The following is a 72,089-nucleotide window of genomic DNA, read 5'->3' as shown; positions in this document are numbered from 1 at the left end:
AGTTGGAGTGTGTATATCTAAAAAAATGTTAACATATTCTGATTTTTTTTTTCAGCCTTCACATTTTAAAGAACTTTGTAGAAGTTTATAAACACAGTATTAAGGATGATTAACTCTGTCCAGAAATATTTAAGGAAACATATGTTAGTTGAGAGCTTTTCCTTGGTCTCAGGTATCCTTCGTAAAGAGACAACTTTAATGCTGAGCAACTGCTGGATATGTTAATTAAGAAAAACTTGTGGAGTAAAAATAAAACTACACTCTAATATTGGGTTAAAACTGCTTAAGTGAGTACTTCACATTCATCAAAAGGACATTTTGCCTCCTCCAGATAAGGTCTGTTCTTAGATTTAGAAGTTAAATGAAATAAATAAAAATCAAAAATAAAAATCAAAAATAAAAATCATACTAGCAGTACATGTAGTGAGCTAAATTAACTCTAGAGCTATTAACTCTATGGATAACTCTCCACAGATTTATTTGCATGGAAGAAAAATAAAATAGATTTTCAAAAGCAAAAAGTCATCAACATCAAGTCATTTAACAAATGAGTTACAATTTTAATAGAGAAAAAAACAAACAAACAAAAAAAAAAAAAAAACACCCTAATCGTGAGAATGTCTAGTCTAGTGGTGCTCTCTTCAGACCTTTTAAAGCTGTAGTGTGTTAAGAGATGGTTACTGATCTAAGTAATAGGCTGAGGTGTTTACAAACATTTCAACATTTCTTCCCACTGAGTTTCCTCAGTCATATATCAGGCTGGATAAAGCTGAACAGCTCAATAGCCTCTAGGACTTACTTGGCACAGTAACAAGGACTGTAGTCATTCATATGTGCATTAACTCAAGAAGATGTATATCATGAGAATGATTAATACATCATTTATGGTACCAATGAAAGGTCAGTCATAGATCACAGAAAATCCCTGTGCTAGCAGTAAAATGAATAACATTTACATTTTGAAAATATTTAATAAACACGTAGAATTTACTGGTAGCAGTACCCTGCTGTATAGTTATTTTAATTGGGCATAAATGCCAGTATAGGTTATTGGAGGTACTACTACAACAACAACAACAAAAAAGGCATTTACAAGATTTCTTTTCAGCCATCTCTCCTTACAACTAAAGTACCTTTATAAGAGCTAAAGTGCATTAGCAAGAAATGTAAAAATGCTGTAGTCCAGCATCCAGTTTTATACTCTTTTTATTTTTTTATTTATTTTTAATTTAACTAAATTTTGGTAATCCTTTAGCTATTCCAGAAATATCAGAATCTGATCTCCCTTGTGAGGAATCTGCTCCTTCAAAATGACATACATGAAGTAAACATTCTATCTTTATGAACTTATGTCTATAGGGTAATTGTAAAATCTTTGCTATCTTGTAAAATTGTAAAATCGTTGCTATCTTTTTTCTTAATGAACAAAAAAAGAAAAAAGAAAAAAAAAAGAAAAAAAGAAAAAAAAAATAAGCTGTGTTAAAAAAAACAGAAAGGAATAAATGTTTTTGTTTTTTTTTCCTTGGGTGTTATACAATGATGTTTACTCAAGATAGATTTTCAATGTTCCTTGCAAAAAATAGAGCAAGGTAATATCCATATTTCTCTTCCTTCATCTTCTACTGTAGACCTGTGGAACCTCTTAAATTTTATCAGCTTAGTAATTTTCCCATGTCTTAGTGTTTATATCACTTGTTGTGCACTAAGATTCTGAGTGTCGCTGAGACAGTACCACAATAAAAAATCAGTATGATGAATAGTCTGAAGTCTGGCCCCTTATTATCTTGCCTCAAGTGCATTCAATATCTTGAAACCATCACATTTAGAAAGTTTTAGATCAAAAAAATCAATAAAGCACAACAATGTGTTTTATTGCACAACAAAGTCTGAATGCAACCTTGTCTTCCCCAATACCTCTTTTTTTTTCCCCCATGATTATTTTATCTCCTCTGACCCTAAATCTTGGAAATTCTGGACATATTAATAATTCAGCTTCCTAACCTTTTTTAATCATCCAATTTTCTCTGTGTTGGCCCTTCACACTGCTTGCTCCCATTGATACAGACCATCAAGCTGCTGTACATGGAGCAGGTTTAGTTTTGGATACATAAGTCTAAATCTGAAAAATACATGAGCTTTTAACCACATATATGTGTTTGTTAAATATAATTAAATACAGTAAATATAAAACTTTTTGTTCTAATTTAACAACTTGATATTTGTGTTCTCTGTTTAATATGCCAGTTTAAAAAACAAAACAAAACAAACAAAAAAACTATACTCCTGCTGATAAATTTATATGTAGCATAAAAAAAAAAAAAAAAAAGTTGCTAAAATGGCTTGATGAGCTACAAGAACATGAACTATATACTTACCAAAACTTTTTTATACATATTGATTATTATTATAAATTTGCCCATAAAAAAAAAAAAAAAAAAAAAAAAAAAAAAAGCCAGACAAAGCTTTTTTTTATTTTTTTTTTCCCTTTTGGTATTTTTTCTCACTGTAGCTATTATTTCATGTACTGTTGGGGAAGAGAAAAAAAAAAAAAGACAAGAAATAGAAAATTATTTTCAATCAATATATTGGATTTTATCTTCCTAGACATCCCACACATGACTGTGAGAAATACCAAACCCTATTTCCTCTGTTGGTCAAAACCTCATATTTACAGGCATTGCCCATGGGTCACACATCAACAGATTTTTTTAGGGACTCATACAAAGCTACAGTTGCAGAGTCTCTTTAACACCAGCCCACTGTCAAAATAACAGGATTTATCAGAGTTCTTTGTGGCTCTTAACCGTTCCCTTACACTGAAAGAAGACTGTATGCATAAAGAGGGAGAGGGGAAAATTTAGTCTCCTCCTCTATGTGTCTTGGATTTGTCCAAGCCTACAGTTAGATGGTAGCAGGAGGTTTTCCAATCCTCATACACAGCCAAAGAGGAAAAAAAAGTAAACTTTCAAAAGGAACTATGCAAAGGGAAGGAGGTCTGAAAACAGTAAATAGTACCTGTTTTCTTTTATTACGTGAAAGATTTTGTTGAAGACAGTGAATGCAAATGTGTGGACACTATAGTGCGCTGCTCTGTGATAAACATGCATTTTTCCTATTATCAAGTCAGTAAAATCCCATATCATTATATTCTCCTCCATTCAAGCTCTGATTTAGAAATCAGAGAACTATCAGAGAACTATCAGAGCAAGTCTACAAACAAAAATTGCTCTGAGAGTCACATGCTATTATTGTGAAAGTTTGCTTAGGAACATGTTCTTCACTTTAAAGATGCCTTAAATTCTGTAAAATTTTGCTGAGGATCTTGGGGTAGCCACACATTCAGAAGACTGTATCACACATACTTGATTTGCTAATGCATGATTCCTCAAACATAGTAAAAGCTTTATCCTCTTTCTTCAGTTTATCCATTTTCTCCAGTTGTCAAAAAAAGTCTCTTTTTATATCTTATATTCTTCAATTAAAAATCAATCTTTAATTCATTGCATATTTGAAGAAAGATATGCAAAATTAAAGAGTAAGATGAAAACAAATATATCTATTTTTCACGTAAATTATAACCTTCTATCAAAGTACTATTTAGTAATTCCATTGAATGTAGTATTGAAACAAAATCAGTCTTTTCTTGTCCTTGACTTCCACTGTACTTGTAGTATTTCGAAGGTGTAGCTAGTAAAAGAGTGAAAGAATTACAACCTGAGAACATGAAAAGGAGAAAAGAAAATCCTTAGAGACGCTGACAGAATTTCAGCTCTATATTCTGCTCAGTTAAGAACTAAGAACATCAACGTTTTGGCAGAACACTTTCACAGCTGCCAGGATATTCTTGCTGACTGAACACTTTAAGGCCAAATTCTGATTTGACTTGCATCCATGAACCTTTGGTTCTATATTTCCAATGAATACATTTAGGTTAAGGCATCTTCCAGGGAAGACATATTAGAAAGGAGTGTGGAACCACAATATTCTCTACACAGAAAACTCACAGAAAGACCAGTTTTGCCCATAGGCCCTAGACTAAGGTCTAATTTACATCAAACTTTATTTCTCCCTACATCCAATTCCTTTTCAGTACAGATTTAGTGTCCTACATACATTAATAAGTATCATATTACTGTACACAGAGAACAAGATATAATATTATACAATGAAAAAAAAAGCAAGTATTAAACATGCCTTTCATCATATAACAGGATCTTCAATTGACTAACAGGAGAATTGACCTTTTATTGTTAGAGATACAAGACTTGACTGGCATGAAATCATCAGTATACCCTTAATTATTCCACGTGTAAGTATGGTTATCTGATATTTAAATGAGAATTTCCTTAAAAATATACTCCACAACAAACAGAATTTCAGTGGTGAAAGTAATAGCAATGCTAGGACTAAAGTTGTGAAAAATATAGAGTAAATTATACTTTCTGAAATAATAATCACAGAATCACAGAATCACAGAATTTCTAGGTTGGAAGAGACCTCAAGATCATCGAGTCCAACCTCTGACCTAACACTAACAGTCCCCACTAAACCATATCCCTAAGCTCTACATCTAAACGTCTTTTGAAGACTTCCAGGGATGGTGACTCCACCACCTCCCTGGGCAGCCCGTTCCAGTGCCTAACAACCCTTTCAGTAAAGAAATTCTTCCTAACATCTAACCTAAAACTCCCCTGGCGTAACTTTAGCCCATTCCCCCTCGTCCTGTCACCAGGCACATGGGAGAACAGGCCAACCCCCACCTCGCTACAGCCTCCTTTAAGGTACTTATACAGAGCAATAAGGTCACCCCTGAGCCTCCTCTTCTCTAGGCTGAACAAGCCCAGCTCCTTCAGCCGCTCCTCATAGGACTTGCTCTCCAGGCCCCTCACCAGCTTCGTCGCCCTTCTTTGGACCCGCTCAAGCACCTCGATGTCCTTCTTGTAGCGAGGGGCCCAAAACTGAACACAGTACTCGAGGTGCGGCCTCACCAGAGCCGAGTACAGGGGGACAATCACCTCCCTAGCCCTGCTGGTCACAGTGTTTCTGATACAAGCCAGGATGCCGTTGGCCTTCTTGGCCACCTGAGCACACTGCTGGCTCATATTCAGCCGACTGTCCACCATCACTCCCAGGTCCTTCTCTGCCTGGCAGCTCTCCAACCATTCCTCTCCCAGCCTGTAGTTCTGCTTGGGGTTATTGCGTCCCAGGTGCAGGACCCGGCACTTGGCCTTGTTGAACTTCATACAGTTGACCTCAGCCCATCGGTGCAGCCTATCCAGATCCTCCTGCAGAGCCTTCCTACCCTCGAGCAGATCGACACACGCACCTAGCTTGGTGTCATCTGCAAACTTACTGAGGGTGCACTCAATGCCGTCATCCAGATCATTGATGAATATGTTAAAGAGGACCGGCCCCAGCACCGAGCCCTGGGGGACGCCACTAGTGACTGGAATAATCTCAATTCTAACAGCATCAGCACATGCTCAGATACACATACACACTCCTTGTCAGCAGTACAATACCACTTCTTGCTATCATTTTTTTATCACAAGCAGAAAAATGCAAAACCAGTCTCTGACTAATGTCCCCCATCACTCCTTCCCCTAGCTCAGCTTTTATTATTGAACATATATATATTCCATATATATACATATTCTATACTATATATATAGTATATACATATATATATAGTATAGAATATCTAGAATATAAAATATATATTCTATATAGTATAGAATATACTCTCTCTCTCTATATATATAGTATATACGTGTATATATATATATAGTATAGAATATCCTTTTGGCCAGTTCAGGCCAGCTGCCTTAAGTGTGTCCCCTCCCAAATTCTTGCCCACTACCAGCCTACTTACCGAAGAGAGGGGCAGAGTGGAAAAGATAGAAAACACCAATGCTGTGCAGGTGCTGTTCAGCAATAGTCAAAACTGTAGTGTGCTATCAACATTATTTAAGTCACAAATCCAAAACACAGAACTACACAATGTGCTGTGAAATTAATTCTATGCCGGTCATGACTCAGTACACAAAGATTGGCAAAAAAAGGCTTTGGGAAAGGAGAAAGAAACTCTTGTAACGTGATTGGCAAATCACTCAAGGCTCTAGGCACCTTTATGGGATGAAAAACTTACAGGAAAATTTATGAATCTCTGCTTCTGAGTACTTTCACTCTTGTTTTACAGTTTTAGATTTTCTTTAACTTTCGTGAGGGCAGGTAATGACTTACAATAACATGAAAAGAGATTTTTGTTTTAAAGCCTAATTTGTTTTCTGTATCTTTGCATTTTTTTATTTATTTATTTTTAACTCTGAATTTCTTGTGTTTAAAATTTTCTTCACTTTTTAGATTTTGAAATTATTCTAGGTGTTTTTGTGTTTTCTTTTGCTGGTCTTTTTGCTAGTTTGTTTTATTACAATTTTTGTTTTGTTTGTTTGTTTGCTTTTGTTTCCACACATTTTGAACTGTCAGGTCTCTGTATCTTCTCAGCTATTTAAGGCTATTTGAAAGCAATATGATTTTTGCAGATGTTTTATGCTATTTGTCAGTTCCTCTGCTACCTTCCCTTCCTTTTACTATTTCCTCCTGGTTTTGCTGGATTTTTAAAATATTATTTTTATGATCCCTCCTCTGCTTTTTTAGATAGACAAAGCAGTCTGATAAACATGAAGAATTTTTATTTTCAGACAAATGAATAATTAGAGAATACTTTCAAATCCAAATCTTCTTTAATAAGTAATTTTACAGTTTGAAATAAAACTATCACCATTGTATAAATATGCCATTTGGTCATAATTTAGTGTGTGAAGGGCTTTTCTTAAATTCTATCTAATTTTCCACATTATTTCCAAATTATTCTTGCATCAATATTTTCTCATGACACCTATCAGCTATCTTTACAGAGAGAACAAATAAAAAAAAATGTTAAAAAACAAACTGTTATAGTTTTGTTTGAGAAATTCTTCCTTCAGCTTTGTAAATGATGTGGCCAACAGGCCAACAATCTCTCCAGAACTTACCCATCTTTATTTCAGTGCTTTTCTTCTGCCATAAAGGCATTGAGCTCTGTATACTTACCCTTCTTGTCAATTTGCATACTTCATACACTATTTCTCCCACAATGAAAGTTTAGACAAGACATTAAAGTTAATCTGGCCTCAAGAACATACATTGATATCTGTGTGGCATATACATGCTTTCTGAATAAGAACACACCGCAGAAAGGAGTTGTTTCTGTATCTTCTGCCTTTCTTTCAAGCTCTGTTCTGTGCTATGTTTATCTCTGTGTGTCTTCAGAACTTCTGATTTAAATTATCAAGCACTCTGTATGTCAGATTCAAAAGCTCAGGTTTCACTGTAAATCAGTCTTTTTTTTTTACAAGTCATAGAAAAAAAAACACAACACAAACAAACAAAAAATAAAAACAAAAATACATAAGGACTTATATACATTTAGGCTTGGTATTGTGTTAGGCCATGTCCTTCGGTGATGGTCTGAACAACATTCCCAGAAAAAAAATAGATACTTTTTTTTTCCTAGTAGAAAATCTTTTACATTGAGGCAAATATTTTTTCTTGTAAACAATTGGATAGTTCATGTGAGTGGAAAGTAGGAAGTATTTGCCGTCACTTTTACACTTAACCATCACTCACAGATGAATAATTGCAATTTACTAGAATAAAATTACTCTTTTTGAAAAATATTTCTCTTTACAATCTCATTAGTTTATTTAGAGATATCTCAAGAGTCTGGGGCATGTGAGATCAGTAGATGACTCAAAGTCATACCAACAAAATATCTATAAGAAGGGCCGGAGTGTAGACCCGGAGAAATATAGGCCTGTCAGTTTGACCTCAGTGCCAGGGAAACTCATGGAGCAGATTATCTTGAGTGTCATCACGCGACACTTACAGGGCAACCAGGTGATCAGGCCCAGTCAGCATGGGTTTCTGAAAGGCAGGTCCTGCTTGATTTATCTGATCTCCTTCTATAACAAAGTGATGCGCTTGGTGGATGAGGAAAAGGCTGTGGATGTGGTCTACCTTGACTTCAGCAAGGCTTTTGACACTGTTTTCCACAGCATTCTCCTCAAGAAACTGGCTGCTTGTGGCCTGGACTGGCGTACGCTTCATAGGGTTAAAATCTGGCTGGATAGCCGGGCCCAAAGAGTTGTGGTGAATGGAGTCAAATCCAGTTGAAGGCCACTCACTAGTGGCATTCCCCAGGGCTCTGTACTGGGGCCAGTCCTCTTTAATATATTTATCGATGATCTGGATGAGGGCATTGAGTGCACCCTCAGTAAGTTTGCAGATGACACCAAGTTAGGTGTGTGTGTCCATCTGCTTGAGGGTAGGAAGGCTCTGCAGGAGGATCTGGATAGGCTGAGGTCAACTGTATGAAGTTCAACAGGACCAAGTGCCGGATCCTGCACCTGGGGCACAATAACCCCAAGCAGAACTACAGGCTGGGAGATGAGTGGTTGGAGAGCTGCTAGGCAGAGAGGGACCTGGGAGTATTGGTGGATAGTTGGCTGAATATGAGCCAGCAGTGTGCTCAGGTGGCCAAGAAGGCCAATAGTATCCTGGCTTGTATAGGAAGCAGTGTGGCCAGCAGGTCTAGGGAAGTGGTTGTCCCCCTGTACTCGGCTCTGGTGAGGCCGCACCTCGAGTACTGTGTTCAGTTTTGGACCCCTCACTACAAGAAGGACATGGAGTTGCTCGAGCGACTCTGGAGAAGGGCGACGAAGCTGGTGAGGGGTCTGGAGAACAAGTCTTACGAGGAGCAGATGAGGGAGCTGGGTTTGTTCAGCCTGGAGAAGAGGAGGCTCAGGGGCGACCTTATTGCTCTTTATAAGTACCTTAAAGAAGGCTGTATTGAGGTGGGTGTTGGTCTATTCTCCCACATGCCTGGTGACAAGATGACAGGGAATGGGCTAGAGTTGCACCAGGAGTGTTGGTGTTTTAGGTTGGATATTAGGAAGAACTTCTTTACTGAGAGGGTTGTGAGGCATTGGAATGGGCTGCCCAGGGAAGTGGTGGAGTCACCATCCCTGGAGGTCTTTAAAAGACATTTAGATGTTGAACGTAGTGACATGGTTTAGTGGAGGACTTGTTGGTGTTAGGTCAGAGGTTGGACTCAATGATCTTGAGGTCTCTTCCAACCTAGACAATTCTGTGATTCTGTGAATACTAAGAGGAATCTATGCGCTTTGCTAATGAATATAAACCACCAGTTATTACAGAGAAGCTAGAGATTACAAGATTATGATGCATAATAGAAATAAAGATATGAGCTACAGAACTTTGGTGAGAAATGATTTTGAGGACAGAATGAAAAAAAATAAAAATAAAAATCAGTAAGCTTTCTTCAAACCAGAGCAAATTGCACCTGAGAATTTCCCAATGCAGCAGATGAAGCATGATTGAACACCTCATCAAAATCATGACTCAGATGGTTTTTGGTTGCATTCTTCTTATCCTTCATGGAAGAGAATAAAGGGAACGAGATAATGAAATCAACAGTTGTATCAAGAACAGGTGTTATTCAAATTACATGTACAGCTATTGAGAAACAAAACTAATGGATGTACTCTCCAGGAGCAGTTGTCATTGTACCTCTTTGGGGTTATAGATGGTGCAGGTGAGAAGAGGAATTGTAATGCAGAAAAATGAAGAAGACTGGGAAAGAGAATGAAATTATTTCAATATATTTTTAATACACCGAGGGAGGTAAACAAAAATATAGCAACAGCTATTCAAGTACCAATAGATAAGAAGGAAGGATACTAAGAATAGAAGTACTAGGATTCATCAGTACAGTAGTCAGGAAGATGTTTCTGACTATGCTTAATGCACAGAAGCCAGTCCAATCTGTAAGAAGCATCATAAATATCTGTATAATAAAATGTCAAAAACTTGACCAATTAAATGAGAAATTTGAATTTTCAGTGTAGGATGTGAAACTGAATATTGCAAAATAGAAACATGGAAATAAGAGAGATTGGCAGCTGTAAATGGTTTACACTGTTAAAAGAGACATGATGCTGAAAAAATTAAAGAAAGAGAGAAAGAAAAAAAAAAAAAAAGAAAAAAAAAAGAGAGAAAGGGCATACCCCCTCTGATAACTGAGAATGGAGAACTGGCAACAACAGACTTGGAGAAGTCTGTAGTAAAAGTTATTTGCCTCAGTCTTCAATTGCATTCAGGCTTCCCATCTCTCTCAAGTCCCTGAACCTCTAGGCAAGGTTTCCCATTAAGTAAAGAGCAAATTTGAGAACACCTGATGAAACTTGAACAAGTACAATTTTATGGGGCTTGGTGACATGCATTCCAGGGTCCTGAGGGAACTGGCTGGTGGAGTTGCCAAGACATTCTCCATCAAATTTGAAAAGTCACGTTAGTCAGGCCATGTTTCCAGTGACTGGAAAAAGAGAAACATCACTCTCATTTTTAAAAAGAGTAGGAATGAAGACCTGGAGAACTACAGACCAGTGTGCCTCACCTCTGTGCCTGAGAAGATCATGGCACAGATCCTCCTGGAAGCAATATCAAGACACGTGCAAGACAAAGATGTGATCCAAGACTGCCAGCACAGCTTCATCAAGGGCAAATCATACCTGGCAAACCTGGTGACCATTATGATACATTAACCACCTCAGTCAACATGGTAAGACTGACAAATCTAAACTGGATTTGCCCAAAAATACATTTCAGAAGGTGACCACATGATTCCAAGACAACTGAAAAACAGCATTGTTTTTGACCTAACACTACAGATCACAAATAAAACAGTGGCATGGTATAAGCTAGCAATCTAAAATAGTAGCAAAGAAGGTTGGATCAGATCATCCCATGGCAATAAATATTTTTTTTGTATTGCTTAACAATTAAAAGGGAGCATCATATAAAAGGAGGTGAAAAAAAAAAAAAAAAGTAAAAATGGCAGCTGAATGTCCTCAGAGACCGTTACTTACACAGGAATCCAGAATGTATAAGCACTGAGGATGGAATACTGCATGTACTTAGGCAACAAGTCAAAGATGATGATAATTGAGGACTAGCAGTTCAGTAGATTGCTCCTGACCATTCTATGCCCATAAATACAGCCAAGGTACTGATTAGGCTTCATGAAAGACTGTCACCCTTCTTGAATCATTTTAACATAATTATGCTCCTTCAGCTAGCATTTCCACTGTATTCGACCTGGACAAAGACAATTTAAATGCATTTCCTATAAATGGGCAATTTTCATAGGTATTGGATGTGCTCTTGGACGTTTAAAGTTCAACATCTTTGTGATCAGATAGTTTTTGCATGGATTTACAATTTTGTGCTTGTTGGGGAGCTTTGGTGAATATTTTAAAATTCAGGCTCTTATTCACTGTAACTGTTCATTAGTATAGAGCTGAAGAGAGAAAGAAAGTGAATGCATGAGTCAGGTGTATTTCTTAACATTACTGTTATTTTTAATGTTCTTTTCCCAAAATCTTTCTTTTCACTTTTTATAGGTTCTTCATTTTTATGTTCAGTAGAGGAAGAAATGTGTCCTTTTGTTTGTGTATGCATATAATAATGCATCTTCAAAAATTTCAGGGTAAGATTAAAATGGAGCAATTCAAAGCATCTTGAATTACAGAGGCACTGACCAATTCTAAATAACTTAAACGGATTCTAAACTTCCAAAAGCAACAGTATACCTAGCAAAAGTTTGAGAAATAAATAGTATCTATCAATTTATTTGACTTTACAAACTACCCACAGATAACCCTCTCCTAGGACAAGAATATGAAACAGAACATATCAGGGCTTCCATTGAAGTTCACTCTTTCTATTTTTCTGATCTAGTATGTGCTTTTCTTATGACTGATGCAATATCTGATCAGGCACAGAATCAATTTTGTCTGTCTTCAGCAAAGTAAACACACAAAGCTTTGTGGAATGAATGATCAAATGAAAGACCTGTATGTCAAAATTCTTAGGCTATTTGCATGAATAAGAGAAGAGAGATTAATAAGGAATAGCAGTATCAGCCCCAAACTGAACAGCTATGTGTAGAAAGTTAACTGATATTTAGATTGTTTTGTTTTCTGTTGTTGTTTTGTTGTTTTTTAGTATTAATTTATTCATTTTTAGTGTCTTTTCACCAAAGGTCTATAGTTTATGCACGTCTGTGTTAACATGAACATCACAGTTAGGATCTATAATCACTGGAATGAAGCCAGACTTTAAGATCACAGAAGTGAGATCCTTTCCTACATGATTACTTGGAAGTGAGACCCCTTCCCACATGATTATTTGGCTTTGAACCAGATTTACATTCATGTATTTGCTATGTTGCTACAAAGTAAATCTCTTACTGTTACATTAGTTTAGCATATCTTTACCATACCTCCTCAGATCCATATATACTATATAATAATTTGTTCTATGAGCATTAGCAATCATCAAGATGAGTAGACACATTTGTTCACTCTGAAATGGTTATTTTCATGATTTTATACTTTTTTGAAGGGAAAAAAGAGATCTTTAGTAATGACCAGTCATTAGTCCCAAAGAGTGTGCTTTAGTTTTCACTGTACCAAATAGATAAATAAAAAAAAAAAAAAAAAAACTTATATTAATACCAATTAAGAGACAGATTTCCCATTTGAGTGTTTATGTGTCATTGCCTTGTTGAGCAACATACTATACTGGTTAAACTTCAGCTTTGGACATGTTTATTCTTTTAGTTTCAGGTAGAATAAGCAACACAAAAGTGGCCTAGATTTGTTTTTTCATCTCTATGATCCAGTTTTAGTTTTAATCTCTAGACATAATATCTAAATTTTTGTTTCTATATTCTCTCTCTTTCCTATTCTTCATATAATCTACTAATTAATCTTCTGAACCAAACAGAACTCTGTTAGGCAGTACTTTTCTGCTTTGATTGTATTTTGTCTCTATTCTTTTTAAACACTGAGCCTGTAGAATGTAATGCTATCCTTACTGAATTGCAGTGTTTTATAATCCAAACTTAATAGGAAGCTATTCTTCTTCATTCATTTTTTTTTCCTTTAAAAAACAGTCACAGAGACATTACCACATCAGATATGTGGGATATTCAGCTTAAGGTCACAACTCCAAACAGTGACAAATTGCTCATGCAAAAGGTGGAGAAAAGCATACGGAAGAGAGAACTTATACTTGCTGGAAGACTTTTATATAGCTTTTCTTTTTCTTTCTTTTTTTTTTTTTTTTTAATGGAGTCATAAACATTTAACCATGAAATATTTACTAAATCTATCTATCTATGTATCAATCAATCAATCTCTCTATCCATATAAAACAGGATATTATGTCTGCTGTGTTAAATATAGAAAGGAGTCACCTAAGACCACCAGTTCCACTAATGGGTCAATAAGATGGAAAACTAAATACTTGGGCACTTCTGAAAATACCCACCCACTTCATATGCTAGGAGGTGGACAGAATAATAAAGAGTAATTAAAATTATAATTAATTGAATTCCCAACTTAGCAAAAGCATGGTTATGATAAAAGTTTTAATTTAGATATGATGTTAAGAATCTGTACTGTTTCATTAAGTCTATACATTTAAAAAAAAAAAAAAGTTATTTTTGCAGAGGAAGAACATAGGAATTTCTGTGCTTTTGAATTAATAATCAGTATGTAATACACAAAGTATGGGGACCTTTTCAAAAACACACATTATTCTGACTTTTCTTCCTCTGTGAAAAATTATAGGCAATGCTAATCTCCACACAGAAATTTTTAGTTATGTAACATCAAAAGTATTAAGTTGGAAAAACAACATAGTGTCTGCATAAACCTAAACTGGGCACCCATTTTAGGAAAAAGACAATTATAGAAATCACAGGGTACAAAAATATTTTAATATGGCTACATTTTCCAAACTGAGAATTACGATCTTTTTTCATCTGTTTATATGAACTGAAGTCCAGCCATATTCTGCAAATATTTTGCAAAAATATCAAGGTGGCTGATGGGCTGATGTCAGCACTTTTTTTTTTCCCAATTGATATTTTGATTTGCAGACTCTAAGCTTTATTTTACTTCTACAAATTGTATTTACATTCTCATAGCATTCAGCTGCTCCGTAGTCTTGATTTACATTTACTCCATATAATTAAGTTTTTATTGTGGGTTTATAAAATATTCAGTAGTCTATATTTCCATACTGTGTCTCCTGCAAACCCATTTTGTTAATCAAAAAATAAATAAAATCTAAAAATTATATATTTAAAAATGCAGAAAGAAATATCTTTAAAGCAGATTAATATATAGATAGAACAATGCTCTCATCTGATTTTAATTTCCTCTAATTCTATGACACCAATTTACAATTTAAAATAATGGCTTTTCTATGCAGGAATCAAACTACAGTAAGCAATCTTCAACAGTGGCAGTGACTTAATTCATGCCACCAGAAGAGGCAAACTTAAGCTCTGTTCTCAACATTCTTCTTTCTTTTTACACTATATTTCAGCTCTAATAAACACCGTAATTTCATATGATAGTGTCATACAGAACTCATGTTTGAATTTGAATGTATTAAATTACTTATTTACTTCTAGCTTTTTGTTTTGTTTTGTTGTTGTTTCTAGAACTATGTTCTATAATATCTCATGTCATTCATTAGTTTTATTACTTTTTATTTTGCTTTTTTTGTTTGTTTTTGTTTTTAATTTAAATTTAAGTAATTACAAAAAAAAAAAAAGTATGAATCTGGTTTTAGTATTAGTATGCTTAACACTCAGGCTGCCTCAAAGTCATTCTCAAGGTCAAATTCCCTTATGTTCTCATCTGGCTTGGGGTCTTAGAATGTAATTTGACATCATGGGAGTCAATGTCTACCGCTGTAGTTCACGCAGTCTCAACCCATATGTACGTTAACACACCTCCCAGAGAACATCCACCATTATACCCTGAAGGTGAGCTGCAGTCAGTGCACTTGTGCATCTCACTGCATCTTTAAACATGGCTGCAGCTTCCATTTTGTCTCACTGCTACAATGGCAAAGTGCAGAACTGTTCACAAGGACCAAAAGAGCTAGTTTGCATGTGCTTTTGCTCTTGGAGTTCCTTCTCTAATATTGCTGGCCAAGAGACAAGAAGATGGCTGTGACTCAGGTCTCTATTTCAAGCTTTAGGTGAACCTATTCTCTATTTCAGGCTTTAGGGGAACTTGTAAATCAGGACATGCCTGCATATAAAATCTTGCAGAAATACACCCCTTGATGGCTGCAGAGCCACAACTTCTTGTTTTGTTCTTTTCCTCCTAGTCTTCATTCTTACTGTTTATTTTGCAACAAGTAACATTGCTGCTCATAGCCAATATGAAGGACAGCACTGTCACACAAATAAAGGCAATCAAAAAGGGGATTATCCCTTTAGCTTTTTTTTTTTTTTTTTTTTTTTTTTTTTTGCATACAAAATATACCCCTTTATGCATGCATCTTACAATTCTGCATTAGTCCCAGTCTGCCTAGAACTTTTTTATTTCTTTCAGCTCAGCTGCCAAAATAACTGCGAAGAATAAAGCTGGAACACTCTCACATAACTCATACATAGATACTTCACTCCTAGACCACATTCTGAGTTTGGTCCATGATGGCATGTCAGAAGCACAATTCAGAGCAGGGTCATTTGTAAACAATGTGACTTTCCAAATGTGCCTCAATCTTCATGTAAAATCCAATTTCCAATAAAGACCCCCCTTAAAATAGGGGACTGGAAGTATTGTTAATATTGATGCTTACTGTACAAAGCCCCAGGGCAATCTTAAGGAACAGTCTGTCTGGCCAATGAAGGAATTCCCTGATATTACTTCAAAGAATCAGCAGTTATGGGAAGTCAGTGAAGACCTGGAAAAATATGGAATAAAACCAAAATAATTATGCTGAGAACACACAGGCATCAGCAAATGTGTTTCTTTATTACCATTAGGCTAAGAAAGTAATCCATTACATCTTAATACAGGGAAAATAAAAAATATAATAAAATAGGGCATCATTGAAATGAGAGTCATCCTTAACACACATAGCTATTCTGTATAAGAAGAGAAGTGAATAGTACTAAGAATCATTTCAGTTACTGTGAAGTGACACTGTGCCCTTTCACTGTCATGAAAATATTTTTGAGGGAGTGTTTTAAAGGCTGGAGAAGACAATGGTGGTATCCAGTCAGAAATTTGAGAGCATAGCTAATTTTACGTGTCCTTTTTAAAGCATGTTTGGTGTGGACATGATCTTATCATGATCCACAAGTTGTAGAAATTCCACAGCCAGAATTACAAGGCTGATAGCTAGTCCTTTTGATCACAGCTTTATAGATTTGGAGAAGAATTAGGGCAACATCAGTAGCAGAGTCTACTAAATTCATGGACAAAAAAAACAAACAAACAAACAAACAAACAAACATCTATTTTGCAAATCATTAGTATTTGATGCAGTACATATTAGTCACTTATATAGAGGCTTAGCATGTCAAAGTGGGCATCTACTTTTGCTATTATTTGTTATCATTAACATTTTTCATCATTATTTCCTTTGCATTAATGATTGCTTCTCAGTAGCAAAGCTAAGCAAATTCAAAACCAAATATTTCCATTCTTTGCACACTCCAAAACAGCTAAAACCCCTAATGCAACTTTTATGTGAAAAGTAAAATGTAGCTTTATTTACAACATGATTAAACAACAATAAAATCAAAGTCTTATAGTAAATTATTCTTAATTGATTTTTTCTACTGAACAATGTTAAAAACAGAAGAACATATTAAATGATATTCAGATCTCCCTCTTACATTTTATCTGCCAACTTTTCTAGTTGTTTGCTAGATCACTAATCATTCTGAGCCACAGGTATGGCAGTATTCAGAGCTCATTTCCTACATGATTTTCTCTACCTTATTTCCATTTCCTTTGTATGAACACCAGCTCAGAATCACAGAATCACAGAATTTTCTAGGTTGGAAGAGACCTCAAGATCATCAAGTCCAACCTCTGACCTAAAGTCCAACCTCTGACCTAACCAAGCTCATTGCTTGGTTATTGATTTGGAAAACAAAAAGGGCAGAGGAATAGTTATTTGTTATGATCTTTGTACCAAACCTCTCCTTTTATACAAGTAGCTGCCTTTGTACTTTTACTCATGGAGAGTAACACTGTGAGAAGATTAATCTAAAACATAGATGGATTTGTAGTTGAAAAATGGAAATAAAGAACAAGGCATATGTTTTCAGGAGGTTAGTCTATAGTGATCTGAGTTGTTAGAAAAGCCCACAGAACTCTGATCACTTACAGAAAGGCTCTAGAGAAGAATTTTAGAACACAGATGAGCTACCCACTTAGTAGAGAAAGGAAGGGCTGCTTACCATTGCATTCGTTGCTAGCAAAGTAGAATCTGGTCTAGCATCCAGGACATTTTTAGTTACCACCTCAGTAAAAACAAATTCTGTATTTTACCTACAGTTATGAAGAAACCTTCTTAATTCATTAAATGCATTATAGTGTCCATCAGCCCTAAAACAGACCATATGACTGAAAAAGTTTTTAATATTGATCAGAAGATGTAAACAGACTAATTCATAGACCATGCTCCCTGACTTGCTCTAAATGCCCCTGCAAACTTACCTTTAATTAACAAAATAACCATTATATGCTCGAATCCAGAAGTCAATACAATTTTATTCTGCAACTTAAATTTCTGGGTTTGGATGGAGAAAGAAAAATAAATTATTTAAACCAAACAAAGAAAAGATGGAGTAATAATCCTTATCACAGATTCTGTTTCTTATTCCTGAAGCCAGTTATTATCTACCAGGGAGCATGAAAGGATACCATAAACAAATAGTTAACAATTTAATGTTTTGAGTGTGTCATAAACATACAGCTTCATAATTTTTTATTTAGGCATGTGGAACTCAAATCCTAATTTTATCCTCTTCAATGTATTATGAAATTAATTGAATTCTGCTTTAAGAAAAAAAAAATGTAAAAAGTATACATATAATTTCTAAGCAAAGAAACAGATTTGTCTTTGATCAACACCAAAATCTTTCAAAACCACAAAGCATACAGTGCAAAGAGCCACAAAAAATGGCTGTGACCTTCTGTTAAGTAGGCCAGAGCAATCTTTCTAGGCTGGTTTGTAGTCACTAACGGTGAAGAGAGTATTGTAGGAGATAAGAAGAGAGTAGAAATTTGGGTTTTGTAGTTTTTTGTTTGTGGGTTTAAGTTTTTTTGTTTTTTTTTTTGGGGGGGGGGGGAGGGGGGGGCTGAGGGGCAGTGGTGGTGGTAGTTAATTTTTGTCTTTTTATTGGCCCTATCTGAACCTGCTGTTGTTCCACCAGAGAATAAATACATGCATAGAAACCACGTAAGGGAAGCAGCAAAACAGCAAGGGGCTAATCGATACAGTGGAAACATAACAAAAGGTACCATGACTGAAACTCCTTGTTGAAGCCAAGGGCAAAATAACATTCTCATCAATGTAGCCAGAAAATATAACAAGTTAGAGCTGCATATCACTTACAAGAATCAGCTTGAAATTCCTTTTTATTTGGTGACTCTGTTAACTACATATATTATTGTTTAGAGCCACAGAATATAGAAGTATTGAATCAGAATATTAAGTAAACAAAACTAGTACAAGAGAGAGGATTTAGAAGAGATTCTGCAGAGTTCATAATTCAAAATATACGGAAACCAAGCCCATTCTGTACATAGGTACTAACCACATGAAAAAGACAGATATCAGATATCAGACAAATACTTCTGCCTCAACTTTATAGAACATCAGAAAGACAAAAAACTCTCTTTAGGTTTATTTGACATATTTTTTGTGAAATGTAGTGGAGAATAAAGCCCACAGAATTGATAACCATGATATCCTCAGAGTTTGCTTATATTTTAAAAGAGTTATCCTGGAAACAGTACAGGTAGATTAACCATGTCCTAGTTTTATTTAGTTTTCCTTTTAAGGAAGCAGTTCTGTGTCCTAAATGCTCTGTGGTTTTTGAAATTCCTTTGTATTTTCTTTAAGAAAGGAATTCTCTAAGCTATTTAACTTTACTTATTACAGTGGCAAGTGGCAAGGAAATTAAAGTGGTTTTTGTTTTGTTTTGTTTGTTGTTATTTTTCAGTGATAATGTGCAACAAGAAAAGAGAAATCTAAAAGTAAATTCACAGAGGAATAGGAGGAACACTGAGAATGGGCTTGTGATTAGTTGTGTCATGTTACTTAATTATACATGTAAATAGAGCATCTGGACAGAATGAGGAAGAGAGAGATGCAGAAAATAAGTTTGATTGTGAAGAGACCAGGGAAATTAGATATATATGCAGTACAGCAGTGCCAGACAGTGTGAAAGGAGCTTTATGTAACTGTTTAGAACTTACTCAAAAAACATTGTGATCAATCAATAACATGTCACAGAGAGAGTGCATAGATATGTTTCTCTCCTTAAATTTTAAGTATCAATCCAAGGTTGTCATAATAACTAAGCTGCTTTAGTTTCAGCAGAAGCAAATATTTTTTAAGGATCAAAGGGACCTGCTGAACAAAAACAGAGAAATAAGATATTTCAGACTCTATCTGTTCTAACTCTGAAACTACATAAAGAGATAAGAGAAATTACTAGAAACCCTGATAAAAGGATATATTATAGTTTATATTATTATTATTATATTTTATATAAATAGCACATTCTCTTTTTCCTCTTTTTTTTTTTCTCATATGTCAGCTTTCCTTCAGCTGACATGTTTGGATTTCTGTGAAACAAGGAAAAATTAATCAGATCGGATAAAAATTTTGTAAAGCGGACAAAGTTCTTCTGAGGAATTTGAAGTCTATTTCTATACAAAAATTCCAAGAGTCTTTAAGGTACTCAAGAATGTGTTCAACTTTAAATAAAATTTCTATCCTGTTATTGCGAGAAATCAAGAAATTGGCACAAAAATGTAAATGTTATTCAAATTATTCTTGTTTACAAAAGGAAGGAGGAAAACTGTAAGTTAAATGGCACCATTTTAAGTATAAATAAGTTGAAAGAAAGTGACTGTATGTTATTTTTAATAAATAATTAAGGGAAGATGCTTAAATCTGGTCGGAAATATACTTCCAACTGAAGTTAAAGGTGAGCTGGTGTAATCCTTCTTAATTGAAGAGGAAAGTGGAGTATCATTTGTTGGCATTCATAACTGTAATGCTTCATTTTGTTGAGATACAAAGGAGCACAGCCTTCTTGATATGAATCTGATTCAAGTACTACATGTTGTTGCTTTTCATTTGATTCCAATACATGCGAAGTATCTGATCTGATCCTGTCCTGTAGATACATTTGGGGGGGAGGGGGAGGGGAGAGAGAGAGAAGGGGAGAGGTTAAATTTATGTCCATTTTATTTATGTCCATTATTACTTAATAGCACTTCCATATGAATTATGGAAACAGTGAAAACAGTATTTTGAGAATCCCAGTGTGATTAAGAAACAGCAGAACACAGTTGAAGAAAGAGAAACAAAAGAGTAATAATAAATTAGTCTTTCCCTTTCTTCTGCCTCCAAGTTTGCAATTACAGTTCATCCAGTGGAAAAAAAAAAAAAAAAAAAAAAAAAAAAAACATTCTTAAACAACCATAATTTTATAGACATACAGCCACAAACAAGGCAGCCTAGTTCATCTCAGATCTGAAAGAGATCTGCATTCAGAAGAATAAATACTTTATAAAAATCAGTATTGAAAGTAAAAAAATCTAAGAGAATAGAAAACAGTCAATATAGGAAGTAAACAACAAGTTTTTCAAGCAAACCAGATAAAATTTCTCAATTACCAGCTGCAGATTTTAGCTACCAGTTAAAACACAAGATTTTCTTTATCTCCATCAACAGAACAATCTGTGAACTTGTCATAGGGATTCACTCAGGGAATGAAAAGCTATCGTCACAAATGTTAAGGGAAGTAGAATGGTTATGAGAAGTAGAAAGGTTTCACACCTACCCAATTCAGTTAAGATATTCAAGCAATGCTCTAACTTGCATCCTGTGTGATATTTTCAGTGTTAGGTGGTATTATTTTTATTTATAATAGGGAAATATGATACTTAAAAATGATACTTTAGAAAGTAAAATCTCATCTATTTTAAATTATTGATATTGTTCTGCTAGTGAACCAAAAAGTGCTAAAATATTGACAAGAATGTTAATATCCCATTGCTTAGTTAAATATATCTAAAGTATTTATGACTTATCAATAAATGAAAAATGTCAAAAGATATTATTGGAATGATTCCTAAACTGTGCTCTTTGCTCTTTCTAGAAACAGCCTAATATTATTTTTTTTTTTTTGACAGAAAAAATATATTGACAAAATATATGACAAAAATTCCCCAAAAGAGTGGGATATGTTTATTAATGTTTTTCTACATCAAGACAAAGGCTTTTTACACAAATCAAAACCTGCGGAAACTAAAATCAAACTATTGTGTCTGCTTTTCTCTGTTACCATTTTTGTCCAAATTATGGAGATATATATTCAAAGAAAATAAGTAACTTGCATGTCATACAATAAATCAAGAAATTCTGTGGCAATACAGCTTCTGCTGGTAGTCAAGAAAAGACTGAAATCAATAATGAATCTTGAACATGATAAGTTGGAAATGATGCTATTAAACATAATTGAACATGAATATGAGCAGGCATGTAAATAAAGTCTGGCTTTATGTGGTGAATGTACACTCTTAATAAGGTGTGGAGATATCATGGGTCTTGGAAAAAAGTGTATTACTTTAATTTTGACCCACTGATGCAGCAAATTAAAAAAGTTTAAGACATCTGGAACAAATATGCAGTCCTGTAGGCAGAGAAAATTACTCCTATTAGGAGGAATGTTCTGCCTAGATTGCCATTATTACTGTTTCAATCTCTCTCCGTAGTACTCCGTAGTATAACTGCCATAGAGAAGCAAGTCATGATCTTCAATTTTATAAGAAAGAAATAGAAAGACTTGATAATTCAACTGTAGAATATAGGCCAGCTTCATAGAGTAGTACAGCAGTGCCAGATGCATTGCAGCATTCTGGCTTCTGATGCAAAATTACAAACATTAAGTCAAATCAAGGCTGAATTTACAAAGATTCTTAAGATCCCTGACTTTCTCTTTGCTTTATTACTTTATATATTTTATTATATATGCATATATATACATATAAACTCAAAATAATAGTAGTAACAAAAGCATCCCAAACTGCAGGAATGGTCTTCACACAGAGTTATTATTATAATTATCAAAGCCATTTATTAGTAATAATGTAGCCTTAATGAGATGGAGCTCAACATAGATCCTGCCAAAATGTTGTTATAGTTCAACCTTCCTGAACAGTCCAGAAAATGATTAAAGAGTGATTTGACTCACTGTGTTTTTCTAAGTTCTAGAATCTACATATTAATCTCTATCCATCATATCTCTGTTTTGGTGTGTTCAGAAAAGTATGCTCAACTATTTTTATTTTGAATTTAGTGTTAAAACTTTCATTTGTTCACACAAAAGACAAAATATTAATGATGGTAAACAGATAGCACAAATGCTGGGAGTGTCATGTAGCTGTCTACAGACTTGAAGGAGACAGGAGGTAAAGTCGGTATGCAGGTAGAGCACTGATGAAGCATTAACAGCAGAAAGGAGACCAACCTTACAGTTATTAATTTTAACAAATTCTCACTCTAAAAGCTGAACAATTGACTTTTGGGGTTTCATTTTCCGTAGAGGTATTAAAAAAAAAAAAAAGTGGCAAAATATCATTGTAAGAGTGGGGCTGTCCCTGTTCTATTCTATGCCCAATTAAGAGTCTGGACTGAATAAAATGAACATTGTGGAGTAAGAAAGAAAGAGATCTGTGGAATAATGAGTGCTTGGAAAGGGTGCGATGCCTGCCACTCTACTTATTCACAGAAACCCACAGAAGTGACACTGTATGTATTTTGTCTTTCCTTCTCTTCTATGTAAACAAACATTTGTGAATAGCCTTGGTATCTGATGGTTCTGTATTCCAAACCTAAACTAGAATAGAATATTTCTGCATATATTGCTGTTTCTTCTGGAATAGCCTTTAGACGTTTATAATTAATATGTGAAGTAAGTTAGCAGACAACAGAAGTATCAGTGCAAGTCATGTTAGAAAATCAGGAGCATTAGTTCAGATCATCTTAGACTTTTTGTGTATTTGTGTTTTTTTTTTTTTTGTTTTGTTTTGGTTTGGTTTTGTGTTTTTTTTTTTTTTTTTAAGTCATATAGTAAATCTCACTTAAGTATTGTAAACTGCTTTAGAAAGCATTTCTATTTACATGCATAATTAAATCAATGTTCACTCATATAGAAGCAAATCCAAACAAAACTTTTAGTATATACAACTAGCAATAAAGTGACTCATACAGAAAAAAAGGACAACTGCTAAGGGAAGGGTTAACTTTTTAAGTCTTCCTTTCCATTCCCAATGGCACTAAAGAATCTACAAAGAAATTAAAACAGCTTTCATTAGGAGATTCATTATAGCTTTTGCAAGGTAATTAAGTATTAAATATTAAGTTTTGTTTCATCTCTGGTCAGTCACTCTTTGATAATCAATTTCGCTTTCATTTACTTATGCAGAACAACAGTACTGTGATTTGAATTTTTTAAAAATGGAAGACTAACAAAATGTCTTGGGTTTTATTTCCTCAAGATTTTTATTATCACAGAAATATGCCTACACACTATGCTTATAATCACAGACCAGAAACGTTTCTGCTGCTAAAGTGCTTTCTTCCCTGTATTAGAATATCACCAGGTGGATACACTACACTAAGCAAAAAGGCAAACACAGATAATTTCAAAATGCTGTCTACTGCTTCATACTTACAAACAGTAAACGTTAAACCTCATTGTACATTTTACTTTCAAAAGCAATGCATCACAGAGTGACAGATTAACCAGAATTCCCTGCATACATTGGGGTGTATTTCTGAAGTTACAAGATTCCGCCATCTTACTGAAGTTACTGTTTGTTTTTTTTTGCCTTTTTTTTTTTTCCTAGAAATACATAGAATGATGATTATTGTTATTGTGCTTACAGTTTGACTGACACTGTACCTGCTTTAATTTAAATTTTATTTGCCTGATCATTTAATGTTGCAGGAAGAATGGCCGAAAGCACGACAGACCACCAGTATAGTCAGATCATGCTCCATTTTATTACCCGAATAGCCTAGCTTTTATAGTGAACTTAACAGGGGCGGATAGTGTCTCACACAAGATTATTGGTCAAAAGCACTCAGACAAACAACTACAAGAAAACAACTCCACCTGCAAGAAAACAACCCCCTTGTGATTAGCAGTCACATAGACCTTGTCCTTGAAGGCAGCTGCAGGTAACAATATATTTCTAAATTCCTCGATTGGGCGATGTGGGAACACTGTCATGGGAACTTCTCATAGTTGCCCTGGTAGCTTGGTTTGCTCAGCTGCAGCAAGCTGTGGGATCTTTGCTGTTTCAAAAATCCCTCAACAATTTAACATTTTGAATGCACATTCCCCTGTAGCAGCAGAGAAGTAAAGAAAAGATTGTACAGCCTTTAACAGACAAATGAGAAGAAGTCAATTACTGGCAATAAGAAGGGTGCACCAGAATTATCTTAGTCACATGACCCTCCTTAACTCATGTTATAATCTAAAGGATTACCCTCCCTGCAGGTGTATAGAAGTCATTACAGTCGGTTTGTAGAATTCTGTTCTCCTTCATACAGAAGGATGCAGTCTTCATTTTTTTAAAAACTGTTTAGTATATATTACTACAAATCACTACTAACAAATATACTATGATTAAAAAGGCAAGAATGTATATAGATAAAAAGCTATTACAGATATTACCAGGAAGCAAATATATACGTATGTAGTAGATATTAACAGGATAGCACTAATTAATAGTAAGAGCAATTAGCAGAACTAGGAAGGCAATTGGATGTAGTAAAAATCAGTAATATAGCAACAAATATAGATTAGTATTATATGTTCAAACATCAAAACTACGGCAGTGAGCACACTTATGGATTATGAATTTATAAATGTTATAGCAATTACTACATTTATGACATTATTTATGTATATATATTACATGAATTTACTAGTGCAAAATGTATCAAACAGATACCAGAAGTTCAGGAGGGAATGGGTGTTGGAAGGGTGAATGGTGGAGAGCTGGGGATGGTGTCAAACTTCAAAATAGATCAGTTAAGGAAAATCTCAAAAGACACTGATAACTAGAAGTGGGCTCATGAGTGAGACCAAATAAGTAACAATTTAAAAAAAAAAAAAAAAAAGTCTTACTTCAAAGACGATCCAAACCACAGAGTCAGCAAAGTGTCCCCATCAAAGGTTTGGAAAAGTTCATGCAGCACCAGTTCTCAGAGAGAGGCTCCATTTTGGGTAGAAAGCAGGCCATTTTTATAACATAGAGACATAAGAGGGCATAGACACCACCATTTCAGGTAACCAATGCTTTTAATTTCTATCTTCCTCCTGAGACAGTCAATACATCATGATGTTTCTTATTTTCTTTTATACAAAATTTTCTCACAGCAATTCTCACTTTCTCAAATGGTAAGTTGCTCCTCATTTTCATCTTTTGCCCTTACTGATGGCATCTTCAGGATGTCTGTGGTTCTCAGGATGCCACTTGCAGCCATCAAGGATGTCCCTGGTTCCCAGGCCAAACTCCTAGACTGGAGGCCAAGACTGGTTCCCAGTCTGAGTTCCCAGGCTGGCAGACATTTTCTCCATGGTGTTTAGCAGCCACTTTATGTGAGTATTTTCTCATTATAGTCAGGCTGTCTCCCTAACTGCTACTGTTGCCTCACCAGAACCACAGCAGGAACCTCTGGAGTTGATCATCATAGGAATCTGCAATATTCTACTTGCAGAGTAGGGGATAGCAGAGGAGGGGACAGAGGAAATCATTGCTAGTACAGTTAGTCATACCAGATGTTTATCTGACATTGTGAAGACTTAGGAAGGAGAGCTGAAAACACTAGTATTTTATCTTTCTGTGTCAAAGCAGCTCATAACATCATATGTAAGCGTAGTTGCCCTAGACCTGTATGAGACTGTAGATCCTATTGTTACTAGATGATACAGATAACCACAACATAAGAATATCTATCTGTATTGCCAGTGACACAATCTTTGCTGTTTAGAGGTAGTGACTGTGGCAACCAGATGAGTCCGCTTCCTGACATGGGAATGGAGAATTTAACTTGTTTGCTCCGCCAAAAATACCTGTTTCATTGTTGCACAAAGTATCTGCCAGAAGTGAGCACAGAAATGTGCACAGAAAAAACAGCCCAATGCTTGAATTTCTTTTGCACCTTTGGCAGACTTGCCTGCAAAGCAGAGTTGTGCTAAAATATGACTGATGTGTTTTTCAGTGGAAACTGTGGTCTATAGGCCCTCTTACTTCCTCTCACACACTTCTGTTTCAATTGGTTTGATTTTCTACATGAGGCAGAGAGCAGATTCTTTTTGCTGTTGCCATAACAACATTCGGACACCTCACCACCGTGGTCAAAACCCCCTGACCTTCATGTTAAGAAGACCCCTGTGCAAGCCAGTGCTCTCTCTCAGTATGATTATTTACATTTGTCTACAGCAGTAGTAATCCAGTCAGGAGAGATTGGTGTGCTGCTGCTTGGAAAGCTGACCCAGCTCAGGGATTCAAAAGCATCCTTGCTCATTTTTGGAGGAAACAGAGACTTATCTGGGAACTAGTCATGGTGCACTCTGGACTAATGTCAGGGGTGACTGATGTGAACTTGATTGCAGGTATTCCAGCAATTTAGTATTTTTCATTTGCCCAAAATATGGTTTGTCTGTATTTTACATAAGTCATTTTTCTGATTTAGTGACATTAATAGTCACTTTTCTCTTCCTGACTATATGTCATTGAATCCTCCATTTCCTATTCATTTCCTGCCTAAAATGTACTATATATAAGTGTGAGAATGTGCAACAAACTGAAACCAACAGCAGGCATCAACAGGCAAATTTTCTTATATAGGTCTTGTGTAGGTCATAAAATTATATATGGAACAGACATGAGGCATGAGGGAAAACATGGAGATAATCTTTTATAAGAGTACAACTGGGCTAGCACAACATAAGTTTAGTAAATGTATTCTGTATGGTGTGCAATGTGGATCTTCTATGCTAGGTCATAGAAGATCATAGATCATAGTTATGTTTACAGACCTTCAAGATCCAGTAAAGCAGACATAGACAGACAGATATAGCTGAATACACCCTTTATTCCATTCATTATGGAATGCTTAAGTCTAATATTATTTTTTTTCCACAAATCTGAACTGAATATACCTTACTAACCTGAACTGACATCTAAGATGACAATTAAATTTGATTTGCTTTTATCTTATGGAACTATTGTTTTATATTACAAAAGTTAATAACACTATAAAGAAGTTTATTCCTTTTAAAGGACAAATATTTTATCATGAGTGAAATTACAACGTGATATAATATCTAACCCAGAAACCTCAGAAGAGTTCAGTGGGACCCTGGCATTTCCTTATCTTGTGAGTTGCCTTTGAGATTTACACTTCATAACAGCATAGTGGTTAACAGCCAGTGTTTTACTCACTGAGTTCCAGCCTATTTGAATCAGGACCTGATAAACTGCACACCTTCTGAGCAGAAATAAAAATACAATTATTATCAATGCAAATGTATGTATAAATATACATAAACCAAAAACTTTTTTTGTTGTTGTTACTGCATTTTCTAACTACAGAAGGAAACAGTTGCTTTTGAGCAAATACAGCAGCTTTTAAACAAGGCTTTGTATTTTATATTCTGCAGTAATTCCACAGATGCAAGAAGTATTTGCCAGATAAAAAAAGACTGAGTTATTTCTTATATGTTGTCTATATGAATAAAACAGTGAACTGGGGACATATAGGGTAGTCAACTGGTAAATTCTTACTATTTGAGTTAAAATGACTTACCAATATGTAGTTTTATATAGTAATTACACTCCAGCAATTACTAGGAAGGGCTAAACTAATTTAAATTGCATCATCTTCAATTTTCTTCCTTTTTTTTTTTTTATTTCTTATTTAGGAGATTTTACAAATTTACTTCACTGAACTAACTGATGATGAATATATGTATACACTAGTAAGTAGGAACAAATATACTGTATTAAGTCTGAAGACCACTTAACATGCATGCAGCATGCAGTCTGGTAGCATGCATGTTTGAACAGCCCGGGAGAAAGATGTAAGATATGTGCAAATATAGTTCACATTATTTAATATATATATATTTCAGATGTAGCTCTGAACATAATCTGAAGTCTTTATATTGCTTTCTTAGTTTACATTAAATGTTGAAGCAGTATTTTAACAAAAGTCCCTCCTGCACAGTAGCAGAGTCAAAATATAGAGAGGTAATTTAGAGAGTACTATTAATCCCTCCCCAGGGGTAGTCACATAAAAACATTATATCTAATTTAGCTATTATAAAAGTTTGAGTTACTCTGTAACTAGAGATGTTCTATAACTAGAGATTGTCTTCACCTCAGGTGTAGGATAAGGGAATTTGAGAATGTTATAAGAACATGGCAAGATAGACAAATACAAAAAATACCTCCATTACTTCTGTGTCAGTCACTGGTTGTACTACTATAACTCATCTATCAAAGATCTTTCTTATTTGGAATTGTGCATGAACATGAAAATCATAATGGATTTATTACTTACGTGTGTATTTAAAGAGCAGAAATATATTTTTCCCTTCCCCCTGCAGTGATCAAATTCCCTTACCTTCTGTTAACTGAGGAGCTCATGTATTCTTCCTATCTTGTTTATTTATTAAATAAAATGAAAATTAATATAGAAATTGTAAGTGAAATAATCTAGACACACACACCTGAAAAGCCACTTAACACCCACCTGAAAAGCACAAAAAATCTCTTTCTTAAGCAGGCTCTTGAAAAATAGCATTTAACTGTTGTTACTTAAGCAAAAGCCCATCCTGGCGTTTGTCTTGCCTTTTGTATTCTTTTTCTTTTTCTTTTATTTTTCTTCCCCCTCCCCACCATCTCTTTTGGAAAAAATGCAGACCCTTCTTGAAGGAACTAGGAAATCTGAATAAACAGAATGAACGCACTTTTACTCCCAATGTGAATGTGAGTGAAATCTGATCTATCGGTCACTTAAGTTTTTATGATTTTATGCTCTGAATCCGTTAATTCAAAAGCTCTGATGTGAAAGATGTTGGAAATTTGAAAACTTTTCTTAATCTTTCCTTTTACAGTTTCATAAAGACATAATGAAGAGGGGTCAAGCAAAAAAAAAAAAAAATATATATATATATAAATATATGTATTATTTCAGTTTCAAAAGAGAAGGAAGATACATAATTATTCTTTTATGAACACAATTCTATTTTGAACACAAGAAGAAAATCATTGAAGGACCTCTTTTTATAATTTTATATTTTTTCTTATCATTGAAAACAATATTTTTATTTTTTTTTTATTTTTCTCCAAGAAACTACTAAATGAGCTTCTCTTGAGTTTCCTGAAATGTGTCTATTGTTCACCTTTAAAGAGCCTGGATTTATTAGAGCATGACCTGCACAATAGGGAATAGACAAAACTTTACCAATAAACAATGACACTTCAAAGAAATAAAAGAGATTGTTTGAGATAGAGTTCTGCAAGCTCCACCATTCGCAGGGGGCCCCAAGGAATTTAAATTCAGTTATTTTTACATTATAGATATGTAGAGTACTGGAATGTGTCTCCGTTTTGATGAGCACTTGAATACAATTAGACGAAACCAAAGTGCTACCCACCTATAACAGAACTGCATCTCCATTAGTGATGGGTGAACTTCAAAAGGTCTCCACAGTTCAGCATGTGGACATTATAGTATGCACTGAAGCCTGTGCCCTGCAATATAACATCCAGTCTTTTCTTGTTTCTTTCAAGAGTCACTAACCACCCAGCAAGGGAATACCACATCGGATTTTAGCCATCGTTATGAACAGAGTACTGCAATGACGACTAGAAAACAAGAGAACTATGGCAATGATTACCTGCCAGAATTGCAGATCTAAGCAATATAAGCATATATGATATAAGCAATACCTAGAACAAAAGCAGCAGATCAGCTCTTTATGCCTTGGATTTCCATCATTATTTGCCAGTCTTATTTGCAGATCAGTGTCTGAATGAAACCTCACTTACCAGAGGACTCACACTTCTTCCTCAGTGAAAGTATAGTTGTTATAGAGAAAAAATGTTCTGAAGAGTTTTGAAGAAGTCGGTAACAATTAGGCACTGACATAATTTCCTTTTCTGCTTTTTACTCATAGTTAGGAATGAGAGAAACTGCTTGCTAGACTAGGGCTAGAAACCAAACTAAAATAAACTTCAAATATACATAACAAAGTGGAAGTTACAGTTCAGATAATGAAGCCAAGACAGATACTATGCTCAGATATAACAAATCAGGACAAGAAAACAAATTTCATATTTGTCAAGTTACACAACATCAACAAGACAGGCAAGCTTCTAATTGCTAGATAGTCTGTCTTTGTTGTTGTTGTAGTTGGAACTGCTTTTATTCCCTTTCCTGTCACAAAAAAAAAATAAAAAAATAAAAAAATAAATAAAACTTTAAATAGAGAATTATACAACTTGTTTGCTGTCTTAATAGTCCCTTTTTAACAAATGTGCTTCTGGTGCCATCCACAGGGGTTCAATAAATCTGCTCTGGCCACCTGCATGTGTTTAAGACCTCGTTGTAGCACGATTCGTGTTATACTACTAGAAAAATAATGAAGGGGATTATTTACGTGAGATTCATCTGTGGGAGTGGTTGGGGGTTATGGACAAGGAGGCTATTGAAGACCAATCATTGAGATTTAAGGAAAAAATAGACAGTTGCAACAACACATCAGTAGGGAAACACTAACCAGTCTCACTATGGTCTAATCCTAGCTCCCATTCCTTGTTATTGGGTGAACAATCCAACTGGCAAGTTCTACTTTACAATAATGAAAAACCAATGCTGAAGTATCAAAAATCAGCATCACTTTGCTTGTCCACCACAAGACAAATATTTCCATGGTCACTTTTATGACACTTTCTGCTTAAAACTCCCAAAATCAGAAGAAGGCAGAGGAATCTCTTGAAAAGAAAGATGTTGAACAAAACACAGCACAATTTGGCATTTAAATTAAATTAAGGGGAGCTTTCAGTTTATCTTTCTAGTAGGCCAAACGCACGAGAAACTAGATATATGTCACAGCAACTGATACTAAATATGTGATGATTAGAATAAATGTGAAACTTTAAATAACTGCTCAGTATATACAAAAAGACCTGAACAGTTATTTTCAAGTGAGACAGGAAACAAGATAAAAGATGTTGATTCTGTAGGTCTTAGCTAACACAATTTTATGTTAACCACAAGGACAGGACAACCCTAAAGATAAGGGAGTAAAAGACTGTATGCATAGATAATGGAACAAACAAGAACTGGCTTAACTGCTGAAGTCTGTAAAAGAAAGGTAAGGTCAGAATTTTAGTAGCCAGGGAGACTTCTGGCCTTCATCAAAAGACCACCAGAATATGCCATCTAAGTAATCCAGTACGCATGTGAATAGGGGTGGAAACCTATGTTAACGATTCTTCAGAGACCTGATGAATATACAAGAGACTTACAGGAAATGAAATGAACATTTTATACATCCCACTAATACAAGCACACTGCCAGGAACCCTTGGTGTATGTGTTAGGTGGAGCAATCCCTCCTTATCCCCCCCTCACCAAATGCCATAATAAAGAATGCCTGCCTAATAACTTTGGTTATTGAGTTTTCACTGTGTCACCGTGTGAACAACTAAAAATATCAGTGTTACACCACGACATTCTGCAGAGGCAAAAGTACCATCTTTTATCTGTACATCAACAAACAAATGAAAAGAATGTTTAGCCCAAATAATTTAATAAACAGAACTCTGGCAAGTATTGTTCAGCTCTCATTTCTGTCCACATGTAGAATCCTGACAAGTCATATGTGAAGCACTGGCCACCACCAAGAAAAGAATTTCTACAGCTGCAGAACACTGGGTATTGTAAATTATAGGAGGTTGAATGCAGAAACTAAAACAAAAGCTGTGGTGACTGATACAGCAATCACTACAAGACATATTACATTTTGTGGAGAGAGGTGTACTGGGTCTGGCTGGGATGTTAACTTTCCCTGCAGCAGCCCATACAGTGCTGTGTTCTGCACTTGTAGCTAAAACAGCAGTGGTATCACACCAGTGTTGTGTCTACTGCTGAGCAGTGCTGGCACAGCATCGGGACTCTCTCTAACCCTCCTAGGGGATGGGCAAAAAGTGAGAAGAGAAACATCACCAGGGCAGCTGACCTAAACCCACCAAAGGGGTATTCCATACCATATGATGTCACAGTCAGCAATAAAAGGTGGAAACAGGAAGAAGAGGGGAGGGGTGGGCTCTCATTGTGAAAACATTGGTCCTCCTCCTGAACACTGGTTATGTGTGTTGAGGCCCTGCTTCAAGGACGTGGTCAAGCATCGCTCATTTGTGGGAAGCAGAGAGTAATTTCTTTCCTCTGCACTTCCACATAGCCTTTATTTGTTTTGTTTGTTTGTTTTCCTCTCTTTTTTCCCTTTCCCCCTCCCTTTTCCCCTTTCCTTTTTTCCCCTTTAGTTAAATTGTTTAGTTCATAATAGTATTTCCTTTATTATTATTATTATTTCCCTTTAATTAAATTATCCTTATCTCAACCCATGAGTTGTTTTTTGCTTTATTTCTTCCCCTCCTCATCTAAGGAGGGGGAGTAAGAGAGTGGTTGTGGTGTTTAGCTGCCTAGCATGGTAAAACCACCACAAGAGGAAACTACTGAAGACTCAACATGGTTTATAACAAAATAAGCCAAAATATTTTGTATTTTCCATTGTTTCTTTCAGTTGTATGTGCAATAGATATATATAGAATGTATATTCTACAAACATGCACATGTGCATATACACTCCAGTTCAATGCTTTTCAAGGCAGAAAACGCATTCCGCTATGGAATGTTGAAAAAAATTACTCCCTCACAAAAACTGTCATAAATTATGTGAAATTAAAATGAGATAAAACCTATTAATTCTTTCCGTTTTTGGCAGGTTCCATTTTGGACAGTTGTGAGAAAGATATGCATTTCTTTCAACAGAAGTCCAGAGGCACTGGAAATATTCTTACTAGAGTTAAAGAAATGCCAAAAATTGGTAAGTATGGCTCATGGTACTCTTATGCAGAATTCTCTTGTCTCAGAAAACCACTTATTGCCAATGGATAGAAAAGATTTTGCCTTGGGATAAAAGTTTTGGAAAACATACTATCCTCAAAACATCTCTTTTGCATATCCTTTTCTATCCTATAATACACTTGGGTATTTCTCCATTGATTAAATTGTACCTACATCACTTGGGTATCTATATCATCATAAGGGTTACAAATATGTTACAGTAACACATTCCTTAGTGTCAAAATATCCCAGACTTGCAGACATTTTATCAAAATATACCTGGTTCCCAGTCTAAACACATTTCAATCCTCCAAATTATCAAACCCTAAAGTTTAATTGCCTTGGTATCTAATTAACAAAAATGAAATGCTTTCTTAATTGTGTAAGACAAATTATTCCTACTCTCACTTCCATTTTGTCTACCAGCAAGGCCTCTCAGGACCCCAATGCCTTTTGACTTCAATACAAAAACTGTCATGTGGTCAGCAAAATGAGTGGATGTGTGAAAAGCTGCATTTAACTGATGTCATTAAAGAAATAAATGTAGAAAGATCCCACAGTTTTTTAGAAAATCATCAATGAAACAATAAAGGAATGCATACAGAATATGTATATATGTAGAATGGCACTTTTTTGGGATAACTCCTGTTTTTCATACTAAAGCATCATGTACTGAACTAAGTAGGATGAATTTTTGAGATAAAATGGGTAGCATCCACTACATTTTGCTATTTTTCTTTAAAGTAGTGGAAGCTTAGATTAAAAATAAACAAAACAAAAAACACAATTTGTAACCATTCTTACTGTAGTTTTAAATGATAGTCAATTCATCTTAACCTGGTACTTTCCTCCTTAATTTGAATTTTATATAATCTGTGCTGCAGAGAAATACAGCTATTTTATATATAAGGAACCATTCTCAATGACTGAATGTTAAGGCTGGATTGTTTATATCTGTTTTAGTGCTATCACCACATTCACAGCCATGAATCAGCAAATCTGAAAGCACTGTGTCTTTATTTCATTTCCCTCCATTGCTCTTTCCTTGCTATCCTGTGTACTCTGTTCACAAATTGGGTTGTTTACAAAAACCTGCAAACAGACAAGGAATCTCATTTATGTTCAGACTATGAGAGAAAGATGAGAAGTTACCCATCCCATGCTCTGTTTTCTCCTCACATACTTAAAACTGCAAGTCCCGAGATGATGAATCTGCCTTTTACAAGCCAGTACTTTCTATTGAGTGCTGTGGATTTATCTGTGAACCCTAATGGGAAAAATGCTCTGAATCACAGCCATTTGGTGGTGCAATGATTGCAGCATTCAGCTGCATATTTCTGACTGGGGGGGGGGGGGGGGAGGGTGTCATAGGATCTGTAGGAAATAAGGCATAATAGGAAAGAAAGTAAACTGTTTTCCATAATAGAAGAAAACGTAATTCCAGGAGGAAAAAAAAAAAAAAAGACAAAAAAAAAAAAAGAAGCAAAAATGGTGACCAATCTACTCAGTAAAAAATCTACATGCTTATGATAAAATAGACATGTCAGAGCTTTTGTGTGTATTATGTACACAAACCTGTGTAAAAGAGAAGTAATTAATTCCTATATATGTGTGTGTGTGTGCGTGCATGTGTGTTTATTTTCACATCATGTTTGCAGGGGTACAGTGTGGAATTATTCTACCTGAGAGGAACTGAGGTACATAGTAGTTAATAGCAAATATACCTGCTGATGTTGGTATTTGGAACACTATTTTTTCAGTATATTTAATATTATAAATCACATATCTGGGAATGCTAAGCATTTCTTCAAATTAGGTTCCACATTCTTAAACCAGGGATAGGAAGAAAAGAAAAAAGAAAAAAAAAAAAAGTGGGATATACAGTAAAAATCATTATGGTTTGTAATAGTCTGAGTACATCATATAAAAAGGCATTGTTAAAGGGAGGTAGTAATTCTGTTCTTTGGGGAAGAAAATGATGATCTTAACAATGAAATCAATCTCTCTTTTCTGTAAGTTTTTGAATTATAAAACAACTTTAACTTTTCTACAAATGAGGATAGAATCTTAAAGACAAGATTCACCTTCACAAGACAACCGCACTTGGTGGATTTGCTGATGCAGCTATACAGGTTAGCATCTTCTAATCTAGACAAAGCATTCGGCTTTACTGTGCTCTGCCTGTTGATGCACTGCGTCTGCAAGAGCAGGGTGAGAATACTTAGTTTCTCTGACCTAATATAAGAAGCAACAGTCAAGCAGAGAAAAAATCTGCAGTGAAAATTTCAGGTTGATATTTGAGTGTTTTCATGTTTACAGGTTGATACTTGAATGTTTTCATGTCTACAAGTTTAAACAAAGTGTCTTAATCAAAGTGTTGCACCTATTTTATGTCTTACAGATACAGATGCATAGAGGAGTGAAAAAAAAAAAAAAAAAAAAAAAAAAACACCAACAATCTAAGGGATTCTCCGCAATGCAGTTTTACATAAGGGCCTCTAGGAGCAGACAATGTTATTAGACCATAAAAGCACATCAGGCTGATTTATGGTTTCTGATCAAGGTTTCTGTGAAAATTACTCTGCATCACCAGCTCAAGGTGACTGCTACCATTAATGTGTGGAAAATAAATGAGATGGGGAGACTGATATCAGAGGAATAAAAGGAAGTAGGAGTAAAAGGAAGCGCCGAGCCAGTTTATAGAGCACAGGCTTCCCGTTTTGTTTTACAGTGCATAGAAGACTGTCATCAGAATGATTGCTTTGGGGCAGAAAAGGCAATTCTGGATAATTAGATCTTATGGCAGGCTTTCTTACATCCGGTATATAAAGAACCATCAGGTATAATACCTTCACACTATACGTCATCTTCTCCACTGTCCTGTAAACATTCTTAGAACCTCAAAAATTAATAAAATATGTCTTTTTTCTCTGAAGTTATTTTCCAGAAGAGATATAAAACCCCAAACATGATTTCATAGGATTCTCAGTGACTAGTACAATTTTACATGTGATCTGATAGCAATTTGTATTTTGACCAGCATGACAGTAAAAATACATCTTTTTCACTGTTCAATATCCTTTCATTGTATGTTGTTTTATGTTGTCTTTTAATGCTGGATTTTTTATTCTATTTTTATTTTCTGCTGAAGACAAAAAGCTATGCTGCCTATTTAAATACAAATGCATAATGCATTTTTTTTCAATTTGTTATATCTGTTCTAAAACACACTAGAGTTATTCTTTACATATGGTTTATTTTTATTTAAGATATACTCATCTACATAATGCTACTTTAAGTTTTCTTAATTTTCTCTTTATTGTTTCAAATTGTCTGCACTCATTTTTTTCTGCAGCGTTTCAAGAGAAGTCAAGGAAATGAAATCCTTTCACCGTAAAAGCACTAAACAGTGAGCCATGGATAATATTTCAGTGCTTCTTATGCTTCTATATGATTTTTAAAACTATTCTTTAATATTTAATTTCTAGATTCTGAACTGTGGTATATGGATGCAAAGTATTTTATACATCTGGAGAATATTAGGGTTGTTCACACAGCTGGCTATAGCAGCTGATCTTATGGTCATTAAAACACATGCTTGCAAAGCAGCATATGGAACAAAGACATCCATATTATCTTTGGGGGCAGGGTTTGAATTTTAGGATATGATGGCATACCAACTGTATATTGCTTTCAAAATCAACCCTTTGACTAAAATGATTTTGTTTCAACATACCATCACAAAAAGATGTGATACTTTTGTGACACTTATTTACCTATAGACTCTAAAACAGGTTAAAACAAGTGTATTTTTAACGCTACAAGCCAAAAGGCTATAAGCTCCAAAAAGACTGTTTTAACTATTTTTATCCTTTAGATATACCCTGGGAGAAAAAGAACTTCTGTATAAATGCAAGGGTAATTAGCTTGTACCATTAATAGGGTGGATTTCCTGGTACTTAATTGAAAGCAGGTGGATAATTAAAACCAATGTGTAGCTAATCAAGAGACAGATATCAGGTGATCATGAGGCCTTGCCTGATTCTGATCAGGATAAAAACCTAAAAACCTAACTTTCAAGCCTGCTTGCTTTAGAGGTTAATGTGAAAAAAGTGAGAAGTACTGAGTCCTGGTGAGAGTATAATTAGAATTACATTTCCCATGCATGTTTGTGTTGTTTTTTTTTTTTCTTTCAGATGAGTGTTATGAGAAATATGAACTTCACTCTTGCTTGCACTTGTAATTCTACAACGTATTTTGTTGATATTTTTGCGTTCCTAAATGTTTGTATAAATCTGTGGAGATGTAACAGGTTAATTAAATGTGATGCTGATCTTAAAATAACTTTCCAAAGCCTGCATGCCAAATTCTTGGTAACCTCTGAAACCTGCTTACAAAAATTTGATAAGGGAGAGAGGAGAAAGGATGGCTGTTTACAGTAAGTGCTTCAGTAACTACTAGTTCTAAAGATTTCCCATGTTGCAGCTAAAACTGTCCTTTACCGTACTGTGCTTAAGTAGAGTGTTATGATATCTAAATCCTAATCGGAAGTAGGAGTTGTTATATACCAGTTACTCGTCTGTTTTCAAGCCCTCATGCTAAGGAGAAGATTCATAATTCTGTCACTAATACAAATACAGAATATCAGAAATATGTAGTAGGAATCATGCTTTTCTGTCACCTCTTGTTTCTTTGAGCACTTCTCTGCTATTTCTAGAGTAATTTTCTGGTCCCTTGACGTGTATGTAGCATTGTTAACACAACTGTTTTATAAGTTATTATTATTATAATATTTCATGGAAAGTTTATAATTTATTGTATATATTATATAGTACAATTTCTATGTGTATAATAATAACTTATATATAAAAAATTCTATATTATATACATTATTATGCAGCTGTGTTATGTATTATTAGCTTCTTATTCTTAAGTATTAAAATGCCAGTTCAACTAAACCGTATTTTCTTTCTCTTATCAGAGCAAGGTTTCTAAGCAAATGTGTAAGCAATGAAAATGTAGTCTGTTTAAAGTGCTACCAATTGGTCTCACTTCTGCTAATACTGCTCAGTTTTTAATGAATACCTTCAGCTTGATAACTTTTTTGCTCTGTTTTAAATTTAGTATAAAATTGTCTGTGATTAGAAGGTAACTTATGAGTACTGTTTGTGATAGAAAATACTTGTACCTCCTCTGAGTTTTGTGTACTGTTTTCAAACACGTGAGTTAGGGTGTGAGATACTTGTTTGTTTTCTTTCTGTGATTTAATGAAAATATTTTTATTAGATATTATTTTTGCATTTTATTAGCTTTATATATGACTAGACAAAATTTTGTGATATATCATAATGAGTTCTAATAAATAATCACAGAATCACCTTTAACCTTTACAACGCTTTTTGAAAGACATTATTTCTGAAATAGAATTATTTAGGATGGAAAAGGCTTTCAAGATCAAGTTCATTTAATACTAAAAGTGTCACATGAAACCATGTTCATAAATGCCATATCCACAGATCTCTTAACTACATGCAAGAATGGTGACTCTGCCACCTCCCTCAACAGCCTGTTCCAATGCCAAACCATGAAGAAATTCTTTGGAGACAATAGAAAAATATACAGGTGAAGAGGAAGAAGCTTAGAAAACTACTGGAATATATAGCTATAGTAGTATAGAAGCAGCTATACCTATAGCTACTTCTCTTTCAAGGTTGAAAACAACAACAGAAATCAACTGCTGGATTTAAAGGCTATTTATTGCTGCTCAATATTAAACAGATTGTACCACTAAAGAGGTTTTAATTTCTTAGATGTAAACCCTTCTAAAACTAGTGCTATCAAATTTTCATGACCCAGAGTGAAAAACTGTCAAGATTTCTGGGATAAACAATGATGCAGAGACAAAAGTATTAGATTTCGTTATTAAAAAACTTTATTTTAAGACAGAAATTAATATTTGGTTTCTCCAAGGCCTTGCACCTTAATGTTAGGAAAGAAGACAACTCAAAACTTTAAGTTGATGTTCAAGATTATAAAATTTCTGTGAGGTTTATTTCCATGTCTTTCACTAACTTTTCCTGGGATACATGTATATATAGAATATACATGTAGATGTATGCGCAATATCAACATTGCAGGCTTCAACAACCAAAGAAACTCCTTAAATATTGGTAGTTTTTATTTTTCTGTTATGCATGTAGGATGAGATTAAGCAAGGATTTAGATAAGTACTTAGGAGTACACAATAGACAGATTGTGCCAGCTTTTTTTTTTTTTTTTTTTTTTTTTTTTTTTTACAGGAATGGAATTGGCTGCAAGAGCTTGATCATCAGCTTTACCCTGTTTAGTGTTGGGAGGATAACTTTTGTGAACTTTTGAAAATTTTGCGATAATTAATCTTGACTGCATGCTTGGCAATACTTTCCCAATAAAGGTTTAGTTTAACTTGGCACATCTCTCCTATGGAAAATTTTAAGCAAAAGAATTCCAAGAAATGTTCTGAGAACTCTGTATTGTGTTTCAAGTCTATGCCTAGCTTAATCAGTGAGTTGAGTAAGCTACTATATATTTTTCCATACTGACTTAACTCTTAGAGTGTGTTCTAAGAAGGGAGGGGGAAGGGCAAATAAAAGTAATTTATCATATTGCTGAAGGGGGAGTGACCTTTCAGAAAATATTGTAATTCTAACAGATGAAACAGTCTTTGGCAGCTTTTAGGGAAGAAAGTATTAACTGTACAGAAGAAATACTGCATAAAAACCATGGGTGAAGGTACTAATTTAGCTTAGAGGTCTTTTCAGCCATCCTGGGATGTCATGGTTTTGAAGTACATGGAGGTCTTCCTCTAACAGGAGCTGGGAAATGGTGGTTTAAGCCCTGCTTGATCTGCAGCTATATTAGTTTTTGCTAAAGCCTGCTAATGTTCCCTGAATAAATGTAGCTCATTTATTGTCAGCACAGTACAGGAGACTGGATGTTTATTGCAATGCACAAAAGAAAACAACTCTAAATGATTAAAGTGTTTGTCAATAACACATGGGCTGATGACTCTTCTGAGCTGAGGTACAGCTCAGGAGATAGTGTCATGAAGGGAGTCAAGGTCAAATTAATCACATTGCTTAACCCTGCAGTTCTGTGGCTTGCCACTTTAGAACAAAGTGCTCCAGCCAAATTCTGACAAACAAAACTTTCCTACCAACCAGTGTTTTCTCTCTGGGACAAAACAGTTTTTAGACTTCTTATAACATAAAACCATTCCTGAACTGAGCATGAAAGACAATTTTGGTTTAGGCATTTCATAATTCTAATGTAGCTGAGGAAAGAGGTGACACCAATAGATGGGGGGGGGGGGGGAAGAAACCTTCAGCATCCAGTATGCTTTGTTTGCTACTGCCATGCCTAACAGATGAGAAACTTCTCATCTTCTTTCCTTAACACAGCTTCTGCTCAAGAAGACAAAGACGAAAGTAGTGAAATATAAGAACTTTGACTACAATTATCTGTAGTTTTGTCAAAAGTAAACAAAAAGAATCTGAAGAATTAAGATGAGCTGCATTGAAATGAAAACTTCCAGGGCCGAGTTTCATTGCCATCTGGGCCATCTGAAGGCATAAAGATGAATCAAATATAATACTAATGTTTTGGTGTCATGTAGCACTCTTCTGGAGATTTTTTTTTTTTTTTAAAAAAAAAAAAGGAATTTTAGAATGGGACAAAAACATTTGTTTTTCCACGGGAAAAGGAAGAAAATTCTACAGACCACAATAGTATTGTAGAAATTGTAATAGGAAAGATAATACCTCCTTAGGTTATTTTCTCATCTTTAGCACAAAAGTTCAGAGGAGACATGAATGGTTTTTAAAGAAAAATGGGTTCAGAAGAGACATACAGAGGCTTTTTTGCACTCAGTGTAATCAATGTTACTAATGGCCTTCCTGGCAGGTTGTTTTGAAGCTATATTAGTCAAGAAGGTGATACTTTCCTACCTATCAGAAGTATATTAACAAGACTACAGCACGTGTTCTCATTTTCTGATGTTATGGGATCCAGTTGAATGAAAGAAGTATTCTGGAGGCCAGATTCTTGTTCATACTTCGTGTTTACCGGCATTTCACATTTAGAGTAATGAGTACCCTTGCCTCACCTGTCAGAACTTCCTAAACGCCAAAGACATTTAGCCTTGCATGTGAACTAGCTCAAGAGAGATTTTGCCTTTTAATATGTATGAAAATTGGTTTAAGAGTACATTTTATACATGTAATTTTCCTACTTTAGTGTGAGTATACCTTAGTATTCTGATAAATATTTTTTATATAAAAGAAAAGAACATGAAAATATTTTAATACATTGCCATCTAAAGTATTTTAATATATCTGATGATGCAGTATGGACTAATCTGATGAACACCTGAATATAAGGGATGTGTTTGGTTTTTTATACTCATATAATCTAGATTTTGATTTCCACAGTGGCAAAATCTATGGTCTTCATTTATGGAGGCTTGAATGTTTTCTTTGGCATTCACCATTGTGCAAAACAGTCTGAGTCTTAGTCTGGGTTTGCTGAAAAAAAGAAGATAACTATTTAGCTAATATTTACTTTAGTCACTATGTTTCAACCATCCAATTGGTATGTTTCTGACAATATAGGAAGTGTCATATGAATGACAGAACACTGAGTATTGGGAGATAATTGCCTTTGCAATTAATTATTGCAACATTTTTTTTTTTCATTTATATGTTGATTTTATACAAAGCTTCTAGGAAGCAAAAAAAGCAAATATGTTAATGGCACTGTTTCTTCTTTAAGGAAGCCCTTTCTATCAACATATGATCTTCCAATGGTAAGAGGTAGGTAAACAGGAATAGTGAAAGGCAAATGTTGCTTCAGGGGATTTCAGTAGCCATTTTAAACGACAGGAATAAGAAAAGTACAGATTAAATGCAGTACTACTTTTGGTCTAAAAAAGGTGACAAGTAATTAGATAAGGCACTGTAACATTAAAAGTCTTTTACAGTGTAGTGTAAAATAATTTGCTGTGCTGTTCCTTCTGTGTCCAGTCTGCAACCTGTTTTTGCAAATCTCTACATCAAACTCAGCTGCACCTTGGGTGCATATGAACTTCTGTTAGGTTCTCCTCTTTTTTCAATAAAAAGGAATAAACACCTCTAGAAGGTGATGTGTGTATTGTTCTTCATGAAGTATGAAGTTGAATATGACTGTGACTTGGATATCTGCTTTCATGTCTAATGCAGTTGTCCGACGTCTTAAATGTATTACTCCATTCTTTAAATGTAGCACTGAAACTTGGCACTAAAACTTCTACTGAATAAACTATTGAAATAACAACAAGTTCTTTCCTGGATTTAAGTGATCTAAATTATCATTAAACTCCGAAGTAATACAGGGTGTTCCGTTGCTGATCTACACAGTCTACCTTAGGGAACATGTACATCTGCAGAGGAGACACACCTGATCAGTTTGGCAGGCAGGAGAGAGCTTGCCTGGAGCTTCACAGCAAGTCTTTAAAAATATTTCATATGACAATATAGAACTAGGGAAATATTCCTCAGACATCTTACATATTTATTGTTATTAAGCATGAATTTCTAGGATGAACTACCAGGCCTGTTTAGCAACACTGGATTCTGACATATTTTTTTTATCAGCCTCAGTTTCCAGATATTTCTTTTGCTTTAGTCTTTTTCACTATGAACTGTTCTGTCTTTCCAGTTTTTCCTGGATTTAATTCTCATCCACTTGCTCTTCTTTGGGTTGCTATTGCCATTGTGCACTATTGACTTCTTTCTTTCTTTATAATACTACCTGCACTTCCTCTTGTCCCAAGTGTCCACTCTAGCTGTTTTGAATATCTCCAAACAGTTGTCTGTTCTGTGAGCAAAATAGCTTTTATTTTTTCTTCTCCACATTTATGGATACCCCTGATATTCTAGTAAGCTAGTATTTCTGTTATTTAGTTTCAGGTTTATCAGTTTATCAAAAGTCTTATTTTTCAGCAAGTCAAATGGATTTTCAGTTCTTTCAATTAGCAAAAATGCACTATTCTACCCTGGTTTCCATTTCTTTAGTTCTCTTCTTATCCACTTGTTTTTCTACAGTTAACTTCACCCTGATACTTTAGAAAGTCTTTTATGTTTTGTTTTTGCTTGTTTTGTTTTAAATAAATGTGGGGGTGGAGTCTATGACACAAATCAGCTGTGCAAAGCTCGGAGTAGATGCAATCAAATGTGGAAAAAAAAAAGCAGTGAGGTTATGACCATTGTCTTTTGTGTGTCTTGTCTTACAGCTTTTATGGGACTGAGCAAGTACATGACAGAAGTCTCTTTCTCCCAGCACTTTATGGAGTTTGTCCCATCCAATATTCTGAGCATATATTATAAGTATATTCCAATTGTCTTTAGCCACATGATAATGGCAAACAAACTTTCATGTTATTTACATGTATGTTGTTCTTAACTCAAAAAATCAATGGATTTTTTGTTTGCTTTCATTAGAAAGTTTATTTTTGCTAGTTAGCCAGGGATTAACAGAAATCCTCGACTGTCCCTTCTGTTTTATACATGGTTTCCACAAAGTCATATTTACATTCCTTCCATACAGCAAATTTGCTGTTAAACTTGATTTCTCTTTTTAAGTTTACATTTATTTATTTGTTCAAGTTTAACTATCTAGTTTACACAGTTCACAAAAGCACTGCAGAATCTATCAACTTGGGGCATTTATATTTGAATAACTTCTGAATGAAAAAGACTGCATAGATATATAGCTGATATGTGATGTGATTCTTTCACTTTTGAAAACAGATATATCTACCATGTGTATATGTATCTTCAACTTCCTATAGATATTGAAGTGTCATTGTGTGTACAGGATAATTCTGCATTGTCCTTATGGTACAATATATAAACATGGTGTATGCATGTTTGTAAATGCATTTTTGAATGGGCAAAACAGTCTCTTTTTCAAAAGTTGATTATATATTAGGTAAGGTGTATTTTTCCTTATCCTTTTATTTTGAACTTTCTCATTTCAGTAAGTTCATTCTTTGTATGTTGCGTATCTCACTTCATCTAGCTAGACTTTATAATATACAAGAAGCTGCTTCAGTGTTGTGGTTATTTTAATACATAATTTTTCAGAATATGAGCTCTTTTCTCTACTGAGGTCATGAACTAGTTTAGACTAGTGATTCTAAACAGTACAGACCGTGATTCTACTTTTCCATTGCCCTTTTTGTGATTTCTCATCTCACCAATGGAAAAAAACAGCTATGTATATTTAGTATGGCAAGCACACAATCTTGCCAGATCAGGCACAGATACCAACCAGACTAAAAGTGTGTAGTACAGCCAAAGAGTACAAAATGTCAGTGCATTAATGTATCAAATATGGTTGAGGGTTTTTTGTCATTGAAATAGCAAAAGATTATTTGCTATGATTCTCGGCTGTCTCTAGGGCACTCGTCTGTTACAAAACTTATTTCAGTACAAAAATGAATTCTGAGAAGTGTTCATGCTGCACTGATATTGCACCCAGCCTGTTTGCAAACTATTGTAGCTGTAGACATTTCTATAGTGCTCAGCTATCACAGTGAAACCTCTTTATATAAAAGTTAAACAGAATCTTACAGGTCTGGATAAGAACAGCTAATTCTAACCAATTAATTAAATCCAAAATCTCATTCTAATCAACTGTTAGAGAACTCATGCTGTGTTGTCTATAGCTTTGTGACGTAGTGTGTACTTTGAAAATATATTCTAAATACTTGCATGTTACTGAGGTAATATATTTGGTTTGTAGTCACCCGAATCATCCTGCCCTGCAATATAGATATTACATCTGTTACTGTTCAACTTACCATTATTGTTACCACTAGATCTTTTTATGTTATTAAAATACTTAAAGTACTTGCTCTTAATGCTGCACATTTACATTCCAGTTTTGTCAATACTTTACGATAGTGGCTATTCATACCTTTGGCATCTTGCTTCAATCCTAGATGTGATCACTTTTATTTCTAGTTTTGTACCTTTCCCATACACATCATGTAATTGTCCTCACAGGAAAAAAAAGCTTTGTGAGATCTGACTCAGCTTTGGGAGATATAAATTGTCTTCTTATTTCTTGTTAATCATGGTCTCCACTGCTTGCTAAAACAATTCTTATTTATTCAGTTCTTTCCCTAAGGAAAAATAGGCTTTTTATATGAATAATTCAGAAAGTGTAAGATAATAGCTTACCTGTTGAATTCTAAGTGAATCACCTCCTTGTAAAAAACATTATTCCATTTATGCATATAAAGTGTAAATCTTAAAAGTGTTTAGATGTATTTAAATAAATACTATTTGTTAAATTCCCTTTTTCAGTTTAAGTGTAGTTTACTATGCTTTAAAAAACACACAGTCAGCCAATCAGCTCATGGTCTTAGATCAATGAAGTTGCTATATGGACAAGTATTTGATGTGATGAATTATTAAACACTAGCATTCAAATCCAGTCTCCATAGAGCTAAGCTTAGTTACAGCAACTAGAAGTTGAAATTTATGGGGAATTCTTTCTAAAGATTACAAAGACGTTTTTAATCTGTCTCATAAAAGTCATTGGTGGGTTTTAGGACATGTAATGGTCTCATGGAGTGTGTGACTTAAATGTTGACTTTAGTCTGAAAATATCTAACAACTGGATTCAATATTCTGTAAACTCTGAATTTTACTGAAACAAGATCATCCAAATGTAAACTTACCCATCTTCTAAAGACCAGGAGAATTACAGATATCAAAAGAAGGAATTTCATAAATAAATTTCAAGATCATCTGATTTATATTTATGTTGCAAAAGTGATGTTCAAAACTTGAAATTAACTGTTTCTTCTTTCTGGATAATGGAAGAGTGTTTATATGTATTATTTACTTAATATTTTGCTTTTCATAAGACTTAAGCTCCCTTTGTCTTCAGTGACACAACCTGAATTTGAGGTCACATTGCTGTAAGACAAATATCCATCCAGTCCATTTGAAAGGACCTGTTTAAATAAAATTTCATACTTCTGTTATAGTCTGTATGCTTAAAAACTCATGTTTCAATGGAAAATCTGTTTAAAATAAGGCAAGCAAAAACATGTCTGAAGAAGTATTACATTTGGTGGGTATTTATTGCAGATTTCATCAGAGGTGAACATTGTTCTGATCTTTCATGATCACTCGGGAGCTCATCAAAAAATGAGTATATGTAGCACAACTCAGATGATCAGTGTTATAGACCTGAAGCCAATATTATATGTGAAGTGTAACTTATTGGATTGCACAGAGTGCTTCCTCTCAAGATTCAGTTCTTTTTTTCTAAGGCTACCTCTTTCCCACAGTTTACAGATTTTACTAATATAAGTACCTCTTTAGCTAAAGAGTCTTTTGTACTCACTTGAGAGCAGGGATTTACAAGTATTCTAAACAGTATCCCTAAAACAGAGCTATTGGAGTAGAATCTGCCTGCTTCCTAAGATGTAAAAAAAAAAAAAAAAGAGAGAGAATTTAAATCCACCTCTGACTCCACTCACCTTAAAATGGGGACAGCAGTTAAGAATCCTTATATCCCATAATGTGTAATCCCTTAATGTCTTGTGATAACCTTTAATCTTCGTATGGAAATAGTATAACTTAAAAGAATAAAGGATTCATTGAGCTGAAAAAATACTACTCTATAACAAGAGGTATTCAGATACATTCCTGTATTTGAAGGGAAAATTTTCAAAGTATTTATATGAAGTATTTATATGCTTTCTATTGTATAGTCACTAGATAAAAATTGAAGTAGTTTTAAGAACTATATGCTGCCCCTTATGTTTTGTCATACCCATAAATAAGTATGATGGTCCTGAAATGTCACAGAATCACAGAATTGTCTAGGTTGGAAGAGACCTCAAGATCATCGAGTCCAACCTCTGACCTAACACTAACAGTCCCCACTAAACCATATTCCTAAGCTCTACATCTAAACGTCTTTTAAAGACTTCCAGGAATGGTGACTCCACCACTTCCCTGGGCAGCCTGTTCCAATGTCTAACAACCCTTTTGGTAAAGAAGTTCTTCCTAAGATCCAACCTAAAACTCCCCTGGCGCAACTTAAGCCCATTCCCCCTCGTCCTGTCACCAGGCACGTGGGAGAACAGACCAAAATTCTATTCTTCGTTTAATTTTCTTTAGATAAGAATTTTAACACTCCATAATGTATGAACTTGAAAATGCATGACCATAAAAAAGATACTTACTATAAGAACTCCACATGTAAATGACAGTTATGATTAGTTAATGATCTTTGGCAGGTTAAGGAGACTGTGCTATGAAGCTCACAGAATGCCCAACTACATATGGGATTAAAAGGTAGGTGAATGAGTTAAAAGGTGATAAATTGCTTAGGCTTATCTAAAGGGAAATATTTAATCATAGAAAAATGAGTTAGCTACCATGAAACCTGTTTAAAGTTAGAAACAATCAAGAAAAATTGAGATTCATTTAAAACTATGGTAAACATGTATCTGAAACGAAGGGTATTTTATGTATTTAGACCACAAGTTTAAAGAAACTTGACAACAAACCTCCAAATACTTGCAGGTATTCTTGAACGTCTAAGTGATACCAGGGATATATTATCAACCAGATTAACAGCTTTATTTGTATGTGTTTTACCATAAAATATTTCATCCCCATTCAAATGGTGACCTGTTCACTCCCACAGTTTCCATCAAATAAAAATCCTATTTTCATCCAGTATTTCCTCAGACAGATAGGTTCTGACAGGAGCAGATCTAATTCTAATTCCTAGCCACACAATAAACAATATTTATTTTCTTGTATGTGGTTTAGTAGATTGTTTTCAGGTGCAGAAGGACAATTAAATATATTTTAACCATCATAAATGTTGGTTAAAAGCGAATATAAACACCTCTAAAAATGTAAAGAAGGTTGATGTTCCAGTCAACCTTAATCAATGGAAAAGCAGCAATAGTGTCTTAAAATAAGAAAGTTTGACTACCAATATACCTGTCATTGTTAAGAACTGCAAAACATTACTGTTCTAGAAAAGATGGATCTTTTTCAAATATGTGATCTATTTCTGTCTTTGGTCAGTCTATCCAGATTAGCAGTGCTGTGAACCCAGATGTACTACAGTCTCACCTGATAGGACGCTAACTAAACTTCATCACCATGTGTGTATATATATATTATAATGTTATAGTAGTCAGCTGAGATCCAGAACAATATAAGTTCTTTCCAATCATCTGGGGCCTTAGCTGACAACTGTTGCAGATTCAAGTGATTTTCAAATTCATCAGATAATCATAGAGAAACCTGGTTTAGAAGGGACCCTTGGCAGTCATTTGGTCTAACCTCAGGCTCAAAGCTTGGAAGTTTGGTCAGGTTTCTAGGGCTTTCTTCAACAGTTTGGAGAATCTTTGAATATGAAGATACCAAAACACAGCTGGAAAACATTTGCCAGTTCTTATCCACATTTTTTATGAATAATTTTCTGTATATCCAGTCAGAATTTTTCTTACTGTAAGTTGTACCATAAAATCTTACACTGCTATTACCTCTCCTTTCCCTTTTAATATCTGAGAAGAAGAGAAAAATCTGGTACCATCTTCTCAGTAACCACCTTCTTTAGAGAGTGGAAGGCTGCAATGAATCACCTTTAACCAGGCTAACCAGAGCAAATTGGGAAGCTTGTTTGCTAAAACAAAACAAAACACTGTACCTTTATCTGCGTAGTACTTGAATTTCCCACAGTTTCTAAAAAGTATCTTTTAATGCATGTAGCAGTAAATAACTTCTTTGTATCTTTTGATGATCTTTCCACAGGCCACTGATGCTAATAGAGTTCAGAGACAGACATGCAGGCACTGTTCTTTTGGTTAGCTTGGTAAATCAGATTTGTATCCAGTGAACACTCAAATAATGGAATACCTGAAGTTCACAAAAAAAAATCAATTATTCCTGTGTTGTTTTTGTGATATAAGTTTTGAGTTAATATTTTCTTAATGGTTACAAATGCATGTGTATTAGGCTCCCTCATCTTTTGCTCAAATCCAGAGGGACAATCAATCCAAGAGGGACCAACAAGAACTTGCATAGTAATGCACTGGAAACATAGTTTTACAATCTTGTCCACTGAGGCAGTCAAAAAAAATCTAAAGAAACAAATGATTTTAAAGTTATTTTTGCAAATCTATCAAAATATTCCTTAGATTATTTGAATATTTTAAATGCACACAGAATTATTTTTTCTCACACTTCTATTGTGAGAACTATATGTAAGCATAAAATTTTGTTTCTTTTTAAGGAGTAATTATGTTTGCATACTGGAAGACTTTAATTTGAAGAACTTTGACCTAGGATGTTGCCTATAGAATCAGTATGGTATGGTATCAACTCCTCAAAAGTGATCTCAAGAGTCTGAAAGCAAGGAGGGAAGAGTGCTGAATTGTTTCAGTGACTTAAAAATATAATAGTATAAATGAAAAATAACTATCAATCTCAAAATATAGCTTGCATTGTTTTATATTATTTAATAATACCTAGTATAATCAAAATTATTTCTTCAGAGGATAAAGTTATTCTATAACTTTTCTCATCTAGCTTCTCAATTAGTTTACATGAAGTCTTGAAATAGGGCAAAATAAAACCTTTCTCTTGACGTTGAGTTATTACTAGCTGGAATTTTGAATAGTCAGTTTTTCAGTTCAGGTTTAGTAGATATCTTGTACATTATACACATGCGATTAAAGAATCAAGTACAAAAATATTTTTTATTTTTTTTTTTGCTTTTTTATTTTTAAAGACTTTGACTTGAACATTCACCTATTTGACCATAAAAATGATCTAATGGTAAAAATGTAATTGAGTTTGATGCAACTTCTATCTACCAATATTCAAATCATGTGATACAGTTATCAAATCTTTTTCATTCCCAGGCATATCAAGGAGAGTGGGGGAAAGGGAGAGAAATCACCAACAGGTTGAAGCATTCTTTGTACAAGAACACCTTCGGTATGTGACGGTGTTAGATCGTCATTATGAGGTTTTTGTTTCAATAATTATTCTTCAGCCTTTGAAATGTCAGTATAGGTCAAAGAGGCAGGTATTTTTTCAAAGCAGATCAGAATTTAATAAGGAAGGACAGAACAGATACATCAAGTAGATGCTAAATTGAAAAAAAAAATGTCAAATTATGCATTGTTATGATACAAGAATCAGCTGTGTGATAAACTTGTGCAAATTCCTGTTTTCAAGTTCAACTCCTGTGCAGCTTTTTCACTTGCTTTTCTTTATCATATGTACCTTACTGGCCTGTACCATCTAGACCATCTTTATCTAAATCTCATCATCTCAAAACAAGAGTTTTCCATCATGCATCTATTTTTACTACTTAAGTTTTACTTTGGAGGGATATGAAAAAGATGCATGCTTTGTAAGCATATTATAGATGTTTGGCTTCATGTCCCAAGGTCTTCATCCTTTTGGTAGCAGAGACATAAACCTGTCAACAGTAATCTTTTTTTTTTTTTTTTTTTCCCCCACACACATATATTTGTTTGCCTTTAAAGACATAAACAGTGTCTATGAGGACAGGATGCTGACTGAGTTATGGATTTTGTATATATATTAATGTTATTAATATTTATATATAATCTTAAATAGAGAATTATTTTAATAAATGAAATTTTATTGATTTTTTTTTTTCTCATTTAACTTTAGAAAAGTAAGGCTTTTATTTGCTCTGTGGTTGTTTTCTGCTATACAGATTTGGATTTGGGATCCAGGTGACACTGAAATATCCCGGTTTTTCTACAGTGGCCTTGTTACTGAGCTCAGTGGGTCCAGGGTATTAGCCTGATGCTGGCTGGTATAGCAACCACATTTGCTAGGCATGAATAATTAGTCTGTACCAAACTTCAGGAAGTTCCTGGGATTAGATTCTTTAGTAAGCTTTCCATTCCAGGTTCTAATTGAACTGGGGAAGAAAAAAAAAAAATCTGGAAAGAAAGAATGTAGGCATAGTTTTGACCTCTGATTTATCTTGTAAACTCCACTCAATATGAGAATATATTGTGCACCGAATTCAGTAACTGCATATTTTGATGCAGTTAAGATGCTCACATGCAAGATACAATTATGCCAGTTTATTCTCTATTTATGTCCCATTTCAGTTCATTTCATCATACCAACAAGTAAATCCCATCCAGCTGTCTTGAAAATCCATAATTGCAGTCAAGGCTGGCAGTTACCACTCTTAGAATAGGCAGATGACAGAATTGTTTTTGGCAATAGGCATCATAAACAGATGACAAAGGACAATCTCATAGCATTTGTACAAAGTAGTTTGCTACAGGGATAGCTATTGGAACACATTCTGTTGCACTTTGTTAATTTCCTAGCATCCTTTAACAGCAAATCCAAATAAGAAAAGCCTGTATATCTCTACCCTGAAGCCACTGACTATTTGGGTCAATGCTTGTTTTACTTGCAGAGCTGTATCTTCAGATCAAAAATTGTGTGTAGACATGTATTTTGTGGTAGGGAGGGGAGCACTGAGACTTTAGTGGAGCCGTTTGTGAGAAGTTTCCACTGGGGCTACTGAGTAGGTGTTTCATAAAGAGCTCTTTCCAAGGCCATACATCTATTCTGCGTTGTCCCTGAGCCCAGATGCCTAGAGGAGCGATGTACCTTGGACCTTAACAACTTCCTTCTGCATTTTTTTATCCTGAGTAAAATAAATTCTTCCATTTCAGGAAGATTCTTTCCCAATCCCACTTCTTGTACGAGGAAGCAACTGTAGCAAAAAGCCTGGATTTGTGAGCTTCCATAGGTAAGGTATGCTCATCCTAGGACTGTAATTTACTTAAGGTGCAAGATAGGAAAGTGTACAGAAATCTGCTAATAATAGCTCAAGTAGTCTTCTAGCCTGTTGTTTATGTTGCAGAGTTTCTCAGCGATTGCATTTTTTCCAGTTCTATGAAAAATCTTAAAGGCAGAGCTATCCAAATGTTTTCTGTAGCTATGATACAACTATGTAGCAAGTTGATACAAAGGACACAAACATGCTTCTGCTATGGACAAAAAAAGGCAGTGTCTGTCAGAAAATGCCTCTGCTTGAGTCCTAAATATCTATTTTCTCATTTTTGAGGCTTACTAATTAGTATAGAGAAGTGAGATAGGGTCTATGTTGTGGGTGCTGTCTGAAGAGAGGTGAGACACTTTGGCCTCTGCCCAACAGACACACTGCCTATTGAAGCTTACTGACCCTGGCATTTGCTGCCCTTTAGTCCCTGAAAACTTCTGTCAATGCACATATTGTTTTATTTCAGAGAATCCCAGAATGGTTGATGTTGGACGGGACCTCTGGAGATCTAATCCAACCTCCTGCCAAACAGGGTCATCTAGAGCACGTTGCGCAGGAAACATATGTCTATGAAAACAACTGAGATGTTTGTCAGTTTACACTTTAACAATCCTGATACTCTGGAAAGAACTAAGCATATTATTTTAGTTGATCCTCGGCTTCAGATGGAGAGAGAATTCAGCAGAAATATAATGTCTTGTCATGAGTCACACTTTTTATAGTCCAAGAGATATGTCAGCTTATACCCCAGCTTGATTGGGCTAGCCTGTGTTTACTCTGCACTACTGTTTCCTAGGAAATCCTTGATATCAAGAAAAAAGGTGAAAAGAGAGAGTGTTTTTTCATTCAGGGAGTTGTTAAAAGGGAATTTTAACAGGTATACTGAAAAAGGTAGGCTTTGTAACATGGCAGAGGAAAAAAAAAAGATATTTGGCATGATTAATTGCTGTAGTGAGGTGGGGGTTGGCCTGTTCTCCCACGTGCCTGGTGACAGGACGAGGGGGAATGGGCTTAAGTTGCGCCAGGGGAGTTTTAGGTTAGATGTTAGGAAGAACTTCTTTACTGAAAGGGTTGTTAGGCACTGGAACAGGCTGCCCAGGGAGGTGGTGGAGTCACCATCCCTGGAAGCCTTCAAAAGACGTTTAGATGTAGAGCTTAGGGATATGGTTTAGTGGGGACTGTTAGTGTTAGGTCAGAGGTTGGACTCAATGATCTTGAGGTCTCTTCCAACCTAGACAATTCTGTGATTCTGTGATTAAAGGTATTATTCAGTTTTTAAGTCCCTCCAGTGATGTCAGAGGAAACGATAGGCTGTCATTAGAGCTGAGTTGACTAAGAAAATGTCCTCTGAGGATGAAGAGGTTTAGTTAGGCATAGCCTTGCTATAAGTAAAGTGCAGCTAATTGATTTTCAGTCACCTACTTTTTCTTTGGTTTGCTAAGTCAGGGGACATGAGTCTTAATGTTAGAGCTTTTCAAAAATATTGACCACACTAAAATCCCAGATGTTTACCTCACGCTTCTGATGAACATGGATGCAGTTTTTCCAGATAGCATCTTACATATCTTAAAATACTAAATATTGGAAGCTCTAAGGTGTTGTCATCTACCAACTAGGTATGAACATCATCGATTAATTTCAAAAGGCACTTGTTTTAAAAATGTAAAACTAAGGAGGGGACCATAGCCACCTTGATCTGTGTTTGAACTGACTACCAACAGCTAAAGATAGCTCTTGAAGACCTTGAGAGAGAAATGTCATTTGGAGGTAAACAGGGAGTGTTCCTTTCCTTTTCTCCTTGAAGCAAAAGGAGGAGACAGAATATGTCTTAACATATTTTCCTGTGAATTGTGTAAAACAAATGAAATTTATTTTGGCATATTGATAACATATTTTTGGCATTATATTGAATGCTTTTATTTTGGCATGATATTGATTCCCAGATATTTCTTTTTTTATTTTCCTGGTCTCCATCTTTAAAGATTTTTTTTATTATTATTTATTCCTTTAAAATCAGATAAGTTTCTCCCACCACTTTATCCATTTACCTTCAGGGTTATGTTGTCTGAGAAACTCTAAACTCAATGTGAAATTCCCTATAGAAGATATGAATAGAATATTAGTCAGGTTTGTCATTCTAAGTTTAATCTATATTTCTTTTTCCTTTTAATTAAGATACTATTATCTATGTCAGGAATATATTTATTCCAAAAGGGTACTATTCCTATTTCTCATTTATGATAATGTTCTAATTTTATCAAAACTGAATGGGAGAAATAGCATAACTGTACAGAATAACTTACTCTCTGAATTGAAGCAAAGAGGATATTTATTGTAGGCAAATTTGGGGTAAGGTAAGATTTGAAATTTGGTTTTTGAAAGTGTGAAAAACAAGAAATGATTTTTTACATCATAATTATTGCCATACCAGACAAGCATGCAAATTTTTTCTACATCAACAGAGTTACAATGTTGATGCTTCCTCCTATTAAACAACCTTAAAAAAAAAAAAAACAACTCTCAGGAATATGCAATTGTGCAATCTTGCCATAAAAAAAAAAGCTGAGGTGCATTCTCCTGAGTTGCTTACAGAAACCTTCCAGGAGAAACTACATGTGGTCTAGAAATAGTAATGTACTTTCTACATTACAATACAGCAACTATGATAACTTTTTTTTAGTGGTAATTGTATCTGTATTACTTGTTTGCAATGTGACAGAAGGCTTTTGCATTGTCTCCACTCTAGATAGAACACTACAAAACCACCACTACCTCTTATCTCAATACTATTAATATAATCTACCTTTGAAAAATGCTCATAAATGTATCATCCATCTCACAATATATTTTCTAAATATATTGCAAGGCAAACATATCATCAGATATACAAGGGTAAAAAATAATAACACAAAAAAATCCTTCTATTCTACTATCTAGTAGTATTCATTATAGAAAGGACTCTTGCTATAAAAATTATAATTTGCTTAGCTGTTCTGATATGACCCAAATAACCCCATTCATTTCACAGAAACAGTTTTAGAGGCTATGTTGCATTATTCATTAATGTTGTGGATAACAACTTCAACCTCAGGACTGTTGAGCCAGCACTTTCAAGAGCAGTAAATTCCCTGAGGGAGGGAAGGAGAAAAATTGTCCCTACCCTGAGGTTTGAAAAACAGTCTTCACTACAGGAAGAGTTTGCTGAGGGGTTGTGTCTAATGAGAAGAAATTATCTGAGAGGATAATCACCCCCTGCAACAGTTTTGGAAGCCTGAAGCTCCCTAGAAGACTGCTATAGAGATTTTTTTCGTATTCTTCCATCCCCTGACGGGCACCTGCTGAATCTTTGTGAGATCCTGAAAAGGGGAATTGGTGCTGTGGAAACATTATTTCTTTCTTTCTTTTTCTACCTGATATGCCTATGGGAAAAAGAGAAACAGTGTCTTCCTTATGGACAATATCGTGTATGCAAACCAGAACACAAAATCTGAAATGAGTATTTAGAGAGGCAGTGAGAAACAAGACAGGATTAAAACTACCTAAACTCTTCTATTCAGCTGATATCTTCAGTTTATATTGATTATAAAATTTTGTGGTTTGTTTTGGGAGGGACAGCAAGAGAGGTTAACTAATATTTATCTGTCCCAGTTATTAGTCCTTAGGAGTATATAGTATGTTCCAGTCTTCTCAGTCTTGCAAAAATTTTCTTTTGAATGACAGTAACAGTTTTGTTTCTTGTTAATAATGTTTTTACTGCACTTACGGTGATTTGGCCGTGATATCCTCAGAGATATCTTGTTTGATGTTCTTGTTCAAAATTTGTAACACAGGGCATCTGATAACTTTTGTGACAGTTTTACTTTAATATATTAAAAGAGAGAAAAAATAAATTCTCAGTTTTCAGGGCTAAGAATTCATATTTCTCTTCACATTTCCCACACTTTTCTGCAAATAATAATAATTGTTGGATTCAGGTATCTTTTTCAGCAACATCAGTGCATTCTCTTTTGCAATCAAAGGAAAAGTCAGGATAGGAAATAGAATCAGGAATTACATGTTTGTTTTTTGAACAGCAGTGAAACTCACAAACAGATTGACATTAACGCATGCCTGCCTTTTCTTTTTAATAAACATGAATTATTCAAGGAGTATCACTGTATGTATTAGAAATAATTAAAATATAAGCAATGTTAGAACAATGTTTGACTTGCTTCAGTAGTTCAAATATTTGCAGGTTGCAAACATAAGACCTTTATGATTCTGATTTCACTAATGTTTTGTACCATTCCTAAGACTGGAATGAACCTCAATATGGCATCAGGTTCAACATCCTGCTGAAAGTAAGGCCAATAATAAACTTATTAACTGGTGTAATACTGAAGACCGTACATTACAAAACACTAAATTACAGGTCACTAGGAAAAAAGAATAGCTCAAATGGGCCCTTCTGCTGCATTGTGACGGTTAGGTCCCAAAAGCAGCAGCATAAGATGTGCTGTGAAGGCAAATACAAATTCACAACCTGAACAAATTCAGGTTGTGTTGCTGCCAGTAAATGAACAGCTCCACCAGACAGCACAAAGACAATAAGTTGATATTATTTCCATTCTTCAGCCTAAGAATAGGGAATAAAATCAGATACATGATATAACTGTCATCTTGAAAAACTGATATGACAATTTAATTAACTGGAATATGACAATATCTCAAATGTTTATTGATCAGTGTGCCAACATATAGCTCAGGTGAATTTCTCTGTAAAACACAGGGCATAACAACTCTGGTACATCACAGAATTTACAAGGTTGATTAAAGCTTAATGAAATTGTCTGGGAGGAAGAAGAAAGACTGTAAAAGATAAAATAATAGTTGCAGCTCTGTAATGATTTCAAAATAAAACAAACTAGGATAAAAGTACAGTTTAGCTTAGTAATGAAGTTAAAGTACTTTTGTGAAGAACACAAGATCCAGGAACTGGAAAACAGGATTGCCTTTAGGTGGTTAGATATACAAAGTATTTAGTGTTTGTTTGTTTTTATTAAATGCAGAGCACTTGGGTTTTTTTTGTTTATAAATATTACAGGAGATTCAGTGATGATGTTGGCTCTTCCATCTTTCCAACAGGCAAAATAAGGAAAGTGAAAAACACTTTCCAATTTCCAGTGTTTGGAAGTTTAGCTCTCGTGTCAAGTTTGGCTTTAGGAATGTACAGAGTTAAAAACTTAAGAAGGAGAGGTTTAAAGGTATTTGAATTAAAATCCTGAAGCATTCAACACAAATAGGAAATGGAAAATGGCCTGTAAAAATACTTCCCAAATACCTGAAATATAAACAACAAATCTTAGTAAATCAAGTTCCTGTGAAATTATGAAATGTAAACAGGTAGTCAAAAATTTAAATGAGCTGCTTCCTTTTTCTTTGGAACTAATTAATATGTTGATTGCAGCTTTAAATAAATAGATAGATAAAGAACGATGGTCAACCAGTAAGGTGCAGACATTTCTTTCCTCAATTTATATTAGAGAACTAAAATCAACAAAATGAAGCATTTTGCTTTGTTTTGTTTTTCTTCTGTTGAGAAGTGCTTCGTCTTACAGAAAAAATTCATTTCAAAGTGTTATTTCAACACTTCTTAAGACCTGATACTCCTTACATTCTTCCCACACTCATATTATTGAAGAACATTTTGAGGGTATTTAACCATCTTTGTTATTCTACCAAGTTATTTCAGTTTCTGTGATTTTTTTCTCTTTTAATTTCTCCTCAGTGTTCTACAGAAGCAAACTCCCTGTATGTATTGATCATAAATAATATAATCTGCCCAACATGACCTTTATGTCATGGTTATCTCTTACGAATATCTTTTCTGTTCTTCAGGTAATGCTGTCCTAGAACTGGATTCAATAGTATTTGTCTTAACTGAATTTCCTTCCACTTTGTGCTATTATGATTTGGATGAAGAGGAAGTTTAAAAAAAAATAAAATAAAAAATGGTAATAATGCATTTACTAGTGCATACAGGATATTTAAAACACATGTAACATACATGATTCATTCCACAGGTATGTGGGTGGTGGGATTCTGACAGTAATTATAACAGCCTAGGAAATAATTACTGAATCTCAAGCCAGCCAGGAGTGGATTATTAAAAATAATACAAAATATGAACATTACAAAATCTAGAAGTGACACATGGGAGTGAAGCTATCTTTTCTCTTTCCAGGAGTAATAAATATTTTCAATATCAAATGAAGTATGCATTATGGAGCTAAATTAATACACAGCAGCAAACCAACCAATCTAATATGTTTAGTTACAGAAATAGGGCTATCTACAATATAAGATGGTAAAAAGGTTTGATAACAGACTAGGATGAATGTTTTACATAATGATGATTGACACCTGGTGATTCTATAAACAGCTAAGTATTAGAAGTAACATAATTCTGTAGAATTCTGACCTTCTTGTATGTTCTGTTCTTTATAAGAATCTGCTCCACAGTGAAAAATGAAGTGGAATTTAACTAAGATAAAATTTCCTAATATGGAATCTTCAGTGTATATACATTGACTCTTGTTTTGAGTTAACCCCAGAATACAACGAAACCCACACAGCTGCTAACTCATTCCCCCTCAGTGGGCTGGGAAAGCACAAAAGTTAGAAATCTTGTAGGTTGTAATAAAGACAACTTAATGGGTAAAGCAAAAACTGCAATTCCCAGCAAAGCAAAACAGGAAATTAATTCACTCCTTCCCATCATCAGACAAATGTTCAGCCATTTCCAGGAAAACAGGGCTCTGTCCTGTAGAAGGTTAGTTGATGTTAGATGTTCCTCCATCTGTAGAAGTAAGTTGGAAAGACATACCTCCAAACATCCATTTTCCCTATGTGTTTTTTCATTGCTGAACACCTTCATATGGTATTGGATAACTTTTGGTCAGTTTGGGTCAGCTATTCTGACTGTGTCCCCTCCCAGCTCACGTTCTGTGCATTCCCAGCCTACATTCTGGGGGCAGCATAAGAGAGAGAGACAGCCCTGATGTTGTGCAAACATTGCTCTGCCATAGGTGTTATCTAAAACATAGGTGTTATCAACACTGTTTTAGTCACACATCCAAAACATAGGACCATAAAACCTGCTATGAAAAAAATATATATATTACTCTATCCTAGCCCAAACCAATACAACTTGCTATAAAGAGAAAACAAAATTCTGCATCATTATAGCGGTAACTTTAACGAGGGATTCTAAAACATGGGGTGGAAGTAGTGGTGGCATTCATGTGTTATGTAGCTGCCATTTCAGCTAATCACAGAGTCATCTAGCTTGGAAGAGACCTTCAAGATCACCTAGTCCAACCTTAGACCTAACACCAACAAGTCCTTCATCTCTGATGAATGAACACTGCAGTTAACTGGTTAGCCAATTTGATATGAAGTTTAGGTTCCCAAATGTAAAACCACTAAAGCAAAGCCGAAAAGACAAGTATATATCCCTCTCCCGTGGCACCTACAATATAAAGGAAATCATAGCTAATGATCTGAATCCAAAGCCAAGCCTTGTTTTATGGAATGCTCACTCTTTGTTAAGCAAAGCTGTTTGGGCAAAAGAGCATGCTATTGATTTTAAAATTGATTTTATTTCTTTTTTTTTTTTCTTTTTTTTTTTTGGTACTTATACAGGATCGCTCACATATCATAAGGTTTTGTGAGGTTTTGTGGGGTTTGTTACTTTGTTTTTGTTTGTTTTGTTTTGCTGCAATTCATTCAGTGTTTTCTATAATAGACTTCAGATATAACATTTTGGGGTTTTGTCCTTCAGATCAGATATGTTCATATCTATGGTTTTTGCTTAAAGCTGTCTATCTACAGCTATAATTTACTAGTTTATTTACTATTATTAAGAAAAGAAAAACATTAAAAAATAAATGAAGGAGAAAAATTGTGAACTACAGTAGCACAAAATATTTGACAAAATTTCTAGTTCATTTGAAAATTATATTTCAAGCTTCTCATTGTAATTATTATAATCATCATTAATCATCAACTTCCAGTTCAAATTGAAACAGAACAGTGAAAAGGTCAAAGCTATGGAGAATGCTACTGTGTTTTAGAGACAATATATGGTATTAACATTTTACTGCCTCACTTATATGACAAAGATTGTAATGAAAACAGAAAATGGCAAAAGATTAATCTGCTTTTGTGGTGAAGATCATTATGGAAAACATACCAGACAAATTAACCCACTCTTGTAGCAGTCATAATTGTAACAATATTGTGTGTCATGGTTGCAGAACCTCAGCTTTATTTTGAACACTGTATGCGATAAGAAGTCCAGGTGGCTTTAAAGAATACTTTGAAGAACTATTTTAAGAAGAGTTCACAGTTTAAAGCATTCAAATTAAATTAGTCCAAACCATGCAATATTCATGCTGTCTTTGTTTTTGTGGAATTGTTGCTGAAGTCAGAAAGAAGGAGATGCTGTAAGTTCCATATTCAAGTATAGGTATTTCAAAAGTCTAGTAGTTCCAGATACTTGACCTTGTAACAACACTCATATGTGTGTGTGTGTGCGTGCGTAGCAGTAATAAAGGAAAACTGAGAACAAATCAAAATCAATTACTAGTTTATTAACACATACCCTGGCAAAAGATAAAGGGGTACATAATAGACAGAGTAAAGCTTAGCACATGAAAGTTAGTTACCCAACAGAATCATAGAATATCCCAAGTTGGAAGGAACTCACAAGGATCAAGTCCAACTCCTGTTTCCACACAGAACCAATAAAAAAAAAATCATACAATATGTCTGAGAGAGAAGTCCAAATGCTTCTTCAGCTCAAGCAGGTTCAGTTCTATGACCATTTCCCCAGGGATCCCATTCCAGGGCCTGATCACCCTCTCAGTGAACAATCTTTTCCTAACAACCAACCTGAACCTCCCCTGTTGCAGCTTCATGCCATTCCCTTGGGTTTTATCACTGGTCACCAAAGAGAAGAGATCAGTGCTTCCCATATATAAACATTGAATGATAAACTTTCCATATATAAGAATAATAAGCTTCCCATATATAAGCATAATAATCTTCCCACTATAAGCATTGAAACACCAGTTTCAATACATAATCCTGTCCACACCTATACTGATCTGCAAAACTGACAGGTCTCATTGTATCCTGGGTAAAAACACAGAGGGCTGTAGGAGAAGAGGTAGGCTGTACTTTTGTTTATATTTTTAAATTTGGACATACTGTCATATATGCCTAAACACTTTCTCTTATTATTTACTGCTCTTGTACTCAAGTTCGTAAATGACTGAAGTGGATTAAAATGCCTGTAGAAAGGGCAATGTCATCTAACCACTTCTTTTTATGAGTCCAGGGCTAGAAGTTAACTGTCTGGTTTAAATGTTCTAACATTGAAAACATTCAGACTTACCTGATCCATGGAAAGGTAAGATTTACCTGATACATGTCACTAGAACTCCATAGTTAGTGGAGGTCAGTATTCCTTAGTTGTCCATCCCAACTGAGATTTTGATTCAAAAAAAATAAAATTAAGAAAAAATGCATATTTTATCTTATTTAATGTGTGAAATATCACTTTTATAGTGTTGTTATACATTTAAAACATTTACATGTTGTTATACATTTAAAACATCTTCAAAAGCAGCTTCATTCATTCTGTTTCACTTCATACAACAGTGTGAATACTGACATCCTGAGAAGTGCATCTCACAATATGTTCCATAAACTAGCAAAGACATTTGTAAATTCCTGCTTATATAACCACACTGCTGAACTGAATTGATGGTAATAATGCTTACCTCAGATATGCCCATTTCATTCATATATATATTTTTAAATAACAAAGTTTTGGATAACAATTTAAGGTTTAATGCAGAGCAAGAGACATCCTTTGCATATAAATTTTTGTACTTAAGGCAAGAAAGTGCCACTGAAGGATAAAAAGTATAATCAATTTGGAAGTTCAGCAATACTGAATGTTTAAATTTGCCATAACCATTCCTGGGTACATTCTGTAATGGTATTAGTTTCTGTAAACCCAGATAGATCAGTAGAATCTTTCAAACAAGGAAAATTCTACATGTGAACACTTTATTAGTGAGATCTGTGACCTGACTTGGTAGATTTATGGTTGTTATCTGAAAGTCCTGTCCATGTTTAGACGAGCAATGGAAAGAAAAAATCTTGAATGTGAGGCACAAGTCACAGTAGTTGGAAGAGATGCCACAAATGTAACACAGAAGCTGTATTCTGGCTTTACAGATACTTTATGGTCTGTAGAAATATTTTCAATTAAACCTTGACCTCTGATGAACAACTCATTTATTTTGGCTACACAGGAGGAAAAGTATTCATCTCTATAAGCTCAAGCTTGTAGTATAACTTCAGTTATACTGCTACAGTTAATTTTAACCCAGCTCAGAATTTCCAGTACTATTATTTTCATTTAGATTAATCTGCTTTAATATGCAAAACCCCAAAACAGTCCCAAAAAGCTTCATTTGATAATTGTAATGAAGTCCAACAGCATGCATTACAGTAGGACATATTCATCATACTGCTGCAATCAGTGCTCTTTGTTTGTTTGTTTTGTTTGTTTGTTTGTTTTTGTTTTTTTGTTTTCTCTGTTCTCAGTTATAGATCATATTTTCAGATTACTTTTACTAGAATGTTTTGTTTGGCACTCCTGAAGTCTTTCTAAAGGGATTTGGTTGCTCAAATATGTAAGCGTTGTCCTCATGTTGTCAGGCTGTCTAAAAGGAACACCCTTAACCTTGCAGCTTCCTAAGCAATGGGAGATAAATAAAATGGAGCTCAAACCAGTTACTTCTGCTTTTAATACCAAAGATCAATTAGCTATAATGTCTACCTGCTGACAGTTTGGTAAATTACTTTTTTTCAAGGATACTGTTTTAAAAGTTAGGAATAGATATCAAAAGGAATAGAAATAGCTATCTCCAATTTCATGCTTACTAACAACTTAGTTATCATAAAGGATTAATTTGACTCCTTTTTGTACAATTTTAACAGAAAACATGGGGTTTTGAAACAAATTCTTTTGAGGTTTACTACATTTCTGGTACCACTCCTCTTCATTTTTTTTCTCTCTATGGTAATAAAAAACACTGTTGTTTTTCCTTTTCATAAAACCTGAATACTAAATGCATTCATTTGCATGAGGAGAACTGTCTCAAAAGCAATAAGTCTTAGAGTCCTTGGAGAGAAGGGCTTATTCAGCATTCAGTGGAGGAACTTGAACTGCCTGAATCTGTCTCATTATATAGGCCATACGCAGTAAACCACAGTGCCTAACAGCTGCTGGTATTAGGATTAAGGGGCAAATATTTAATTTGATACAGAATCATGTGTGTCATGATTTCTGCAGTAGCTTCTACCTGCTCCCTAGGGTGCATGCTAGATATATGGCATAGTGCTGAAATCATTTGTGTCAACAAAATATGGTGATGTTTGTTTAAAGTAAAAATTAGTTTTGCAATAAAATCGGTTAGTTGGTGGTTACTTGACTGTCACAATGGCTGCTAAATACAAAGATAAAACGTTTTATTTTTAATCTCAGGGGAGGGTGGAAAATTATGGTGAAACAAGAGAAAATCTACAGGATGTAAACTTGAATTAATATTTCTGTTTAGTAAATCAATAAAACAAGAGGTAGGTGTGAAGAATAACTAAGATCATCTATCAAAATGGCTTAGTGCTTCTATTCTTACCACCTAGTAAGCAAATACCTTTAGCATGCCAGTGTTCAGAAACATGCAAAACAAAGGACAGAAACAGTTTTCAGTGCAGATATACTGCCAGTGACAAACACAGTGGAAGATGAGAACTGAGTAAGGTGATTCCCAGAATTTCTAAGTTAATTAATACTAAAATTCCTGGGCAAGAGCAACATATGAACATAAATCTTTTCTATCTTCAGCAATGAAGAGTATATTTTATGCAGGATATAAAGAATACAATATATGTTAGATTTGAAAAAGGTTGCAAAAAAACGAGTTAAGAAAACATAATTAAGAAGGCAAGGTGTCTGGGCAGCTTGTCACCCTCTATCAGGAATTAGAACAGGAATCAAAAACATGCATTCTGGTAAAATTTGAATCTGATCATCATAACCCTGAATGAATGGCTTTATAATATTTTCAAGATAAGAACTATAAGAACATAAGAACTATAACTTGAAATTAATTAAATAAAATAGATTTCTCAAAAAGTAATGAATCTACTGAAACAACTCAAATTACTATTGCATTTTACTCCTTTGGTTGTAAAGTGTGGACTAGTTTCCCTCCAAGCAATATAGAAACAACAAAATAAACTGTAATGTGTGGGTGTGGTGGTTTTACTCAGGTGGGCAGCCAAGCTCCACCACAACCGCTCTTTTACTCCCCCTCTCCTCAAAGAGGAAGGGGGAGAAAATATAACACAGAGAACTCAAGGTTTGAGATGAGAAAGGATTAATTAAAGGGAAAGGGAATGGGGAGAAAAAGGAATCAAAAGAAACAATAAGTCTGTGTGGAAGCACAGAGAGAGGGAAAAATTATTCTCTACTTCCCACCAACGAGCAATGTTCGGACACGTCCTGGGAAGCACGGCCTCAAAACGCGTAGTGGTTGTTCAGGAGGAACAGCCCCCTCCCCCACGAGAGCCCCCTTTTTATTGCTGAGTGTAACATCATGTGTTATGGAATCTCCCTTTGGTTGGTTTAGGTCAGCTGCCCTGGCAATGTCCCCTCCCCATCACTTGCCCACCCCCAGCCTGCTGTCTCTTGGGGGCTTGGAAGGAGTCCTGATGCTGCGCCAGCACTATGCAGCAATAGACACAACACTTGAGTGATATCTGTGCTGTTCCAGCTACGAGTGCAGAGCACAGCACTGTGTGGGCTGCTGCAGGGAAAAGGTGACTCCAGCTCAGACAAACCCAACAAAGTGGGGAAAAAAAAATATATATATAAGATATATATATATATATATATATATATATATATATATATATATAAGAACAAGGGGAACAGCAAGTGCTATGCTGATAAAAACAATGATACTCAGGAGCATAAACTGCTTCTATTACTTCCTTGAAGAGGCAAGTATCAACCCCTAGATTCCTTCCTGGTACGGATTAGGTAACATACACTTTAAACATAATCACTTCTTTGATCCTGAGAATGTGCACTTTTTTTTCACAATGACAATGCCCTGACAATGCCCAAAGTCCTAGATGATGGGATTGCATGTGATAAAGAAGAGTTAACATGTGTGACAATGCAGCTGTTGGAGGAAAGGTATACTCAAGAAATGAATGACACATGAGATAGGCTATGTGATGGCAAATCATCAGCTGCTTCATTCTTGCTTTTAATTAAGCAAGGCCAACAAGGACCAAAATTAATTGCCAAATTAAGCTATTCAGTAGACTGCATCTACCGAATTACTGCTTTAATTCCAGTTCCTGGTGGAGAGATTACCCATATATGGGTATATATACACAATACACATTTGCTAGTGTGTAACCACATTTCTGCCAAAAGGTTTGAAAGTGTGTATTTAAAATGTGTAACTCTCACACTTTAAGGAAAATTGCACTTTGGCCCAGTGCATATGAAAATGGCATGGAGAGAACTTGTTTCTTTGTGTTGTGTTCAAGAATATATTGGATGTTAATTTTTCTACTTCTACTTCCCCTTTCTCCCTCCATCTATGCAACCAAAGCCGATACCTTTCTTTTTGTGCAAACTGCTTGGAGATCTCTGGTTAGAAAACATAGTCTATGAGCTCAGCACAGTATTATTATATCTTAAACATGTTGTCACCAAACACAGAGAAAAACTTTTCTTCAGCTGTTTTTTTTCCAGTGCCTTGGTTAGGCTCCACTTTTGCTTAAAGTTGTTTAAAAAAAAAAAAAATGAAATTGCTACAGTAACTAGAATAAGAAAGGGGAGGAAATAAATTAAGTATAAATGTTAAATGGGAGAGGGAAAGACAGAAAGCCTCTTGCAGCTGAAGCACAGATTATAAATTAGTGCTGCTATGCTGCAGAACAGAACAATTTGGTGGAAGATCATTTTTGCCAGAAATAAAAGCCTACCCAAGCAATATTTTGACACATACCATTACCCTCAGGGTGGAGCCTGGCAAAGGAATCGAGTTGTTTTGCATGTTACCTTTGAAATTGTGTGTTTTTAAAGCTTAGCTTGTGCTTTATTGAGATACAGTTCCAAGCACACATAAAGGCATACTGTTAAAACAGCCCTAAATGGTGATTTTATTTACTGTTTGATCACCTCCCCTGTAAGCACTGATTTCTTTCTAAGTATTATAACTGTAGTTCCTTGCATTCAAAATGGTTCCCCAAGGACAACAATGAGAGCCAATAAATTTAAAGGCAATAGTGTGAAATGAAATATAAGTTTGGCCTTTTATATGTAGCAGTCAGCTACACCAAATTTATGCTTTACGCTGTCAATTAAATAAGCAGCAAGAACTTTTTCTTAGTGACTAAATAACATCCTAATACTGTCCAATGTTTGGTGACACAGCTCTAATAGGCCACAGTGGTGCAATAACAATGATTAACAACTGGTTTGTGGGCTTTCTGATTACCATGTAAGCAATGTAGACTATGCCCCACATGTGAATGAAACAACCATGTGGCAATTTGTAAAACTCAAGCAAGAAATTAATTTTAGCATTATTTATTAACACTTCAAAAGAGAAAGTAGGATTAGTATAGTCTTCATACATTACTTACTATTTGCTTGAGTTTCTCTATGCTCTCACCAATTACCTTTGTTCCAACCATGCATCAAATATCTTATGTTAGTTCAGGTGATCAATTTTTTTTATTTTTTTTTATTTTTTGGAACATGTATTTTAAAGCTGCAATCATGCATTTATTCAAGCTTGTTGCCTAGAGATTAACATTACCCTAACATGGACAAATTAAAAGTTCTTGCCCAACAGCGATTCATCCTGATAAGATGAAGATTTCATACAAGGGTCTAATTTTTAATTTGAAATAAATGACCTGTTATTCAAAGACAGTTGAATTGGCATTGTCTATAGAAATCACATATTAATGGAGTGTTTGATGTCTCCAAAGTGATCAAATCATTTTTTGTCACCAGACCCCACTGCAACACAACACTGACATAAGGAGCTGCAAGATAAGCATATAGAAGAGTTAGGGGTAAAAAACATGTTAGAAAATTAAGATGTTGCTTATTAAAAAAGATGAAAGCCTATGGTATTTGATTGTGTGAAACAATTTAATATGTAAATCGTAAAATATATTGTAAATATCCTACCTTTATTATCATTACGTATTCTGATTTTCATCGGAGTTTTGGGTGGCTGAAGTAAGTAACTTGCAGCACCTTAATCTACATAAGCTAAGTTCTAACAAAGGAACACAGCGTGGTGCAAATACATAACACTCATGAGTCAGATAAAAAATATCAGAGAGATCACACCAGTGTAGTAAAATCAGTAGGATTTCTGAGCTCATATACATCAAGGAATACAGTGATTGTGAAAGCGGTAATATTGATAATACAGGTGTTAGTTTCTGTAAGAAAGAGTAATGACTTATGGTGATTACAACATGAACTGTTCTATTAGTAGAGCTTTCTTCTCTTATTACTTGGAAATACTGATACCATTTTAAAATACTGTTACTGTCCTAAGTGTTTTCCGGTAAATTATTCAGAATTTCACCTTACTATTTTAATTTTAAGGACCAGGTTCAACAAATGGCACAGCCATACAGTATTTTTTTAATGGGTCCTTTAATAATACCTTTTAAGCATTTCAGTACTGAATTGATACAGTGCCTTAGAAAGTAAAAACTGTACTATCCCTGACAACATTACCCTCAATAAATAATCATTCCCCCCCCATCAGTCCATAAAATGTTCTTTAGAACTACTTGTACCTTGTTTTCAAGCAGACAAATTACTTTTTATTTGGAAATGTGGAAGTTCATATTAATAAATTGAAAATTCTCCATAATGTATTTTGCAAGAAAAGTTGATCGAGCTTACACGTAAAACTGTATGAAAATGATCCAAATTAGAAGTAATGAACACCATATCTTGTCCAAAAGCTTATCTGTTTATCAGCCTGTAAGATTTTCTAAGTTTGAATTCTTTTGAGTCTTGGACCCTCTAATATTAACCTTTGAAGTTAATGATAACATCAAATTACATTAGGCACTGCTCCAAAAAGATGTTGGTGTCTCAGTGTTCAGAAACATATGATGAGCTTTTCTGCAAATCATTTGTTTTCAATTATTTTATGAGCTTTAGAGAAAAATAAAATAAAATAAAATAAAATAAAATAAAATAATAAAATAAAATAAAATAAAATAAAATAAAATAAAATAAAATAATAAAATAAAATAAAATAAAATAAAATAAATAAAATAAAATAAAATAAAATAAAATAAAATAAATATAAATTAAATAAAATATAATTAAATAATAATAACATGAAATAAAATGTCATAAACATAACATAAAATAAAAGTACAACATTTGACTGAGAAACAATGAGTCCTGTTTTAGTTAGCTTCTATAGAGCTACTTGGTTCTGGAAATGATAGCTTCTTTTCCTATGCAGACAAGTCAAAGAAGGATTTTGCAGAAACACTGCAAAATGGCTGGTAAAACACTAGCACAGCACCTTTGCATGTTTCTGTGTGAACCACAGTAGAACTCTCAGACTTTCAAAGACGTGTGCTGTCATTCTTTGACTAAAATAAGATGTTTTTCTACTCTCTTATGATGTAATTGGTATCCGCTTTTCCCAACCACTCTCCAGGCTGAAAGCAACATCATTAGATATTGTTAAAATGACTAACTCTAAACTGATGGGGTGAGGGGGGATGAGGAGGAGGGAGACAACAGAATAGGTCTAAGGTGGCTCCTTAGTAACATTTCTCTGCATCACTGATTATAATACAATTTTCCTTTGACTTTCTAGCTTCAAAAGTTACACATTATTGACTGATTCAAAGCCTCAGTTAATACTAAGAAAGAAGAACTTTTTGAGTAATTTGCAACAACAAAAATATATTCCTAATGAACCTTGAAATGAGCATTCTTACCGAAGCTGTTCCTATACCTGAAAAGTTGCTCCGTTGGTTCACACACCACTGCCTATTGTATATGGAATATAAACCAGTAAAAGCCCTGAATGCTGTATTTCAGAAAAAGCCTAGATTAAATGGATTTTCAAAATGAGATTGTAAAGTTAATCTTAATCATATCTTAATGAAGTTATTATTGTGCTGTGGTCTTTTACCATGCAACATGTGTGAATGTTGCATGCATGTCAGTCTTCATCATGGGAAAAAATATAAGGTTCTTACATTTTAACCTGATTTTATCCTTTAATCTCTTATTCTCTTTAGTGTTATGTTGTTATAAATTCATATATTCATAGGAATATATTTCATAAATTCATATAATTTCAAATAGCTAACAGCTTTGATTTTATTAACCATGTTCCGTAACAGCTCTCTAGAAGAATACATAACTGAGCTTCTTCACTTTATCTTTATCATCCCAAAGTGCCCCTTTCACTTTTGTCAGCAAATAGTCCCACTGATTCCCTAGCTGGCTTCCTGTTTTTGATATGAAAGGTTTCAGTATGAACATTCCTTGCTGGCATTTCAAATTCTTTTTCAGCCTTTCTATTTTCCTTTCCTGATCTCTTTCATGCAAGCTGTCTATTTTCTACAAGTTTATTTGTTGCTGGTTTTGGTTTGTTTTGTTTTTCTTCCTGCGATGGTTTTGTTAACAGTTTATTTTCTCAGTATTTTGTGGCTGTTAGGGGGCAGTGTCTTTGGACATATTTTTCTTCTTGATCTGAAGCACAAATTTTACCTGAGCTTTTGATACAAAAATTTGCAATGAATTTTAATCCATTAGTAAATTTCAAGGATTTTGGACTTGTCCTTTTCCATTTTCTTTTTCTTTACATTTTCCCTGTTATTAATTTCCATAGCCACATGCTAAATTCATTTGCCTTTAGTTATTCCAGTAACACATATTACATCCTTCCTGTCCCTCACTTTCCCAAGCTACCTCTACCTTGCAGTTTCATCACTCTGTGTCAGATGTTCTTAAGTTGTTGTTGTTGTTCTTTTTTTCCCCATTTTCTCTCTTCTCCTTGTTCAAAATATTTATTCATAATGTTTCATTCTCAGTGACTGGTTTCAGACTATGCTACCTGTGCAGATTCCTCCTACAGAGAAATTTTCCAGTTCTCAACAAACCTACATCACTCCAGTCTATATTATTTCTTCATTCACAAATTTAGGCTTCTCATCTTTACCTCATCTCTATCTACCTTCTCATCTATCTATCTACCCTTGAAGTCTTGAACAAATAGCTGTCAGGTTTTCAAAGAAAGTTGTCACTATGGTCTTCATCTTTGCTCTCCTGTCAGCAGTCAAAATTTACCTTCCATAACCTAAGAGTCAAGAAAGCACTTAATTTTTTCCACTTATTCATTCCTTAATTTCCCACTTGAATCTACTAGTAAAGACAACTGTTGTCTGTATCAACATAAAACTTACAGCATTAGAGCAGTAAATTTTGTGATATTTAATATTTCATGTAAAAACCTTGAAACAAAGAAAAGGCAATCACTAATAAATAAATTAGTGAGTTCCACCTAACTCAGATCTTAAGTTCACATTAACGTAGCTCATTAGCTATAATTTTGTCGGAAGTATAAGCTATTGAGCTAAATATATGCCTTGCTATTTGATTTTATATGATCCTTATTATGTAGAATATTAGAAAGACTCATCATAAAGGTCACTTCTAACTTTAAGAGCTACAATTCTAGGAATTAATGTAGGTGATGATGACATATACACATTGTTATTCTAGACCACACAGAACCAATAAATCTGAAGCTAGGAGATCTGGCATTCCATTACCACGCTTCGTGGTATTTCTAGTTCAGTCATCATGCATTGCTACTAGTTTATGCTAGTTTTGAAAATATAGCAGTAAATATAATTAATGATATGTCTTTTAACCTTAAGTAAAGTTTCTTATGAGAAAAAAAAAAAATAAGAAGCAGCTGCATTTAGCTGGTAGGCTGGGGTATTTTGAACCAAAATGGCTCCAATTTTAAGTTGTGTGTTAAATATTCAGCATCTGTAAGTGGCAGTGGGGAAATGTGTCTTTGTCAAATCATTTTTGACACATTCTGTTTTGTGAATGTGCTTCTGTAACAGCCTTCAGAGACTATGTATTCTATTATGTTTGATACATGAGACTATCTATTTATATATATGTGTCATTCAAAATGTGGTGGCTGTGTCCCCTTTTTTTTATTATTATTGTAGATGTGAGGGTTTGGTCTTTTTTTTTCTTTGATTTGAGATAAAGAAGTTCTGCTGTTGTTGTTTGCTTGTTTGTCTGTTTCCTATCTCTGGGCTAGGGATTTTTATAATGTTAATCAAATTTGGTTTGTAAGTAGGATTATTTTTCATGGCTCAGCAAGATTAAGTAGCCTCTGTAAAAATCAGATTTTTTGTTTTGATTTGAACTTATTAACTGTTATCCAAAATATCAGAATCAATTTACCAAAACAGTATTTATTACATAGCAATCTATACTTTTGAATATACTTTCATATCAATAAAAACTATCCTTTGAATGATCTATTTAATAACATGTTGGTATGTTGGGAAACTATGAAACATTCC

At 34.6% G+C, this 72,089-nt stretch overlaps 1 long non-coding RNA gene across 3 annotated transcripts; it reads left to right on the top strand.

Moving 5' to 3' along the window:
- The first annotated feature begins 37,450 nt into the window (after window positions 1–37,450).
- LOC137857635 (uncharacterized) lies at window positions 37,451–58,265 on the top strand. 3 transcript variants are annotated; one of them, XR_011097197.1, is made up of 7 exons: window positions 37,451–37,539; window positions 47,746–47,803; window positions 49,764–49,840; window positions 50,395–50,470; window positions 52,213–52,289; window positions 55,351–56,863; window positions 56,895–58,264. It is a non-coding gene; the product is annotated as an uncharacterized lncRNA (long non-coding RNA). The 3 variants fall into 3 exon arrangements; XR_011097199.1 differs by lacking the exon at window positions 37,451–37,539 and adding an exon at window positions 37,612–37,845 and having other exon boundaries at window positions 56,895–58,265; XR_011097198.1 differs by lacking the exon at window positions 49,764–49,840 and having other exon boundaries at window positions 56,895–58,265.
- Window positions 58,266–72,089: the final 13,824 nt, after the last annotated feature.

This window comes from Anas acuta, chromosome 5 (assembly GCF_963932015.1).
Source record: "Anas acuta chromosome 5, bAnaAcu1.1, whole genome shotgun sequence".
Taxonomy (NCBI): domain Eukaryota; kingdom Metazoa; phylum Chordata; class Aves; order Anseriformes; family Anatidae; genus Anas; species Anas acuta.
This window is presented reverse-complemented; position numbering and strand designations above follow the sequence as displayed.